Below are 72,089 nucleotides of genomic sequence, written 5' to 3' on the forward strand. Positions count from 1 at the left end.
GAGAAAATTTTAAGGGCAGCCAGGGATAAAAGAAAAGTCACCTACAAAGGAAAATCAATAAGTTCAGACTACTCAGCAGAAACCACGCAGGCAAAAAGGGAATGGGATGACATATATAGAGTGCTGAAGGAGAAAAACTGCCAGCCAAGGATCATATATCCAGCAAAACTCTCTCTCAAATATGAAGGTGAAATTAAAACATTTACAGATAAACACAAGCTTAGAGAATTTGCAAAAACCAAACCAAAGCTACAAGAATTACTAAAGGAAATTCTTTGGTCAGAAAATCAATACTATCAGATACCAACACAACACAAGCTCACAGAACAGATCAACCTGATATAAACTCTAATAGGATAATCACAAAAACAAAATACGATTAATTTTACAAAGAAAGAAAAATGCTCAAAACAGGGAATCATTGAATTCATTATGTAAAAGATTACGATATTCAAAAAACAGGGACGAAATACAGGAGGCACAGGTCTTCCATATAGAGAGGAAAACAAGACAATACAGGATGATACAAGTTAAGTTTTTACTTAGAAAAATATGGGTAAATATTAAGGTAACCACAAAGAGGTCTAACAATTCCATAACTCAAAATAAAAACCAAGATAAACATAATGACTCAGCAAAAATAAATTCAACCACTATGAAAATGAGGAATACACAATTTACAAAGAAAAACGTCTCAGCACAAAAAAGTAAGTGGGAAAACGAAATTGTCAACAATGCGCACAAAAAGGCACCAAAATGACAGCACTAAACTCATACTTATCTACAATTATGTTGAATGTAAATGGACTAAATGCACCAATAAAGACACAGAGAATCTCAGATTGGATTAAAAAAACACGATCAGTCTATATGCCGCCTACAAGAGACACACCTTAGAGACACAAACAAACTGAAACTCAAAGGATGGAAAAAAAATATATCGATCAAACAACAATCAAAAAAGAGCAGGAGTGGCAATATTAATTTCTGATAAAATAGACTTTAAACTTAAATCCACCACAAAGGATAAAGAAGGACACTACATAATGATTAAAGGGACAATTGACAAGGAAGATATAACCATATTAAATATTTACACACCCAAAAACAGGGCTGCAAGATACATAAAACAAACATTAACAGAATTGAAAAGTGAGATGGACACCTCCACAATTATAGTAGGAGACTTCATCAGACCACTTTTGGAGAAGTCTAGGACTTCCAGTAGGAAGCTCAATAGAGACACGGAAGATCTAATTGCTACAATCAACCAACTTGACCTCATAAACTTATACAGAACACTCCACCCAACAGCTGCAAAACATACTTTTTTTTCTAGTGCACATGGAACATTCTCTAGAATATATCACATATAAGGTCAGAAAACAAACCTTTCCAGAATCCAAAACAGAAATATTACAAAGCATCTTCTCAGACCATAAGGCCATACAAGTAGAAATCAATAACAGAAAAATCAGGAAAAAGAAATCAAATACTTAGAAATTGAACAATACTCTGCTCAGAAAAGACTGGATTACAGAAGACATTAAGAAGGGAATAAAGAAATTAATAGAATGCAACAAGAATGAAAACACTACCTATCAAAAGTTCTGAGACACGGCAAAACTATTGCTCTGAGTCCAATTTATATCGATAAATGCACACACGTAATGAAGAAAGAGCTAAAATCAGAGAACTATCCCTACATCTAGAACAAATAGAAAGCAAGCAACAAAAGAAAGCAAATAATAAAAATTAGAGCAGAATTAAATGATTTAAATAACAGAAAAACAATTGAAACAATTAACACAGCCAAATGCTGGTCCTTTGAAAAAATTAACAAAATTGATAAACCATTGGCCAGACTGACAAAAGAAATACAGGAAAGGAAACAAATAATCCAAATAAGAAATGAGATGGGCAATATCACAACAGACCTAACTGAAATTAAAAGAATCATATCAGATTACTATGAAAAGCTGTACTCTAACAAATTTGAAAACCTAGAAGAAATTGATGAATTCCTAGAAACACACTACCTACCTAAACTAACACAAGCAAAAGTAGAACAACTGAATAGACCCACATCAAAAAAAGAGATTGAAAAGGTAATCAAAAAACTGCCAACAAAAAAAAAGCCCTGGCCCAGATGGCTTCACTGCAGAGTTCTACCAAACTCTCAGAGAAGAGTTAACACCACTACTACTAAAGGTATTTCAAAGCATAGAAAAGGATGGAATACTACTTAATTCGTTCTATGAAGCCAGTATATCCCTGACACCAAAACCGGGTAAAGACACCACAAAAAAAGAAAATTACAGACCTATATCCCTCATGAACATAGATGCAAAAATCCTCAACAAAATTCTAGCCAACAGAATTCAGCAACATATCAAAAAAAATAATCCACCACGACCAAGTGGGATTTATACCAGGTATGCAAGGTTGAATCAATATTCGAAAAACCGTTAATGTAATGCAGCATATAAAGAAAACAAAAGACAAAAACCACATGATCTTATCAACTGATGCAGAAAAGTCATTTGACAAAGTTCAACAACCATTCATGATAAAAATTTTCATCAAAATGGGAATAGAAGGAAAATTCCTCAGCAAAATAAAGGGCATTTATACAGAGCCAACAGCCTATATCATCCTAAATGGAGAGAGCCTGAAAGCATTTCCCTTGAGAATGGGAACCAGACAAGGATGCCCTTTATCACCACTCTATTCAACTTTGTGCTGGAGATCCTAGCTGGAGCAATTAGGCTAGACAAAGAAATAAAGGCATCTGGATTGGCAAGGAAGAAGTAAAATTATCTCTATTTGCAGATGACATGATCTTATACACAGAAAACCCTAAGGAATCCTCCAGAAAACTACTGAAACTAATAGAAGAGTTTGGCAGAGTATCAGGTTATAAGATAAACATACAAAAATCACTTGGATCCCTCTATATCAACAAAAAGAACATCGAAGAAGAAATCACCAAATCAATACCATTCACAGTAGCCCCCGAGAAGATAAAATACCTAGGAACAAATCTTACCAAAGATGTAAAAGACCAATACAAAGAAAACTACAAAGGACTACTGCAAGAAACTAAAAAGGACCTACATAAGTGGAAAAACATACCTTGCTCATGGATAAGAAGACTTAACATAGTAAAAATGTCTGTTCTACCGAAAGCCATCTATATATACAATGCACTTCCGATCCAGATTCCAACGACATTTTTTAATGTGATAGAGAAACAAATCACCAACTTTATATGGAAGAGAATGAAGCCCCGGAGAAGTAAAGCATTACTGAAAAAGAAGAAGAAAGTGGGAGGCCTCACTCTACCTAACTTTAGAGCATATTATACAGCCACAGTAGTCAAAACAGCCTTGTACTAGTACAACAACAGGCACATAGACCATTGGAACAGAATAGAGAACCCAGATATAAACTCATCCACCTAAGAGCAGCTGATATTTGACAAAGGTCCAATGTCAGTTAATTGGGGAAAAGATAGTCTTTTTAACAAGTGGTGCTGGCATAACTGGATATCCATCTACAAAAAAATGAAACAGGACCCATACCTCACACCATGCACAAAAACTAACTCCAAGTGGATCAGAGACCTAAACATAAAGACTCAAACGATAAAGACCATGGAAGAAAAAATAGGGACAACCTTAGGAGCCCTAATACAAGGCATAAACAGAATACAAAACATTACCAAAAATGATGAAGAGAAACCAGATAACTGGGAGCTCCTAAAAATCAAACAGCTATGCTCATCTAAAGACTTCACCAAAAGAGTAAAAAGACCACCTACAGATTGGGAAAAAATTTTCAGCTATGACATCTCTGACCAGCATGTGATCTCTAAAATCTATATGATTCTGTTAAAACTCAACCACAAAAAGGTAAACAATCCAATTAAAAACTGGGCAAAGGATATGAACACACACTTCACTAAAGAAGATATTCAGGTGGGTAACAGATATATGAGGAAATGCTCTCAATCATTAGCCATTAGAGAAATGCAAATTAAAACTACAATGAGATTCCATCTCACTCCAACAAGGCTGGCATTAGTCCAAAAAATGCAAAATAATAAATGTTGGAGAGGCTTCAGGGACATTTGAACACTTAAACACTGCTGGTGGGAATGAATGGTACAACCACTTTGGAAATCGATCTGGTGTTTTCTTAAAAAGCTAGAAATAGAAATACCATATGACCCAGAAATCCCACTCCTTGGAATATATCCTAGAGAAATAAGAGCCTTTACATGAGCAGATATATGCACACCCATGTTTATTGCAGCACAGTTTACAACAGCAAAAAGCTGGAAGCAACCAAGATGTCCATCAACAGACGAATGGATAAATAAATTATGGTATATTCAAACAATGGACTACTACGCATCGATGAAGAACAATGATGAATCTGTGAAACATTTCATAACATGGAGGAACCTGGAAGGCATTATGCTGAGTGAAATTAGTCAGATGCAAAAGGACAAGTATAAAAAAAAAAATTGTATAAGGCCACTATTACAAGATCTTGAGAATTAGTTTAAACTGAGAAGAACGCATTTTTTTGTGTTTACGAGGGGGGGAGGGAGGGAGGGTGGAAGAGATTATGTACTGATTAGTTAGTAGATAAGAACTACTTTAGGTGAAGGAAAGACAACACGCAATACAGGGGAGGTCAGCTCAACTGGACTGGACCAAAAACAAAGGAATTTCCTGAATAAACTGAATGCTTCGAAGGTCAGTGGAGCAAGGGTGGGGATTTGGGGACTATGGCTTCAGCGGACATCTAAGTCAATTGGCAAAATAAATTCTATCAAGAAAACATTCTGCATCCCACTTTGAAGTGTTGCGTCTGGGGTCTTAAGCGCTAACAAGCGGCCATCTATGATGCATCAACTGGTCTCAACTCGCCTGGATCAAAGGAGAATGAAGAACACCAAGGTCACAAGGTAATTATGAGCCCAAGAGACAGAAAGGGCCAAATGAACTAGAGACTTACATCATCCTGAGATCAGAAGAACTAGATGGTGCCGGGCCACAACCAGTGACTGCCCTGACAGGGAGCACAACAGAGAACCCCTGAGGGAGCAGGAGAACAGTGGGGTGCAGACCCCAAATTCTCATAGAAACACCAGACTTAATGGTCTGTCTGAGACTAGAAGAACCCTGGCAGTCATGGTCCCCAAACCTTCTGTTGGTCCAGGACAGGAACCATTCCCGAAGCCAACTCATCAGACATGGATTGGACTGGACAATGTGTTGGAGAGAGATGTTAATGAGGAGTGAGCTACTTGGACCAGGTGGACACTTGAGCTTATGTTGGCATCTCCTGACTGGAGGGGAGAGGGGAGGGTAGAAGGGGTTAGAAACTGGCAAAACAGTCAGAAAAGGAGAGACTGGAAGGAGGGAGAGGGATGACTCATTGGGGGGAGAGTAAGTGGGAGTGTGTAGTAAGGTATATATAAGTTTATATGTGAGAGACTGAATTGATTTGTAAACTTTCACTTAAAGGACAATAAAAATTAAAAAAAAATTATATGGAGAGGGAAGAAGCCCCAGATTAATAAATCATTATTGAAGAAGAAGAAAGTAGGAGGACTCATACTACCTGAGCTCAGAACCTACTATACAGCTACAGTAGTCAAAACAGCCTGGTATGAGTACAATGATGAATACATTGGCCAATGGAACAGAATTGAGAACCTAAATGTAAACTCATCTGCCTATGGTCACCTGATCTTTGACAATGGTCCAAAATCCATCAAATGGGGAAAAGACAGCATTATTAACAAACGGTGCTGGCAAAACTGGATGTCCATCTGTAAAAAAAATGAAACAGGACCCATACCTCACACAGTACACAAAAACTAATTCAAAATGGATCAAAGACCTAAATATAAAGCCCAAAACAGTAAAGTTCATAGAAGAAAAAATAGGAAAAAGAGGCCCTAATACATGACATTAACAGGATACAAACCATAACCAACAACATACAAACTCCAGAAGATAAGCTAGATCACTGGAATCTTTTAAAAATTAAAAACTTACACTCATCAAAAGACTTCACCAAAAGAGTAAAAAGAGAACCTACAGACTTGGGAAAAAAACTTCTGACTATGACGAATCCTACAGTGGTCTAATCTCTAAAATCTACAAGAAAATGCAACAACTCTACAACAAGAACACAAATAATCCAATTAAAAAATGGACGAAGAAAATGAACAGACACTTCACCAAAGAAGACATTCAATAAGTCAACAGACACATCAGGAAATGTTCTTGATCACTAGCCATTAGAGAAATGCAAATCAAAATTACAATGAGATACCATCTCACCCCAGCATTACTGGCATGAATCAAAAACCAGGAAACACCAAATGTTGGAGAGGCTGTGGGGAGATTGGGACTCTTATGAACTGCTGGTGGGAATGCAAAATGGTACAATCATTTTGGAAAATGATATGGCACTTCCTTAGAAAGCTAGAAGTAGAAATGCTGTATGATCCAGCAATCCCACTCTGAGGAATATATCCTAGAAAAATAAGAGTAGTTACACAAATAGACATACGCACACCCGTGCTCATTGCAGCATTGTTCATAATGGCTAAAAGATAGAAACAACTTAGGCGCCCATCAACAGATAAATGGATAAACTATGATACATACACACAATGGACTACTAGACAATGATAAAAAAACACTGTTGAATCTGTGAAGCACCTCAAAACATGGATGAATCTGAAGGGCGTTATGCTTAGTGAAAGTACACAAAAAGAAACAATTTTTGATGGTTATGAGGGAGGGGAAGGCTGGGGATAGAAAAACCCTAGACAACGGATAAGTGGTAATGTTGGTGAAGGGTAAGGCAGTACACAATACTGGGAAAGTCAGCACAACTTGTACAAGGCAAGGCCATGGAAGTTCCATAAAAAAAAAAAAAAAAAACACATCTAAACTCCCTGAGGGACCAAATTACCAGGCTGAGAACTGTGGGAACCACGGTCTCAGGGAACATCTAGCTCCATTGGCTTAACATACTTTGTAAAGAAAATGTTCTACATTCTACTTTGGTGAGTAGCGGCTGCACTCTTAAAAACCTGTGAGCAGCCATCTAAGTTACTCTACCAGTCTCACTCCTTTGGGAGCAAGGAAGAATGAAGAAAACTAAACATACAAGTAAAAGATTAGTCCGAAGGACTAATCTACATCTACCACGGCCTCCACCAGTCTGAGTCCAGTACAGCTAGATAGTTGCTTGGGTATCACCACTGATTGCTCTGTCAGGGGCCACAATAAAATTTCCCAGACAGGCCTGTAGAAAAATGTAAAACTAAATTCTAATTCACAAATAGACCAGACTTACTGGCCTGACAGAGGCTGGAGAAACCCTGAGAGTATGGCCCCCGGACACCCTTTTATCTCAAGAATGAAATCACTCCTGAGGTTCACCGTTCAGCCAAAGATTAGACAGGCCCATAAAACAAAATAAGGCTAAAGGGGCACGCCAGCCCAGGGGCAAGGACTAGAAGGCAGGAGAGGACAGGAAAGCTGGTAAAAGGGAACCAAAGGTCAATAAGGGAGAGTGTTGACGTGTTGTGGGGTAGTTAACCAATTCATAAAAATTATGTATACTGTTTAATGAGAAACCAGTTTGTTCTACATCTAGAATACAGTAAATAAATAAATACACCGGGAAAGATTAGTCCAAAGAACTAATGGACCACAACTACCACAGCCTGCATCAGACTGAGTCCAGTACAACTAGATGGTGCCCGGCTACCGTTAACTGACTGCTCTGCCGGGGATCACAGTAGACTGTCCTAGACAGAACTGGAGAGAAAAGTAGAACAAAATTTTAACTCACAAAAAATGACCAGGCTCACTGACCTGACATAGGTTGGAGAAACCCTGAGACTATGGCCCCAAGACACCCTTATAGCTCAGTAATGAAGTAACCCTAAGGTTTACCCTTCAGACAAAGATTAGACAGGCCTATAAAACAAAATGAAACTAAAAGGGCACACTAGCCCAGGGGCAAGGGCTAGAAAGCAGAAGGGAAAGGAAAGCTGGTAACAGGGACCCAAGGTCAAGAAGGGAAGACTGTTGACTTGTGGTGGGATTGGTAACCAATGTCACAAAATGATATGTGTCCTAACTGTTTAATGAGAATCTAGTTTGTTCTGTAAGCCTTCAGCTAAAGTACAATAATAATGATAATAATAAAAAGAAAGTATAGGTGACTGCTGTTGGGTGGAGTGTTCTGTAGGCATCTGAGATCAATTTGGTTGATTGTGGCATTTAGATCTCCCGTGTCTTTATTGAGCTTCTTTCTAGATGTTCTGCCCTGTGTGCGTTGACGTCTCCTACTACTATTGTGGAGCTGTCTATGTCTCTTTTCATTGCTGTTGCAGTTTGTTTTATTTATTTTGGAGCCCTGTCGGTAGGTGCATAAATATTTTTTATGTTTATGTCCTCCTGATGTATTGACCCTTTAATCATTTTATAGTGTCTTTCCTTGTCCTTTGTGGTGGATTTTGCTTTAAAGCCTATTTTGTCTGAGATTAATATTGCCACTCCTGCTCTTTTTTGATTGTTGTTTTCTTGATATATATATTTTTTTAATCCTTTGAGTTTTAGTTTGTTAATGTCTTTTAGTTTAAGGCGTGTCTCTTGTAGGCAGCATATAAATGCATAACCCTTTTTTATCCATTCAGCCACTTTCTGTCTCTTTATTGGTGCATTTAGTGCTTTTACATTTAGTGTTAATTATTGATAGGTCTGAGTATTTTTTTTTTTAATGAGTTTAGTGCCATCATTTTGATGTATTTTTTTTTTTGAGTGTGTGTTGTTGACAGTTTCTTTGTTCTACTTAATTTTCTGTGGAGTTGTTTTTCTTTATGAATTGCCTTTTCATTTTTTTCATTGTTGTTGATTTTGTATTTGCTGATTCTTTATGTTTTTCTTCTTTTTTATTTTGATGTGTAGGATTGTTAGTTTCCTTTGTGGTTACCTTAATATTTTTTTTTTTACTTCTGTTTTTCTAAGTTTAAACCAATCTTTTATTTTGTGATATCACCTTAACTTCCTCTGCATATGAAAGTTCTATGACTACACTATTTAGTCTCTCTTTTTTGTTTTAACATTGTCATCTTTTACATATTGTCATCTCTGTTTCCCTATTTTCAGTATTTTGGCTTTGGCTTATTTTTGTGACTTCTCTATCCGAGTTGATATCTGATTGTTCTGTGTTCTTGTCTTGGGTTGTTATCTGATACTACTGACTCTCTAGCTGTAGGACTCCCTTTAGTATTTTTTGTAATTTTGATTTGGTTTTTACAAATTCCCTTAATTTCTGTTTCCTGGAAATACCCTAATTTCATCATCATATTTGAGAAACAGTTTTGTTCAATATGTGATTCTTGGCTGACAATTTTTTTTTCCCTTCAAGGCTTTATATGTGGCATCTCGTCACCCTGCCTGCATGGTTTTGGCTGAGTAATCAGAGCTTAGTCTTACCTACGCTCCTTTGTAGGTGACTGTTCATTTATCCCTCTTAAAATTCTCTCTTTATATTTGGTTTTGGCAAGTTTGAGTGTAATATGTCTTGGTAAATTTCTTTTCGTATCTACCCTGTGTGGTGTTAATGAGCTTCTTGGATAGATATCTTGTCATCTTTCATGATATCAGGGAACTTTTTCTGCCAAAATATCATCAACAATTCTCTCTGTATTTTCATTTATCCTCCCCTGTTCTGGTACCCCAGTCAATGGTAAATTATTCCTCTTGATATAGACCCACATGATTCTTAGGACTTCTTCATTTGTCTTTAAATTCTTTTATCCAATTTTCCTCAAATAAATTGGTGTCAAGTGCTTTTTCAGTCTTTTACTTCCATTGCCTCAATTCTTCTATAGCTTATTGAGTTGTCAAAATCTGAAAATTTTTGTTAATCTTTTGGATTTCTATTTGCTGTCTCTCTATTAATTCTTTCAACCTGTTAAATTTGTCATTTTGCTTTTGTATAATCTTCCTAAATTCCTCTATTGCTTTGTCTGTGTATTCCTTGGCTTGTTCTGTTTTGCCTGATCTCCTTCCTGAAGAAAAGCTCTGTATATTAATCTTTTGAATTCTAGCTCCTGTAATTCCAAGACCTTATCTTCCTCTGGAGGGTTTCCTGGTTCTTGTTTTGGTTGCTTGCTGAAGCCCTCATGGTCTGCCTCTTTATGTGATTTTATATTGACCTTTATCTCTGAGCCAACAGTAAGTTATTATATTTATTTTATGTTTGCTTACTGTGTCCTAGCTTCTTGTTTTGTTTTGATATGCCCAAATAGGCTGATCATGGGAGCTACTTTGATTATTGGTGTCTTCGAAGCTTTCACATCCTGTCACCAGGTGGTTAGAGCTGCTACTAGGTATGTGAGCCTAGGAGTCCACTTACTTTTCTTGTGTGGTTTCAGCTGAGGTGTCTATGTTGTTGGTCTCAGAGTGTGTGGTGCAGGCTCTCACCTACAGTCCTAGATGGGCAGGGCTACTTAGGGGTAATTGGAGCAGGCACAGGTATCTGGCTGCAGTAGAGTGTTATGTGCTGAGCAGGGTAGGGGGCTGATGACTGCCCCTGAGTGCCTGACTGCAAGTTTTGTCCCTTTTCCCTAGAATATGTAGGTGGGTGGGTTTTGCAGCCGAACTTTGGGCACTCAATCCTGTCGGCTGTAAGGACTAGGAAGCACCACTTTTTCTCAGACTCCTGTCATGGGTGGCTAGGTGGAGCCACCAGTCCTCGGACCAATGATGTGAATAGGTAAGAGCCCTGCTTATTGGGCATTATGGTGTGAGCCCTGCTTATTGGGCATTATGGTGTGAAGTGTCACAAATCTGCCACTTCCTCTTAGCTGTTGCAGTTGAAAATAGCCTTCAGGTATATACCCTGTTGTGCTAGGCTCATGAGGACATACACTGTTGAAATGGGCCCACACAGATCTAGGTAGAGGTGAAAGGCATTTGAAGACCGTGGACCCCTTATGCCTGTGCCTAGACAAAGAGACAGTGTCTGCCCTGAGGTCCCAGCTTAGGTGAGCTGGCAGATTATTTTTTCCTGTTTGTTATTTGTGTGTTTATTTGTTACCCCTCCAAAACTGGGAGACTGGCTTGGGCGCAACATGTTCCATTTCCAGCCTAGGGGACACACCAATTGCTGAAGCTGGACTGGGACCAGAGCTAAGCAGGGAGGGGGTGGGTGAAGGGGAGGGGGCACTTTTCAGAGGGGGAAGGTTTATTTTGATCCTGCGTAGTAGGTTAGATACTTGCACCTAACTTTCGCAGATACAGAGCCGCATCCCCCTGGCTCCAGAGGCTTGTGCAGACTTTCCACTGCTCAGTTTTTCCCGATGTGGAAAACACATCCCAAGAACTACTGCTTACCTCAGCCTGTATGCCAGTCAATCCAACCTGCAGGGTGCCAGCCAGGTCAGTTCTAGAAAATCTTCACTGCTTCAGGACTGTCTCTTCCTTCCCCTGTTGCTCAGTTCAACTTCTTTGTCTTTGACGATCAAGGCTCTTAGATTGTCACATATAATCAATTCACTTGTTTTTTTTTTTTTTTTTTGATCTTTGTTGTAAAAAGGAACAAAGGAAGCCTCTGACTATTCCACTATCTTGGCCCCATCTCCCTCTCTCTCTCTCTCTTTTTTTTTTTTTATTGTGCTTTAGGTGAAAGTTTACAGAGCAAATTTGTTTCTCATTAAACAATTGAAACACAAAATACTTTGTGATATTGGTTGCCAACTCTGCTATGTGTCAACACTCTCCCATCACCACCCCAGTTTCCCTGTTTCCATTCATCCAGTCTTCCTGTCCCTTCCTGCTTCCTCATCTTTGGTTTTGGGCTGATGTGCCCATTATTCTCATATACATGATTGAACTACAAAGCATGTTCCTCATGTGTGTTATTATTGATGCTTTAGACCTGTCTAATCTTTGGCTGAAAGGTAATCGCAGAAGTGACTTCAGTACTGAGTTAAAAGGGTGTGTGGGGCCCATACTCTTGGGGTTTTTCCAGTCTCTATCAGTCCAGCAAGCCTGATCTTTTGTGTGTGTATGAATTTGAGTTTTTTTTCTACATTTTTCTCCTGCTCTGTCCAGGACTCTCTATTTTGATTCCTGCCAGAGCAGTGGGTGATAGTAACCTAGAATCATCTAGTTATTCTGGGCTCAGTCTGTTGGAGGTTGTTTTATTTGTGGTCCATTACTCCTTGGGACTAATATTTCCCTTCTGTCTTTGGTTTTCTTCACTCTTCACTCTCCTTTGCTCTGTCTGGCATAGGACCAGTAGATGTATCTTAGATGGCCACTCACACGCTTGTAAGACCCCAGACTCTACTCACCACAGTCAAACGTAGAGAATTTTCTTTATAGACTGTGTTATGCCAATTGAGCTAGATATTCCCCAAGATTATAGTCCACTATAGATTATTTAGTCACTGAATTAACTGTTGTTAATATTTGAACACATCACTATTCTATAAAATTTTTAATTTAATTTTTTAAATGTCATGTCTGCTTTGCGCATCACTAAAAGCCATTGAACCTCTTTACAAGTTAGTGCTGTGCTATAATTCTGAAATACTTCTTATCCTCCAGTTGGGCTTATCAGTGACATGACTTTCAAAATTAACATGACGGTAAGCACTTAAATGAATTAATCTAGACACAAGCAGGATCTCTTTGTTGCCAATAATAGACATCACATTTCTGCTAAAATTTTGATTTTACTTTGTCCTCTGCTATCCTATGGGTAAAAATATTCTGTATCATGGATAAGACTCCACTAGTATAATCATCTATAGTCTGTCAAGACATCATATTAATTTTGGAATATGCTACTGGTATAGGTTAAAACAGAGTCTTATATCAGTTATGAAAAATTTTCTACTAATTTTCAAACTAGCAACATGAGATCAACTGTTTCTTTTTTGCTTTGACCTATGTAGTCTTGGTTTTGGTCCATATGGTTATTTTTGAACTTTTAAAACTATTCTAGCCTACAGGACAAGAGGAGATTTCAACATCATCAGTCATATTGAAGAATGATACAAACAAATAAACAAAATCTCTTTAGCAAAAACTCTTTGAAGAAAATCCTAGGTACTATCAGTTCCTAATAGTAAAGTATCAAAAAGCTTTGAGGTTCCTTTCATATTACAAAATTTCTTCCATTTAATGTTTGGTTCAACAAAGAAAGGGCTCAATTAGGGAAAGAAGAGGGGCAGTTTTAAACAAATCAACAACAGCAATGTGGAAAACACAATTTGAAACACAACAGCAAAAATAAACACAAATATTGGCAGCATCTGGAGGACCAGAACAGCACTCTGGCTAACAATTAGGATGAATGGCGATTTTTACTATTTACCAATTCCTGCATCTACCACTCTTCCCCACTCCACATATCATGATTCAAGTTCCTGAATTATCAGCTGCTCAACTTTTCCTTCAGCTCTTACTTCCTGAAGTTTACTGATGTTTCATCCACAACCCACATGAAATTGGTAGGTAAAAATATCATATCATTCTGAAAAAACATGGACTTCGCTAGCATTCTATTTTATATGAAATATTCCTAAGTTTAAACAATTTGCCTTTAAAAGACTTATTCCTGCCTCAGTCTCTGACTTTCTAATTTTCCTATTGTCATCAGGACAATGGGATAATCAGAATAATTCTATTTATGAACTAACTTGAAAAAATATACAAGAGTCACCTAAAGCATGCTAAGAACCCTGTTAATTTCCTTAGGAACTCCTGTTATCCTCCAAAATAAACATAAATATCGATTCCAGATTTTTTATCCCAGTCCTCCAAAAGAAAAGAAACAAACCGAAATGTTTAAAGAAGAAAAATCTTAAATCTATATGTGATGAGTAAGGTTAAATATCAACTTGGCTAGGCCATGATTCTCAGTTGTTTGGCAGATGTTATGTTATCATTCTCCATTTTGTGATCTGGTGTCAGCAGCCAATCAGTTCAAAGGCCAAAGAGTTGAAAGGTCAATCAGTTGAATGGCCAGTCAGTTGAAAGCCAACCAGTTGAAAGACAATCAATTTCCTTAGGAATGTGGCTTGCATCCAATATACATATGGATGTTCTGGCAAAACTTTCTCTGGATCCTGCAGAGATTGGGATTCTGCAGCTCCAGAAACCCTGTGACCTGCCTGACCTGCTGATTTTGGGTTCGTCAGCCCCTATAACCATGTGAATCAGGAGAAGCTTCCAGCCTGACAACCAACTCACAGACTTGGGACTTGCCAGCTTCCACAACTGCATTTCATGAAACAGAGGAGGATGGATCCGAATGACTTTATTCAGAAGATTGCCAACAACTCCTATGCATGCAAGCACTCTGGAGTCCAGTCTGTTTTAAAAATCTCCCAAACTCAAGAGCCTGAGCTTATGAATGCAGATTCTTTTCCACAAAGTCCTTCTCAGCAAAGCAACTTTGGCTCATTGTCCAACCCTCATGTGAAGGCATTCCACTTTCACTTCTTGAAAGTAATTGGAAAAGGTGGTTTTGGAAAGGTTTTTCTAGCAAGACACAAGGCAGAAGAAGCATTCTAGTCAGTCTACGTTCTACAAAAGAAAACATTCCTGAAAAAGGAAGAGGAGAAGCATACAATGTTAAAGAAGAATGTTCTACTGGAAAATGTGAAACATCATTTCTGGGTGGGCCTTCACTTCCCTTTCCAGGCTGCTGAAAAATTAAACTTTGTCCTAGACTACATTAACAGTGGAGAATGCTTTTCCACCTCCAGAGGGAGTCCTCGCTTGAATCATGGGCTCCTTTTTATGCCGACGAAACATCCAGAGCCTTGGGTTACCTGCACTCTCTGAATATCATTTACAGAGACTTAAAACCAGAGAATATTATACTAGATTCACAGGGACACATTGTCCTAACTTACTTTGGGCTCTGCAAGGAGAACGTTGAACACAACGGAACGATATCCACCTTCTGTGGCACACTTGAGTATTTGGCCCCAGAAGTGCTTAATAGAAGTCTTACAACAAAACCATAGACTGGTGGTACCTGGGGAGCCTTTTGTATAAATGCTATATGGCCTGCCTCCTTTTTTACAGCCAAAATATTGCTAACATGTACCACGACATTCTGAACAATCCCCTGCAGGCATCTCTTGGAGGGCATCCTGCAGAAGGACAGGACAAAGAGGCTAGTTGCCAAGGAGGACTTTATGAAGATTAAGAATCATGTCTTCTCCCTAACAAACTAGGATGATCTCATAACAAGGAGATTACTCTACCTTTAACCCAAATGTGAGTTGGCCCAATGATCTGCACCACTTCGATTCTGAATTTACAAAAGAGCCCATCCCCAACTCCATCGGCATTGTTTGTATATATGTAGATTTCTGTCTCTATCTCTGTATCTATTTAATATTTCTACTTTAGTTGGTGTGATGTAACTTTGTTAAAATTTGGTGTCTTTCTTTTGAGGTAGTTGCGAGTTCATTTTTTTCTCCCTTTGGAGATATCAACTACTCTGCGTAATCAAGTATATTGGAGAAAGACCAAAGCAATAAGTAATTCTTTTTTGGTCCCGATGAGTCTAAGGAAAGGCCCGGAATCACAGAAAGACTGTTGATTATTCTTATTCACTGCCTTCTCAGCAGAAAATGTCACTGGTCTAGATTTCTGCCTTAAGTCCTTAGAATAAAATAGCATTGGGAAATAGCAATCTAGCTCTTAATCAACCAGTTTAGGTATTTTAGAGGGAAAGTGCCTAGACGAATAAAGCTCAAGTATAGCTTGCCTGTCTGCATATGTGTTAATCAAACCCTTGCACGACTGATTTATTATACTCCTTTGATATTATATAGTGGTCTCAGTGACCACTGTTGCTGCAATGAAGAGGCAGGCAATGATTATCCTTTATTAAATCAGAGGAGAAGTAAAGGCCAAATTTATTTAAACAAGAAAGTTTTAATCCAATCTCTTTTCAGGCAACTGCCTCAAGTTACTCTTTGCTCTAATATCCTACCATCCCTACATAATGTTCAAGAATATCTTCAGTTTCCCAAAGGATTCTCTCAATCTGTCTTAATCTTTCTGTCTCTCTTTCAGCTAGTTGCTTATTAGAATCTGTTCCCTGTTAGTTTCTTTTGCTCAAATATTGATTTGGGGATAAGAAAATATGCTATCTACCTATATTGGTAGAAATTGCTTAATTTCTCAGATGCTTCCAAGATTCTCTCAAGGCAATGCTCTTCCACATCACAATAAGAATAAACTCAGTTTCATCTCATCAGCAATTTATTTTGATGGTATTTTGAGAGAGCCAGTATTCAACAATCTTGGAGGCCTTCTAAGACATAATTGAAACCTCTTCGCTGTCATGGTCCAAGATTCTCAACTCAAATACAGCGCACTCCTATCAGGCCCCTGATCCCCTCACCACAGCAGGCTGTGTCAGCCTGCATGCAATCTGTGCAGTCACAAAGCTCCTGTGCTTAAAAGGGCCCTGCTTTTGGTTTAAGGCTCTGCTACTATGAATTGGAATCGACTCGATGGCAGTGGGTCTGTTTATTTGTTGTTTTGCATTCCCATCTTAAAATTCTTAATGATATTTAAAAAAGGGACAGTGCATTTTCATTTTGCTCTGGACGGCAAACATTATGACTTCTTCTAAGGAATAACTATGATCAGGGGAAGATGGGTAAGCTTTGGCTTTTTTTTTTCTCTTTATTAAATTGACAATACCAAATTATGAGTATGTTTTGTCTATTAGAAATAAGAAATCCTTTTTAGGTATCTTTTGATTATCTGATCAGACTTGAAAACTTATATCTTTGGTAAAATTTACCTCATTGCTAACAGTTCTACTATTTGTCCTTGACATTTTTTGAAGTGCTTCTATATAAGAAGATTTCATAATGAAGAAGATGGGCATAGGTCTTAGAAAATCTATTTCTCATGTCAGCTACAGAAAGTGAGAATTTCAGAAGATTTCTTCTCAGACTCCCTTCTTTTGAACAAACTTGCCTGCTATCACTTATCAAAGCATTAGAACTTTGCTCATTCCTGCTTATTTTGCCCAAGAGTCTGGTTCTGGAAGATACCGTTTCTCCAAGCCCTCCCATCTGTCTCCTAACCCAAACCCAAACCAAACCCGTTGCCAGTGAGTCGATTCCAACTCATAGCAACCTTATAGAAGAGAGTAGAACTGTCCTATAGGGCTTCTGAGGAGTGGCTGGTGGATTTGAAACACTGACCTTTTGGTTAGCAGCCACACTCTTAACCACTACACCACCAGGGCTCCATCTGTGTCCTAGAATTGAAAATTATTCAGTTATTTAGTTGGAGATGCCAGATCTAATGGGCTGGTACACCAAGTCAAGAGGTGTATAAACAACATGTCCAACCAATTGCCTTGTCTCAGTCTAAACCTAAAGTGTACAACATCAGGCCAACTCTTGCTCCTTAAAAGAATTTACTGTACCATCCCAAAATTGTGTACTTATCTTTCAAAATGGCAATTTCACCAAGAGTAATTTATAATTACAATGGGAATTTGGGAAATTTTTTTTATGAATAAATTTGTTGGAAGAAGATTCCAAACATTCAATTGTCTGTCTTATTTGATTGACTATGAGGAGATTTCCAACGGAAATTCAAATTTTAAATTTAGTTTCTTAAGGAATTGTTTGACCATGATAAAACAAAAATGTGGAAAAAAATAAAACAAAGAAACATAAAACTCTCTGTTAACCCATTGCCAAGTCAATTCCTACTGGTAGTGACCCTATAGGACAGAGTAGAACTGCCCCATAGAGTTTCAAAGGAGCACCTGGTGGATTCGAACTGCTGGCCTTTTGGTTAGCAGCTATGGCACTTAACCACTACACCACCAGGCTTTCCAAGCTTTCTGTTAGGTCCCATCAGTTTACAACTCAAACCAAATGTCCTTTATCACACTTTTCCACTTTTACTATACCATCACTTTTTATTTCCCTATGTCCCCTTCTCTTATCTAACACTCTTTTCTCCTTTCCTACATAGGCAGAGTGGAGTCCCCGAGTGGTGAAGTTAGGACGGTTTGCTGCTTATCAAAACTTTGAAGATTTGAGTACGCATAGAGGCCTGGTGATCTACCTCCAAAAAAATAGCCTTTGAAAACCATACAGAGCACAGTTCTATTTCGACACACATGGAGTTGTCACCAGTTAGAATCTACTCAATGGCAACTTGTTACTGGTTACCTGCCTTGCCCCAATTGTGGAGAAGAATCTAAAATGAAACCAAAAAAAAAAAAACAAAAACCCATTGCCATTGAGTCAATTCTGATTCAAATTGATAATCACATTAGTGCAATATAATGGTCTCTATATAAGCCTGAATCACCCCTCCTTACCCCCCAAAAAATAACATAATGAGTTAATTCCTAAGATACTCTAAATTCTTTCAGATTTTAGTGAATAGCCTACCCCACAATTGTTATATTGTAAAGAATGGTGCTGGGTTTGTTGTAGCTGTAACTGAAATGTATTTTTTTGCAACAAAATATGTATTTTTGAAAAAATATAAGCCATAGAGTTATTTATGCTTCTTTCCGCATGTGTATTTATACCACAATGAACATTTTTTACTACTTTGTCCACTTTAACCCTATCATGGATGATACCTTTTTTTTGTGATGCCAAGTTTTTTCATTAATGGAATGAATGTTGAATCATTTTGTTGGTAGTTTTTTTTTTTTTTTTGAAAAAATAGGGTGCCAGTTGTAAGCAGGACATATCTGTCCCATGTTCCATGAAGCATACCACACACACAGGACATATCAGTCCCATGACCCAAGAAGTACATCACTGTTTTCACCCCCAAATAACTCATTTACTTGAATATTTCCAAATGCCAATCAATAAGCATACCTTCCAAATAGCACAAAGGAAATATTAAACATATTTGCAGGCCTTATCTCGCTGTACAGAAGCCAAAAGACAAAAAAGTTTCACTCAATCACTCCTCCATGAAGCATCACCTCATACGAATGCTTCTCATTACTCAAATGTGGCACAGAAAATAGGTCAGTAGAATTTAAAATATCTGAATCCAAAGGCAAAACACTTAATATTACAGTACCTCCCAGTGAGGCTCGCAGACTTATTATCTAAAAAAATAATAATAAAAATAATAATTAACTGAGTCTCAGACTAAATCACTTACAAAAACTATTAAAATTTTTTCTCCAAGAATATGCATTTTCAAAACCAACTAGAGATAACAAGTAAAGGAGAAACTTACACTGTTATCTGGAAGGTGGAGGGTTGAAATCCTGTCTCACATCTACCTTCAGTTCTAACTATGGTTCTTTTAGCTGCCCAATTCTAGATCACAACGTAGATTCATTTGGTACAGGATAGTTGGTACTGTAAGTTCGGTTCAAGCACATAGATTTAGAAGTGCTTCTTGAGTTTATAAATAGTTATGAGAATTTGGAGAAAGAACAAACAAAACCACATGTTCTGGGTGTGTGAGCATCAGAAGACACCTAAGTGATTCTTCCTCACCTGTTCCTTCTTATGCTGCTCCTCACATTGTTTCTTATTTGTTTAGCCTCCTCATATTAATTCTATATCTCAATGTGAATGACATTTTGAGAACATTTGATGGATTTCTTTACTGCAAATTCATCCTGATTATACCTGCACTTACGCTAGAATATAAACTCTGTCTGTTATTTGAACTTCATGTTGCACAATCACAGTAACAGGCACCTTGTTGCCATGATCTGCCTCAGATGTTGTAGAACCTACTGGCCTGACCCACCTCTATCCCAGAACTCTGCTATACAGTGCATAGTTGAGGTGAGTCAGTGAGCATGTATGAAATTGCATTCTATAATTTATCATAGATTAAATTCATTTGATTATTATATCTTTCAGCAGAAAAGTAAAAAACTGTTCAACCATTTCTATTCATTTTCAAAGAAATAAAGTGTACCCTACTTTAGAAAAGGTTGAACAATTGCTTACCTTTCTATTAATTCTAATATGGCTTAATTTTGGATTCCATAGTTTATCTAATAAAAAAAGAAGAATCAAAATATATAAATGAATAATCAGATCTTTAATATATCATCCCAGGATGAAAAAGAAATGATGAACCAAAATATAATTATCTCAGATGGTTCTTGGTGGCAGATCAGAGGACATCACCAATGTCAAGCCAACAAAATTCACAGGAGAGAATGAAGAAATGGGATAAACCCTTCATACTTTTAATATACAGTAAAATACTAATTCTGCACTAATTGAAATAAATTGACCAAATAGAGTGTTTAGTTCAGAAAATGTACAGTCAAGTCTCCTTGCAATATCACAAGTTAAACTTTAAACTAGATGACTACTTTTGTAAAAAAAAAATTGAGAAATCTACATTTGATAGTAATCATATAAAAGGTACAGCATGAAAGAGTCAGTGTCAGACACAAAGTATAATCATCCCAAACCTTATTGCAGGTACTATAACCAATGTAAGATTGCTGAAACCCGTGAAAGTGATATAGCTTTTGATGTCCAGATAAAACTGAGAAATTGAGCAGGACGATGAATTTAGAAAGCCTTTAAATTAATGTATTTAGAAGTCCAACTGAAAAAAAAAATAAGAAAAATACACATAAGCATACACATACGCACGTACATAATCTTTACAGAGACAAACACAAATATTCAGTAATAGAAATAATTAAACATACCATTGTGTTACAAATGGGTGAACAAAGGCCTGAGATTCTCCTTTAAATTTCTGTGCCCTCCTTTCCTTTCTTTGCACAATTGTCAAATCTGCCTGCGTAAAGGCCTCCTTAGCCTAATTCTGCTTTTCCCTCCATTTACCTTAAACAGACATTGTTGTGGTTGTTGAGTGGCATAGAGTTGATTTACACTTATGGCAACCCCATGTAACAGAGTAGAACTGCCCCATAGTGTTTTTGAATCTCTAAGGAAGCAGATCAACAGGACTTTCTACCAAGGAGCCACTAAGTGGGTTTGAAACACCAGCCTTTTAGTTGACAGCCAAGTGCTTAACTGTTATGCTACCAGGGCTCCTTTCTGACAAATCTGTTACACATCTAATTCTGCCTCACTGCCTGCATCCATAAGACCCAATTGACACAGGACCTCATAGTATTCCATGCACAGGCTTTGATTCAGACCGTGAACACTGATTACCATCTTTTCACTCAAATCACACCTACATAATTCTTCCTCACCATGATCATATATGAGTTATTTATACCATTTTATTTTTCTGGTTTAATTTGGCACTGCCTTTTGCTAGCCTCTCTATTATGGTGTAAACCTAAGAATGAAAGAAAATGAAAATTGTTTGTTAGATTGATATTATATAAAGTTAGAAAGAGGCCCACAGGATCACCCTTACTTCTGACGTTAATTGCAAGTTCGGGGAACCCCCAAACCATCTTGACTTCAGACATCAACTGCCAGTTTAAAGGCCCCTAAGATATTCCTCACTTGTGACACTAATTGCAAGTTCAGAGGTCCCCAAGACCACCCACAGGTACAATAACTCAATGGAAAAAGCCACAGAACTCACTGAAAGCAGAGGTAATCAGTTTATTACAGTGAAAGAATAATATTAAATCAGCCAAGGGAAGAGATGAATGGGGCAGGGTCTGAGAAAGTTCCACACATGGAGCTTTCAGTTGTCTTCTAGTAGGGTCATGGACAGAGTAAACCTTCCCTGCAATGATGTGTGACAATATGCACAGTGTATCACCAACCAGAGAAGCTCACCTGAGCCTTGGTGTCCACGTTTTTTACTGCAGCTCACTCGCATAGACATAGTTGCCCACCATCATGATTGAACTCAGTCTGGAGTCCCTTTGGAGTTCAAGAAGAAACTGTGTGACCCCTAAATCCCATTGTTAAACTCTCTGTTATGGTCCAATATCCACAGCTGAACACTCTTATCAAGTAGGATTTTTTAAGGGCTTGGAGATTACCTTCCTGGAGCCAAGGGCAAAGGCCACACCTCTCTTTGGACAAGGTTAAATTCCTTATGACACAATTGGGATATAAATTTGTTGAAGAAGTTAGAGACCAACACTTTTTTGAGTGACTAGTTCAGTTTTTTTTTTTTTTTTTAGTTCAGTATGTATAACTGCAAGAATGGTATAATTAATCTAAGCATTTAATTTTTATGAAAAATAAGTAAAACTTTAAGCACAGTTAGTGGTTGCAGGATTTAATGCAAATTTGAATACTTTTTTCCAGATTAATGTACACCTTGATGTCACAGTATTTGCACTGTCTTTTTTTTTTTCTCTGTCTTACTTGTATAAATCACCTGTATAAGCAACTTTTTTCTTGTACAGCAAATTGTATCACTATTGTGGAATTGCTCATACTTGAAAGTCAAATTATTTGACCTGTAGAGAATAACGGAAACCCTGGTGGTGTAGTGGTTAAGAGCTATGGCTGCTAAACAAGAGGTTGACAGTTCGAATCCACAAGGCGCTCCTTGGAAACTCTATGGGGTGGTTCTACTCTGTCCTATAGGGTCACTATGAGTCAGAATTGACTAGATGGCAGTGGGTTTGGTGGTGGGTAGAGAATAACAAGGTACTGTGAAATAAATTGGTGTAACATGTAGGCAAGTATTTCTTCTATCATTAGATTGTAATATAATACTAGGCTATCCACCATTTTTTTTTTTTTTATCCACCATGTTCCTGTTTTGGAGAACCAAGCAGATATGCAATTCTACATGAACTATAACCATACTGGAGGGAGAGAAAATCCACATGTAGGTTATTAATAAATATTTATATTTAAAAATAATTATTTATTTATGCGAAAAAAATACCAAATTATAATTTTATGTGTCTTTTAAACATATTTTCTTAGACTGCAACCAAAGGGTAGGAAAAACTACCTCCTTAAATTCAGAGACAGAAAAGATTTTTCTAGTTCCCTCAAATTTTCTGAGCAAGATATAAAAAAAAAAAAAAGATATACATTCACAAAATTCCTGTATTGTTTAAAATAATCATTATATGAAATAGAAAAAACAACTTTTCTTAAAAGTTTGATATTATGAATAGAAATATGAAACCCTGAAAAGACTTATAAAATATTTTCTCTGCATTACTTGAGTTCCATATTGTAAAAGTTGTACGGGTTATTAAAAGTTACCTCTGTTCTAATTGTACCATGTTGACATTTTTACTTTATTTCCCTGTGGCCTGTGGACCATATAACCTTCTGTTTGGTTTTATTAGTAATTTCAGGATTTTCATTTTATTGTTGATGATGACTCAACATCCCATGACTTACTTTACTCATTAAATAAATTAACTCTAAGCTTTATTTTTTAAACACAATTTTTATTTAGCAAAACTTTAACATATTTCCTGACCAAAGACAAATATCACATATCAGTTATTAGTAAATATTGAAATATGTATAATAAAATTAAAATTGTTTTACTTTAATTTTCTTCTAACTTAAATTTACAGTATCAATAAGATATCTGTGCTTGGTATAATAATAACAATCTTTTATATTTCTTCAACTATTCTTCAAACTTGTTCAATTCTATAGAAGCAACTCATTTGTACTCTATTCTGGTCCTCTGGGAAATCAGCAAAATGAATCAACCTCAAAGTAAAAATTCTTGAATTTTGCAATGGTGGATTTTAAGTGTGCACTAAGTATACTAACTCTGTGAAATCACTTCCCAATGATCTCCCTATGGCTCATTGGGCTTTAGCAACACTGATCTGCCGCCTTTTGCTCGAATACTCCAGGAATGCTCCCCTCTTTGGGATTTGTGTACTGGCTATAAGCCCTCTGCCTGAAATGCTCTCCTCAAGAATCTCCAAGCCAGCCTTCTTCATATCTTTCAAGATATTGATCAAATGTCACATTCTCAATGAGTCCTACTCTGACCCCATGTTTATAAATAGAACACCCACCCTCTTTAATTTCTATTCCCATTTCCTTAATCTGATTTATATTTCCAAAGCAGTTCTCACTTTTCCACATGAAATATATGTACTTAAAATAGCTTAACTCCATGGGGTAGGGATTGTTGTTTGTTTTGATCATTTGTATACCCAAAGTGCCTAGACAATGTTTGGCATAGTAGGCACTTAATAAACATTTCTTAAGTTAATGAATTTAGTATAGAAAACAATATGGTTGGTTCATATTTTCAATATGCATTACCTATTGTGTGCCAAGCACAATGTTATTTGTGCGGAATATAATCACGAACCAGACAGACATGGGGCCATCTCGAATAAATCACACTATATAGTAGAAGATGGATATTAAAAAAAAAACTGATAAATATAATTGTGGAGAGGCTTTGAAGGAAACATTTATGAACATTATGAATGCATGAAAGAGGGAATTTAACCTACTTTGAGGGAGGAGTGTGTAAAGGGAGAGGAAGGCATGCAAAGGAAGTGATGTCCAAACTAACTTAACTGGCATTAATCCTGATGATTTCCATATTTTATGGTAAATGACAAAGAGAAAAACCTGTGCTACATGAAATTTTCATCAATAGTAATGTGCTGAGGCAAAGCCAAGATGGCAGAATAATCAAACGTTTCCTGTGGTCTCTCTTACAACAAAGACCAAAGAAACAAGTGAATCGATTATATATGACAGTCTGGGAGCCGTGAACATCAAGGGCAAAGCTGAGGAGTCAGACTGAGTGGCAGGGTGAGGGAGAAGCAGTTCAGAAGCAGTGAGGAGTTGCCAGACTGACTCAGTGGGAACCAGTGCCCCACAGATGAGATCTGCTGGTGTGAGCATGGTGAGGCAAGCAGTAACATTTGGGATGCGTTTTCCACATCAGGAGAGACCGAGCGGTGGAAAGTCTACTCATGCCTCCAGAGCCAGCAAAATGCAGCACTCACTCAGCAAAAGATAATTACATGTGTCTAATCTACCATACAGATCAAAAAACACTCCTTTAGGAAAAAAAAACTACCATTTACCTGATCTCTCCCCACTCTACACAGGCTCCCAAGTGAGGCTCAGTGATAGCACTTTCACTGGGCTGGAAGTAGGACCTGTTGCACATTCTGAGCCATTCTCCCAGCCTTGGAGAAGGAACAAATTAACAAACAGGGGAAAAATAATCTGCCAGTTCCCTTAAGCCAGGAAGTCAGGGCAGAAACAACTCCTCTGCCTAGGCACAGGCATAAGTGGTCCATGGACTTTGAATGACATTCACTTCTGCATAGGCTTGTGTGGGCCCATTTCAACAACATAGGCCCTCATCAGCACAGTCCAGCAGGGTATATATTTGAAGTCTAACTTCAACAGTTTCAGCTATATGGTGGAGAGGTTGGTTCTTGACATTTAACACTGCTCTGCCTATTAAGCAGGGTCATTACCTACACACATCAGGGACCTGAGGACTGGTAGCTTCACCTACACCACGTACTCACTCTCGACTCACGTCCAAGTATAAGTGGTACCTCACAATCCTTACAGCCAACAGCACTGGCTGCCCATAGTCCAGCCACAAAACCCACCCACCTATGTGCTTTAGGGAACAGGGATATACTTTCCTCACAGACACTCAGGGGAGGTTGTCAGCCCCCTGCCTTGCTCAGCACATGGCCACTGCAGCCAGATACCTGTGCCTACACCAGCCACCCCTGAAAATCTAAGACTGTAGGTGAAAGCCTGCACCACACACTTGGTGGCTGACTACACGGACACCTGAATTGAATCCATACAAGAAAAGTAAACTGACTTCTGGGCTCATACACCTAGTAAAAGCTTTAACCGCAGGATGACAGGAAATTAGAGCTTCAAAGGCACTGATAATCAAACTAGCTCACTCGAGCAGCCTATTTGGGCAAATCAAAACAAAGCAAAACAAGAAGCTAGGACTCAGTAAGCAAACATAAAATAAATACAATAACTTGTTGACAGTTCAAAGACAACAGTCAATATCAAATCATATAGAGGCAGACCATGATGGCTTCAGCAAGCTCCCAAAACAAAGACTCGAGAAATCTTCCAGATGAAGAAAACTTCCTGGAATTATCAGAGGTAGAAGACAAATGATTAAGATGCAGAATTCTTCAAGAGATCAGGAAAGAGATCAGGGAAAACACAGAACAAGCCAAGGAACACACAAAGCATTAGAACTTAAGAAGAGTATAGAAGAGCATAATGACAAATTTAATAGGCTACAAGATTCCATAGAGAGACAGCAAACAGAAATCCAGAAGATTAAAAATAAAATTTCAGAATTAGACAATAGAAAGTCAGAGGAGCAGAATTAAGGCACCGAAAGTCAGAATTAGTGAGATTGAAGACAAAGCACTTGAAACCAACATATTTGGGGGGGAATCAGATAAAAGAATTTAAAAAATGAAGAAACCCTAATAATTATGTGGTACTCTAACAAGGGAAATAACCTACGAGTGATTGGAGTACAAGAATATGGGGCGGGGTGGGGGGAACAGAAGATATATATATATAATGCCCATAGAACCCCACACAAGGTAGATCCCAAAAGAAAGTCACCAAGACATATTATAATCAAACTTGCCAAAACCAAAGATAAAGAGAAAATTTTAAGAGCCACTAGGGATAAATGAAAAGTCACCTACAAAGGAGAGTCAATAAGACTAAACTCAGACTACTCAGCAGAAACCATACAGGCAAGAAGGCAATAAGAAGACATATATAAAGCCTTGAAGGCAAAAAAAATTGCCAGCATAGAATTATATATCCAGCAAAACTGTCCCTCAAATATGAAGACGAAATTAGGAAATTTCCAGATAAACAGAAGTTTAGGGAATTTGTAAAAGCCAAAACAAAATTACAAGAAATACTGAAAGGAGTCCCCTGGTTAGAAAATGAATCACATCAGATAAATTTCCAAGACTAGAACACAGGAGAGAGAAACTAGATATCAACTCAGATAGGGAAAACACAAAAATAAATCAAAGCTAAAATGCTTAAAACAGGGAAACAGAGACATCATTATGTAAAAAGATGACAACATTAAAACAAAAAAAAAAGGGACTAAAAAATGTAGCCTTAGATCTTTCATATGGAGAGGAAGTCAAGGTGATATAAAGAAATAAAAGATTGTTTTAAACTTAGAAAAACAGGGGGTAAATATTAAGGTAACCACAAAGGAAACTAACAAACCTATACATGAAAATACAAAACAAGAAAAGCATGAACCTCAGCAAATACAAAAGCAACAACAATGAAAAAATGGAAAAGAAAAATGACTCAGCTCAGAAAATTCAACAAAGAAACTGTCAACAACACAAACAAAAGACATCAAAATGACAGCACTAGACTCATACCTATCAATAATTACACAGAATGTAAATGGAGTAAATGCATCAATAAAGACACAGAGAGTGTCAAAATGGATTTAAAAAACATGATCCATCTATATGCTGCCTAAAAGAGACACACCTTAGACTTAAAGGCAAAAAAAAACTAAAAGTCAAAGGATGGAAAAAGTATATCAAGCAAATAACAATCAAAAAAGAGCAAGAGTAGCAATATTAATTTCTGACAAAATAGATTTTAAACATAAATCCACCATAAAGGGTAAGAAAACATACTAATATAATGATTAAAGGCTCAATATACCAGAAGGATATAACCATAATAAATATTTACACACCCAAGAACAGGGCTCCAAAATACATTAAAACAAACTCTAACAGCATTGAAAAGAGAGATATACAGCTCCACAATAATGTAGGAGACTTCAAACACCACATTTGGGGCAAGGCAGAACATCCAGAAAGAAGCTCAATAAAAGCACAAAAGATCTAAATGATACAATCAACCAACTAGACCTCATAGACATATACAGAACACTCCACCTGACAGCAGCCAAGTATACTTTCTTTTCAAAAGCACATGGAACATTTCCCAGAATAGACCATGTATTAGGCCGTGACGTAAGCCTTAACAGAATACAAAACATCAAAATATTAAAAAGCATCTTTTCTGGCCATAAAGCTATAAAAGGAGAAATCAACAACAGTAAAAGCAAGGGAAAAAATCAAACACATGGAAACTGAACAACACCTTGCTCAAAAGCTACTGGTTATGAAAGGAAGTAAGAAGGGAATAAATAAATTCATAGAACCAAATGAGAATGAAAACACTTCCTACCAGAACTTTTAGGACACAGCAAAAGCAGTGCTCAGAGGACAAATTATAGCAATAAAAGCACACATCCGAAAAGAGGAAATGGCCAAAATCAAAGAATTATACTTACAACTCGAACAAATAGAGAGCAGCAAACGAAGCCCTAGGGCACCAGAAAAAAACAGATAATAAAAACTAGAGCAAAATTAATGAAATAGAGAATAGAAAAACACTTAAAAGCATTAACAAGACCAAAAGCTGGTTCTTCAAAAAGACAAACAAAATCAATAAACCACTGACCAAACTGACAAAAGAGAAATAGGAGAGGAAGCAAATAACTGGAAGAAGAAAAGAGCTGGGTGATATCACAACAGACCCAACTGAAAAGAATCATAACAGAATACAATGAAAAATTGTACTCTAACAAACTTGAAAACCTAGAGGAATTGGACAAACTCCTAGAAATACATTACCTACCTAAACTAACACAAACAGAGGTGGAACAACTAAATAAACATACAACAAAAGAAGAGGTTGAAAAGGTAACTAAAAACCTCCCAAGAAAAAAAAGCCCTGGCCCTGAAGGCTTCACTGGAGAATTCTACCAAACTTTCAGAAAAGTATTAACACCACTACTACTAACGATATTTCAGAGCATAGAAAGGGATGGAATACTCCCAAACTCATTCTATGAAGCCGGCATAACACTGATACCAAAACCAGGTAAAGGCATCACAAAAAAAGAAAATTACAGACCAATATCCCTCATGAACTTAGAAGCAAAAATCCTCAACAAAATTCTAGCCAGAATTCAAAAACTTATTAAAAAAGTAATTCACCATGACCAAATGGGATTCATACCAGGTATGCAGTGATGGTTTAATATTAGAAAAACAATGTAATCCATCACATAAATAAAAGACAAGAACCACATGATCTTCTCAATTGATGCAGAAAGTCGTTTGAAAAAAGTTCAACACCAATTTGTGATAAAAACGGTCAGCGAAAAAGGAATAAAATGGAAATTCTTCAAAACAATAAAGGGCATTTACACAAAGCCCTTTGGAAGAAGTGTAACCAGAGTGCTCCTTAGAAGTAAGGATGGTGAGACTGCATCTTACATACTTTGGACATATTGTCAGGAGGGATCAGTCCCTGGAGAAGGACATCATGCTTGGCAAAAAACAGGTTCAGCGGAAAAACGGAAGACCCTCAATGAAGTGGATTGACCCAGTGGCTACAACAATGAGCTTAAGCATAACAACGTTTGTAAGGATGGTGCAGGACAAGGCAGTGTTTTATTCTGTTGTGCATAGGGTCACTATGAGTCAGAACCAACTCAAAGGCACCTAACAACAATAACGGCATACAAAACCAACAGCCAACATCATCCTAAATGTAAGGATTCTGAAAGAATTCCCCTTGAGAATGGGAGCCAGACAAGGATGAGCTTTATCACCACTCTTATTCAACATTGTGCTGGAGGTCCTAACCAGAGCAATTAGCCTAGAAAAATAAATAAAATGCATCCAAATTAGTAAGGAAGAAGTAAAATTATCTCTATCTACAGGTGATACGACAAGAAAAACTACTGGAACTAATAGAAGAATTCAGCCAAATATCAGGATAAAAGATAAACATACAAAATCCATTGAATTCCTCTTTACTGACAAAGAGAACTTTGAAGATGAAATCACCAATCAACACCATTTACTATAGCCCCTAAGAAGATAAAATACTTAGGAATAAATCTAACCAGAGACATTAAAGACCTATACAAAGAAAACTATAAGACACTACTTCAAGAAACAAAAAGAGACCTACATAAGTGGAAAAACATACCTTGCTCATGGATAGGAAAACTCAACATTGTGAAAATGTCTATTCTACACAAAGGAATGTACAGATATGATGCAATCCTGACCCAAATTCCAATGGCATTTTTAATGAGATGGAGAAACAAATCATTAACTTCATATAGAAAGGGAAGAGGCCCTTGATACCTGGATAAGTAAAGCATTACTGAAAAAGAAAAACAAAGTGGGAAGCCTCACTCTACCTGATTTCTGAAGCTATTATAATGCCACATTAGTCAAATCAGCCTACTACTGGTACAACAACAGATATACAGACCAATGAAACGGAATTGAGAATCCAGACTTAAATTCATCCACTTACGAGCAGCTGATACTTGGCAAGGCTGAAAGTCTGTTAATTGGTGAAAATACAGTCTCTTTGAAAATGGTGCTGGCATAACTGGATATCCATCTGCAAAAAAAAAAAATGAAACAAGACCCATACCTCACGCCATGTATAAAAAGTAACTCGAAATGGATCAAAGACCTAAATATAAAATCTAAAATGATAAAGATCATGGAAGAAAAAATAGGGACAATGCTAGGAGCCTTAATACATGGCATAAACAGTATATAAAACATTACTAACAATGCACAATCAACTGAAGAGAAACTAGATAACTGGGATCTTCTAAAAATCAAACAGTTATGCTCATCCAAATACTTCACCCAAAGAGGAAAAAGACAATCTACAGAATGAGAAAAAAAAAATTTGGCTACAACAAATCCAATCAGCTTCTAACCTCTAAAACCTGCAAGATACTGCAAAACCTCAACAACAAAAAGACAAATAACCCAATTAAAAAATGGGCAAAGATATGAACAGGCACTTCACCAAAGAAGACATTCAAGCAGCTAACAGATACATGAGGAAATGCTCAAGATCATTAGCCATTAGAGAAATGCAAATCAAAACTACAATGAGATACCATCTCACCCCAACAAGACTAACATTATTCCAAAAACACAAAATAATAAATGTTGGGAGGCTGTGGAGAGACTGGAACACTCATATACTGCTGGTCGGAATGTAAAATCTTATAACTACTTTGGAAATCTATTTGGCATTTCCTTGAAAAAGCTGGAACTACCAAAGGATCCAGTAATCCTACTACTTGGGATATATCCTAGAGAAATAAGAGACCCCACATGAATAGATACATGCACACCCAGTTCATTGCAGTACTGTTTACAATAGCAAAAAGATGGAAACAACCAATGGATGAATGGATAAAGTATGATATATTCACACAATGGAATACTAGGCAAAGTTAAAGAACAACTATGAATCCATGAAACATGTCATAACATGGATGAATCTGGAAGGCATGCTGAGTGGAATTAGTCAGTCACAAAAGGACAAATATTTTATGAGACCACTGTTATAAGAATTCAAGAAAAAGTTTAAATACGGAAGAAAACAGTCTTTGATGGTTACAAGGGTTGAGAGGGAAGGACAGAGAGGGGTATTCACTAACTAGATAGTAAAAAAAAAAAATTTTTTTTTTTTTAGTAGACAAGAATTATTTTAAGTGAAGGGAAGGACAACACACAACACAGGCCAAGTTAGCATAACTGGACTAATCTAAAAGCTAAGAAGTTTCCTGAATATAACCAAACACTTCGAGGGACAGAGTAGCATGGGCTGGGTTCTGTGGACCATGGTGTCAGGGGGCATGTAGATCAATTGGAATAACAAAGTGTATTAAGGAAATGTTCTCCATCCCACTGTGGTTGGTGGCATCTGGGGTCTTAAAAGCTTGCAAGCAGCCATCTAAGATGCATCAATTTGTTTCAACCCACCTGGAACAAAGGAGAATGAAGAACACCAAAGACACAGGGCAAATATGAGCCCAAGGGACAGAGAGGGCTACATAAGCCAGACACTCCATCAGCCTGAGGCTAGAAGAACTAGATAGTGCCCAGCTACCAGCAATGACTGCCCTGACAGGGAACACAACAGAGAATCCCCGATGGAGCAGGAGAAAAGTAGGATGCAGACCTTAAGTTCTAGTAAAAAGACTAGACTTAATGGTCTGACTAAGACTGGAGGGACCCCAAAGGACATGGCCCCAGACTTTCTGATAGCCCAGAACTAAAACCTTTCCCAAAGCCAACTCTTCAAAGATTAAACTGGACTATGAGGCATAAAATGATAGTGACAAGGAGTGTGCTTCTTAGCTCAGGGAGACACATGAGACAATGTAGCCGACTCCTGTTTGGAGGCAAGATGAGAATGCAGAAAAGGACAGAAGCTGGTTGAATAAACACAGGAAACATAGGGTGGAGAGGAGGTATGTGCTGTCACATTGTAAGGAAAGCAGCTAGGGTCACATAAAAATGTGTGTATAAGTTTTTGTGTGAGAAACTGACTTTAATTGTAAGCTTTCACTTTAAACACAATAAAAAAAGTGAAAAAAATCGTAATATGCTCAATGATGAGCAGCTCTTATAATATACTTCTAGTTTATCTCTTTACCAAGAATTTAGTCACAGGAGCCCACTGAGCTGAAAGCAAACTGGGCAGTTTCATAATTTTGTTGGGTGCATTCTGCATCCCAAATGAAACCAAATACCTTAAATAAAGTATCAAAAGTAACCACGAAATGTCTGAAGAGGAAGAGGGGGGATAGATTTGTTCTAAAATATGTCAAGATGTGTTTTGAAGCACTAGTGATTTAGGCAGTTTAGTATTTGAGAAAGAATAAGTAAATTGACAGTGGAAAGTTCAAGCTGCAGATTAAACTTATATTGGGATGGAATTTTGACAAAAGTAGTTAAAAGGAGATTTCATATGTAGAAAAAGTGGTTAACTGTATAAAAGAAGGAGTCCTGGTAGCGCAGTAGTTAAGTGCTCGGCTGCTAACCAAAAAGTTCAGCGGTTCAAATTCACCAGCTGCTCTTTGGAGACCCTATGGGGCAGTTTTACTCTGTCCTAAAGGGTTGCTATGGATCACTCAATCAAAATTCAACGAGTTTTGACTTAAATGATATTTTTTTCCCTGTCACCACACATATAATTCAATGCCAGTTAGATTAAAGTCTTATATCAAAACACAAAAAATAATTTTAAGCTCTTTGGTAGAAACATAGGGGAATATATTTAGATAGTGGGGTAGGCAAATATTTTTTTTTTAAATCAAGGCAAAAAACATAGCTTTTCAATAAAATTTTTACAAGTTTGATTACAGTAAATTTAAGGATTTTTATTCATAAAAGAATAATTTTAAGAAATTTAAATTTTAAGTTTTAAATTTGGAGGAGGTAATCATAATACACAACTGACAAAGAATTAATATTATGAAACACAAATAATATCTGTAAAACAGTAAAAACCCAAAGCCAAAACCACTACTGTCAAGTCAATTCTGATTCATAGCAACCCTACAGGACAGAATAGAGCTACCTCACAGGGTTTTCAAGGCTGTAATCTTTATGGGAACCAGACTGCCATATCTTTCTCTTATGGAGCAGCTGGTGGGTTTGAAATGCTGATCTTTTGGTTAGCAGATGAGTGATTAAGCTCTATGTCACCAGGGCGCCCTAGTAAAATAATAAGAACGAAATTAGTAAAAGAGAAAAGGGGCAAGAGATATGCTTTAGGCTGGTTTCTCTAGAGAAGCAAAACCAGTAAATTATATAAATATATTAAAAAAAAAATTTTATAGAGAGACTAATATCAAAGAAATGACTCACGCAGTCGTAGAGGCTGGAACGACCCATGTCCATGGATCACGATAGAGGCTTCTCCTGATTCAAGTAGCCAAAGGGCCTGACAAATCAAAGATCGACGAGTCAGAGAGCAAGGCTCTTGCTCAAAGGCTGCAAAGATCGAGGAATCCCAAGACTGGCAGGCAAGACTGCAGGTAAGCTGCTAGCTCAGGTCCCAAGAACAAGAGGGCAGATGAACAAGAGCTAGCTGCAGGATCCAGAGGGAACAAAAAGCCTTTGAGCCTTGATGCAGGCCACGCGCCCAAGGAAACTCTCTTTAAACTGAGTGACTACTCAGAGCAGATCTCATCATGGGGGTGATCACATATCAAATCTGAACATGGAAATGATAACAATTTTATATAACTGCCCAAACAGTGACAATCAGCCCAGCCAAGATGACACACAATCTTAACCACCAAAGATACAAACAGATACCTCATAAAAGAAGAAAATCACATGGTAAGTGAACTTATGAAGTAGTATTCTAGTTGGTTCATAATCAGGACCTGTAAATAATACAATAAGGTGCATTTTATATCCACCTGATGAATAGAAATTTTTAATGTTAGGCAACTAAAAAAAAAAAAAAGTGTTGGAGAAGATGTGGATCCACAGCCAGGGGTATAAATCAGTAAGGCCAGATTGATAAAAGTGTTTAGCATTACTTGTTAAAATTGAACATTTTAAAATGTACAGTAAAACTTGTGAAAGTCAGAACCCATGTAAGGTGGAAACCTGTCAGAAAAGGAAAACTCAAATATTTTCCACTGAAATGAGCTATAGAAGAGTGGTAAGACAGCTTACTTTGGACACATCATCAAAGGCAAAAATCTTGTGAGACCTGGAAAAACAAGGTAGTCCCATCAAGCTCTGTCTCTCACAAGTTTCACTGTACAATCCAAGAATTCCACATATATACCCCAAACAAATCATTGCACATGTACAATAGGAAACATATGTTTGTATCAGTATTGTATAAGGTTATTAAAACCTGAAAACAACACAAATGCTGATCAATGGGAAGGAGGATGAACAACCTGTGGCATATTTGCACAAAGTGGAATGTTATTACCAATCAAAATAATGATCTAGTGAGATGTGAAACAATATGACTAATTCTCAGCAATGTGATAATAAGTGAAACAAATATAAGTCCAAAATAGAGTATATAATATCACATAATTATAGAAAAAAAACTAGTACATAATGTTATAAATTATAATATATAATATTTTATCATAATATACTAATTACAATATTAAAAAATGATGATAGGAAAACATACTTTTTATGAATTGAAACAAAATTAAAATAAAGCAAGGGAATAATGACCATATGGTTTAGGAAAATAATTACAGCAGTCCCTTGATTCCACAGGTGATTGGTTCCAGGATTCCTTCGGATAACAAAATCAAAGGATGCTCAAATCCATAATGTCATATAGTGGGAATTATGCAGTATGCAGCTTTTCCAGACTGGTATGTTTCAATTAAAAATATGCATTTAGGGTTCCTCCATGTCTTTTTTGTAGCTTGATAGTTCATTTATTTCAATTGCTGAATAATAACCCATTATATATACCTACCACAGATTGTTTAGTAATTCAACTGTTGAGTGACATCTTGGTTGCTTCCAAGTTTCACCAAAAAAAAAAAAAAAAATTTTTTTTTTTTTTTTAAGTTTTACCAATTAAGAATAAAGCTACCCTAAACAAAGCTACTCTAAACATTATTGTGGAGTTCTTTTATTTTGACATGAGTTTTCAACTCATTTGGGTAAACACATAGGACCACAATTGCTGGATCATATGGTCTTTGTTTAGCTTTGTAAGAAATTTTCAGACTTTCTTCCAAAGTGGCTGTACCATTTTTCATTTCAACTGGCAGTGAATGAGGGTTTTTGTTGCTCCACATTCTTATCGGCATTTGGTGTTGTCAATGTTTTAGGTTTTAGTCATTCCAGTAGGCAGTAGTGGTATCAAGTCTATTAATTTATAATTCCCTAATGACATATGGCTTTGATCATCTTTTCATATGCTTACTTGACATCTGTATATCTTCTTTGGCGAAGTGTCTATTCTTATCTTTTTCCCACTTTGTAATTAGATTGTTTTTTGTTGGTTGGTTGGTTGGTTTGGTTTGGATATGTTCTTTTTTTGGTTTCTTGTAGTTGAGTTTTAATAGTTCTTTGTCTATCTTGGATACAAGTCCTTCATTGGATGTTGTTGTTGTTAGATGCTGTCGAGTCAGTTCCAACTCATAGCAACCTTATGCACAACAGAACGAAACACTGTCTGGTCCTGAGCCATCCTTACAATCGTTGTTATGCTTGAGCTCATTGTTGCAGCCACTGTGTCAATCCACTTCGTTGAGAGTCTTTTTCTTTTCTGCTGACCCTGTACTCTGCCAATCATGATGTCCTTCTCCAGAGACTGATCCCTCCTGACAACATGTCCAAAGTATGTAAGATGAAGTCTCGTCATCCTTGCCTCTAAGGAGTGTTCTGGTTGTACTTCTTCCAAGACAGATTCGTTCATTCTTCTGGCAGTCCATGGTATACTCAATATTCTTTGCCAACACCACATTTCAAAGGTGTCAATTCTTCTTCGGTCTTCCTGATTCATTGTTCAGCTTTCACATGCATATGACGCTATTGAAAATACCATGGCTTGGGTCAGGCACACCTTAGTTTTCAAAGTGACGTCTTTGCTCTTCAACACTTTAAAGGGGTCTTTTGCAGCAGATTTACCCAATGCAATGTGTCTTTTGATTTCTCGACTGCTGCTTCCATGGCTGTTGATTGTGGATCCAAGTAAAATGAAATCCTTGACAACTTCAATCTTTTCTCCATTTATCATGATGTTGCTCACTGGTCCAGTTTTGAGAATTTTTGTTTTCTTTATGTTGAGGTGCAATCCATACTGATCTTCATTAGTAAGTGCTCCAAGCCCTTCTCATTTTCAGCAAGCAAGGTTGTATGATCTGCATAATGTAGAAAATATTTGCAAGGAATACAATGTTAATGAGTCTTCCTCCAATCCTGATGTCCCATTCTTCTTCACATAGTCCAGCATATAGATTGAGTAGGTATGGTGAAAGAATACAACCCTATCGCACACCTCTCCTGACTTTAAAACAATCAGTATCCACTTGTTCTGTCTGAACAACTGCCTCTTGATCTATGTAAAGATTCCTCATGAGCACAATTAACTGTTCTGGAATTCCCATTCTTCACAATGTTATCCATAATTTGTTATGATCCACACAGTTGAATGCCTTTACATAGTCAATAAAACACAGGTAAACATCCTTCTGGTATTCTCTGCTTTTAGCCAGGATCCATCTGACATCAGCAATGATATCCCTGATTCCACATCCTCTTCTGAAACTGGCCTGAATTTCTGGCAGTTCCCTGTGGATATGCTGATGCAGCCATTTTTGAATGATCTTCAGCAAAATTTTGCTTGCATGTGATATTAATGATATTGTTCTATAATTTCCACTTTCGGTTGGATCACCTTTCCTGGGAATAGGCATAAATATGGATCTTTTCCAGTCAGTTGGCCAGGAAGCTGTCTTCCATATTTCTCGGCATAGACAAGTGAGCACCTCCAGTGGTGCATCATTTTGGGAAAATTGAAAACCAAGGGCCAAAAGAGCCATATATGAGAAACCCATTGTACTACACAGTATAATTCACTTAAGTAGAGATGAACATTTTGAGGGGTAGAATAGTGGTGTAATGGCACTTTATTTTCTCTGTCTTTAATATGAGATGACTTTGAACATAGCTATTTTAGGGCCTATGCCAATCTACGGATTGTGGATATAGGGTATGGGATCAGAAAACTGCTTGTTGCTAGATGATTTGATTCTAAGCTAGAGCCATGCATAAGAGGAGCTAAAGAATAGGCATCAAAGACATTTCCCAGGTTAAGTAGACAGAAGAAAGGAAATAAAGGGAGATAAAATTTAGAAAGCCTCAAAACGTTAATTCAGGCTAACAAGGCAGAATAGACAGGAGCACCACACAGTCCCACTATAGCAAAGATCCTAAAAGCTAAGTCAGATAGTTACAATCATCAATCCTGGAACCCTAAGCAGCAAATGAGGGAGTAAGAACTTAACCAAGCACCAAATGGAGTAGGAGTCTGACAGAGAACAGAGAACAAGGAGAGCTGCAGAGAATAGTTTCTCTGCCAGCTAGCATGGCACGGCCATTTGGACCCCTCAGTCATCAAGAGAAGTTGACAATGAGTACACAAAGGCAAATTCATGGAGCTCCAAGAGTGAGACAGAGCACCCGCTGAGTGACCGGTCCTACCCACCTGGAAAAGGTGATGAGAAGTATCATGCCCACAGATGAGCAAACAACAAAGAACGTGCAGCCATCCTGCCCAGACGTAACCAAATAAGACTAAAAAGCAGGATAAAACAAACAAATCTGCAATCGATACATGAAGAAAATAATTCCTAATTGTTCTGAAGACAGGAGATGATATCAAAACACATCTAAAAAAAAAAATAGGAAAACATCCAAAATAAGAGACCAGAAGACCTTCCAGTAAAAGAAGAGGTACTGGAACTATCAGATAGGGAATTCAAAACTCTAACATTCAGGGCTCTTAAAGAGATAAAGGAAAACACAGACAAAACTAATGTAAAAATAGACAAAATCAAGGAAAATACAGGTAAAATCATGGAAAAGACAGACAAAACAATGAAAGAATTCAGGAAAATAACAGTAATAAAATGTCAAAATAGATGAAAAGCTAGAAATCATACAAAAACAGCAATTAGAAATCCAAAAGATAAACAATAAAATTTCAGAAATGGACAGTGCTGTAGAAGGTGTTAGGAATGAACTTGAAACAATGGAAGAGAGGATCAGCAAAATTGAAGACAAATCCTTGCACACCAATTTGTTTGAGGGAAAAATCAGAGAAAAGAATGAAAACACTGAAAACATAGTAGGATATAATCAAAAGCAAAAATTTGCATGTGATTGGAGTTCCACAACAGGGGGAGTAAATGGAAAACACAGAGAGGATCTTACTGACAGAGAACTTCCCTAATATCATGAGTGATGAAAAGCTGACCGTCCAAGAAGCTCAGCAAAACACTGTAGGATAAACTCCAAAAGAAAAACAGCCAGACGTATCATAATTACACTCACTAATACCAAAGACAGAGAAAGAATCCTGAGAGCAGCTGGAGAAAAATGAAAAGTCATATATACATGAGAAACAATAAGACTAAGATCTGATTATTCAGCAGAAACCATGCAGGAAAGAAGGCGATGGGATGACATACATACAAACTTGAAAGAAAAAAGTTGCCAACCAAGAATAACATACCCTGCAAAAATCTTGCCCAAATATGGTAGTGGAATGAGTACATTTTCAGATAAAGAGAAATTAAAAGAATATGTAGAAACCAAGAACTTACAGGAATTATTAAGGGGAGTTCTTCAGTTACAGAACAAATAATGTCAGGCAACAACCTGAATCTAGAACTCAAGATTATAACAGCCAGATACCAACATAGGCAATGAGATTTCAAGGAAAAAGAAAACTAAAAAATTTACAACAGGAACCAGACAGTCAATCTGTAAATAACAACAATGTCAGAACAATAAAAGAAGGAATAAATAGTGTAGGTATAGAACTTTCAAATGGAGAGGAAGTAAAGGCAAGATCAACCAATAAGAGATGGGTTCAAAGTTAGGAAGATAAGAGTAAATTTCAAGGTAAACATGAAGAAAGTTAACAAACATATTCATCAAAATAAAGAAGGAAAACATAAAGTCTCAATAAAAACAAAATCTACAGGGAGGCGGGCCAAGACGGCGGACTAGGTGGACGCTACCGTGGATCCCTCTTGCAACAAAGACTCGGAAAAACAAGGGAATTGATCACATACATAACAATCTACGAACTCTGAACAACAAGCACAGACTTAGAGATGGAAAATGAACAAATACGGGCAGACAGCGACCGTTTTCAGAACTAGGAGCCAGCTTACCAGGCAGGTGACCTTCGGAGCCCGATCTGGGGCAGAGCCCAGGGGGGCAGACGGCACAGAAGCGGGGCCCAGCCCTTCCCCCACGAACCCATCCCGGGAGGAAGTCTAGCTGGTTGGTGCGGGCGGCGTAGCGGCGCAGCCGGAGGAAGAAGCACCCGGGAGGCAGTGACTGATCTGGGAGAGGGGAGAACAGCATCCCAGCTGGGAAGCCGTCCCGCTGGGAGTTTGGCGGGAACCGGGAGGGGTGCGAGCGGGGTGGGTCAGCTATATTTCCCGAAAGCGACACCGGGGCAGGGCCCACACGTTCATGCGGAGGGACGCGCACCCAGTCCGAGCGTGTGGCGTGGCGCACCAGAAGGAGGAGTCCCCGGGAGGAAGTGACTGGTCTCAGAGCAGGAAAAGCAGCCTCCCACCCGGGGTGCCATCCCGCTGGGATTTGGGCACACGCACGGGCGGGGTGTGAGCGCGGGGTCCAATTTTATTACCCTGAATTGACCCAGGGGGTGGGCCCACCTGGTCATGCGGGTGACGCCCACCCAGTTCACACGAGAGGTGTGGCGCACCAGAAGGAGAACTCCCCAGGAGGAAGTGACTGGTTTCGGAGCGCGGAAAGCAGCGTCCCAGCCGGGGTGCCGCCCCACTGGGATTTGGGCGTGCCCGCGAGTGGGGCGTGACCGTGGGGTCCACTTATATTCGCCTGAATAGACCCTGGGGGCAGGCCCACCTGTTCGTGCAGGAAACGCCCACCCAGTTCGCGCCAGCAGTGCCGCGCACTGGAGGGAGAAGTCCCTGGGAGGAAGTGACTGGTCTCGGAGCAGGGAAAGCAGCGTCCCAGCAGGGGACCGTCCCACCCAGATTTTGGTGGACGGTGGCGGAGCGTGAACGCAGTGTTCAACTCTATAGTCTGTGGTGCTACACTCCTAGCTCTCTGAACCCTCCCCCACCCTCCCCAGGCGGCTCCATTAACATCCGAATACCCGGAGCCAGAGGGAGAATTCAGATAGGGATCTGACTGCATTTTTTTTTAGCTGATTACCTGGAAAATCTAGTTTTCCAGTGATGGCTCGGAGACAGCAGTCCATATCAAACCACATAAAGAAGCAGACCATGACAGCTTCTCCAACCCCCCAAACAAAAGAATCAAAATCTTTCCCAAATGAAGATACAGTCCTGGAATTATCAGATACAGAATCTAAAAAACTAATTTACAGAATGCTTAAAGATATCACAAATGAAATTAGGATAAATGCAGAAAAAGCCAAGGAACACACTGATAAAACTGTTGAAGAACTCAAAAAGATTATTCAAGAACATAGTGGAAAAATTAATAAGTTGCAAGAATCCATAGAGAGACAACATGTAGAAATCCAAAAGATTAACAATAAAATTACAGAAATTGACAACACAATAGAAAGTCAGAGGAGCAGATTCGACCAATTAGAATGTAGACTGGGACTTCTGGAGGACCGGGGAAACAACACCAACATAGCTGAAAAAAAATCAGATAAAAGAATTAAAAAAAATGAAGAAACCCTAAGAATCATGTGGGACTCTATCAAGAAGGATAACTTGCGAATGATTGGAGTCCCAGAACAGGGAGGGGGGACAGAAAACACAGAGAAAATAGTTGAAGAACTCCTGACACAAAACTTCCCTGACATCATGAAAGACGAAAGGATATCTATCCAAGATGCTCATCGGACCCCATTTAAGATTGATCCAAAAAGAAAAACACCAAGACATATCATCATCAAACTTGCCAAAACCAAAGACAAACAGAAAATTTTAAAAGCAGCCAGGGAGAAAAGAAAGGTTTCCTTCAAGGGTGAATCAATAAGAATAAGCTCAGACTACTCAGCAGAAACCATGCAGGCAAGAAGGGAATGGGACGACATATACAGAGCACTGAAGGAGAAAAACTGCCAACCAAGGATCATATATCCAGCAAAACTCTCTCTGAAATATGAAGGAGAAATTAAGGTATTTACAGATAAACACAAGTTCAGAGAATTTGCAAAAACTAAACCAAGACTGCAAGAAATGCTAAAGGAGATTGTTTGGCCGGATGACCAATAATATCAGGTACCAGCACAATACAAGGTCACAAAACAGAACGTCCTGATATCAACGCAACTCAAATAGGGAAATCACAAAAACAAACAAATTAAGACTAATTCTAAAAAATAAATAAATAAACAAAATAATACACACTACAGGAAATCATGGAAATCAATAGATGAACGATCACAATAATCAAAAAGAGGGACTAAATATAGGAGGCATTGAACTGCCAGATGGAGAGTGATACAAGGCGATATAGAAGGACACAAGTTAGGTTTTTACTTAGAAAAACAGGGGTGAATAATAAGGTAACCACAAAAAGGAATATCAATTCCATAACTCAAGAAAAAAGCCAAGAAAAACGTAACGACTCAACAAACACAAACTTAAACATTATGAAAATGAGGATCTCACAAACTACTAAGAAAAACGTCTCAGCACAAAAAAGCATGTGGAAAAATGAGATGGCCAACAACACACATGAAAAGGCATCCAAATGACAGCACTAAAAACTTATTTATCTATAATTACGCTGAATGTAAATGGACTAAATGCACCAATAAAGAGACAGAGAGTCTCGGACTGGATAAAGAAACACGATCCATCTATATGCTGCCTATAAGAGACACACCTTAGACTTAGAGACACAAACAAACTAAAACTCAAAGGATGGAAAAAATATATCAAGCAAATAAAAAGCAAAAAAGAAGAGGAGTAGCAATATTAATTTCTGACAAAATAGACTTTAGACTTAAATCCACCACAAAGGATAAAGAAGGACACTATATAATGATAAAAGGGACAATTGATCAGGAAGACATAACCATGTTAAAAATTTACGCACCCAATGACAGGGCTGCAAGATACATAAATCAAATTTTAACAGAATTGAAAAGTGAGATAGACATCTCCACATTTATACTAGGAGACTTCAACACACCACTTTCGGAGAAGGACAGGACATCCAATAAGAAGCTCAATAGAGACACGGAAGACCTACTTACAACAATCAACCGACTTGCCTCATTGACTTATACAGAACTCTCCACCCAACTGCTGCAAAGTATACTTTTTTTTAGCGTACATGGAACATTCTCTAGAATAGACCACATATTAGGTCATAAAACAAATCTTTGCAGAGTCCAAAACATCGAAATATTACAAAGCATCTTCTCAGACCACAAGGAAATGAAACTAGAAATCAATAACAGAAAAACTAGGGAAAAGAAATCAAATACTTGGAAAATGAACAATACCCTCCTGAAAAAAGACTGGGTTATAGAAGACATCAAGGAGGGAATAAGGAAATTCATAGAATGCAATGAGAATGAAAATACTTCCTATCAAAACCTCTGGGACACAGCAAAAGCAGTGCTCAGAGGCCAATTTATATCGATAAATGCACACATACAAAAAGAGGAAAGAGCCAAAATCAGAGAACTGTCCCGACAACTTGAACAAATAGAAAGTGAGCAACAAAAGAACGCATCAGGCACCAGAAGAAAACAAATAATAAAAATTAGAGCTGAACTAAATGAATTAGACAACAGAAAAACAATTGAAAGAATTAACAAAGCCAAAAGCTGGTTCTTTGAAAAAATTAACAAAATTGATAAACCATTGGCTAGACTGACTAAAGAAAAACAGGAAAGGAAACAAATAACCCGAATAAGAAACGACAAGGACCACATCACAACAGAACCAAATGAAATTAAAAGAATCATTTCAGATTACTACGTAAAATTGTACTCTAACAAATTTGAAAACCTAGAAGAAATGGATAAATTCTTGGAACAATACTACCTACCTAAACTAACACATTCAGAAGTAGAACAACTAAATAGACCCATAACAAAAAAAGACATGGAAACGGTAATCAAAAAACTTCCAACAAAAAAAAGTCCTGGCCCAGACGGCTTCACTGCAGAGTTCTACCAAACCTTTAGAGAAGACTTAACACCATTACTATTGAAGGTATTTCAAAGCATAGAAAAAGTCGGAATACTACCCAACTCATTCTATGGAGCTACCATCTCCCTGATACCAAAATCAGGTAAAGACATTACAAAAAAAGAAAATTTTAGACCTATATCCCTCATGAACATAGATGCAAAAATCCCCAACAAAATTCTAGCCAATAGAATCCAACAACACATCAAAAAAATAATTCACCCTGATCAAGTGGGATTTATACCAGGTATGCAAGGCTGGTTTAATATCAGAAAAACCATTAATGTAATCCATCACATAAATAAAACAAAAGATAAAAACCACATGATCTTATCAATAGATGCAGAAAAGGCATTTGACAAAGTTCAACACCCATTTATGATAAAAACTCTTACCAAAATAGGAATTGAAGAAAATTCCTCAATATAATAAAGGGCATGTATTTTTTTTTTTTTTTTATGCAAAGCCAACAGCCAATATCACTCTAAATGGAGAGAACCTGAAAGCATTTCCCTTGAGAACGGGAACCAGACAAGGATGCCCTTTATCACCGCTCTTATTCAACATCGTACTTGAAGTCCTAGCCAGGGCAATTAGGCTAGACAAAGAAATAAAGGGTATCCAGATTGGTAAGGAGGAAGTAAAGCTATCACTATTTGCAGATGACATGATCGTATACATGGAAAACCCTAAGGAATCCTCCAGAAAACTACTGAAACTAATAGAAGAGTTTGGCAGAGTCTCAGGTTATAAAATAAACATACAAAAATCACTTGGATTCCTCTACATCCACAAAAAGAACACCGAAGAGGAAATAACCAAATCAATACCATTTACAGTAGCCCCCAAGAAGATAAAATACTTAGGAATAAATCTTACCAAGGATGTAAAAGACCTATACAAAGAAAACTATAAAACTCTGCTACAAGAAATTCAAGAGGACATACTTAAGTGGAAAAACATACCCTGCTCATGGATAGGAAGACTTATCATTGTAAAAATGTCTATTCTACCAAAAGCCATTTATACATATAACGCACTTCCAATCCACATACCAATGTCATATTTTAAGGGGATAGAGAAACAAATCACTAATTTCATATGGAAGGGAAAGAACCCCTGGATAAGCAAAACATTACTGAAAAAGAAGAAGAAAGTGGGAGGCCTCACCCTACCTGATTTCAGAACCTATTATATAGCTACAGTAGTCAAAACAGCCTGGTATTGGTACAACAACAGGCACATAGACCAATGGAACAGAATTGAGAACCCAGATATAAATCCATCCACGTATGAGCAGCTGATATTTGACAAAGGACCAGTGTCAGTCAATTGGGGAAATAATAGTCTTTTTAACAAATGGTGCTGGCATACCTGGATATTCATTTGCAAAAGAATGAAACAGGACCCACACCTCACACCATGCACAAAAACTAACTCCAAGTGGATCAAAGACCTAAACGTAAAGACTAAAACGATAAAGATCATGGAAGAAAAAATAGGATCAACCCTAGGAGCCCTAATACACGGCATAAACAGAATACAAAACATTACCAAAAATGATGAAGAGAAACCAGATAACTGGGAGCTCCTAAAAATCAAACACCTATGCTCATCTAAAGACTTCACCAAAAGAGTAAAAAGACCACCTACAAACTGGGAAAGAATATTCAGCTATGACATCTCCGACCAGTGCCTGATCTCTAAAATCTACATGATTCTGTCAAAACTCAACCACAAAAAGACAAACAACCCAATCAAGAAGTGGGCAAAGGAGATGAACACACATTTCACTAAAGAAGATGTTCAGGCAGCCAACAGATACATGAGAAAATGCTCTCGATCATTAGCCATTAGAGAAATGCAAAATAAAACTACGATGAGATTCCATCTCACACCAACTAGACTGGCATTAATCCAAAAAACACAAAATAATAAATGTTGGAGAGGCTGTGGAGAGATTGGAACTCTCATACACTGCTGGTGGGATTGTAAAATGGTACAACCACTTTGGAAATCCATCTGGCGTTATCTTAAACAGTTAGAAATAGAACTACCATACAACCCAGAAATCCCATTCCTCGGAATATACCCTAGAGATACAAGAGCCTTCACACAAACAGATATATGCACACCCATGTTTATTGCAGCTCTGATTACAATAGCAAAAAGTTGGAAGCAACCAAGATGTCCGTGAACGGATGAATGGGTAAATAAATTGTGGTATATTCACACAATGGAATGCTACGCATCGATAAAGAACAGTGACGAATCTCTGAAACATTTCATAACATGGAGGAATCTGGAAGGCATTATGCTGAGCGAAATGAGTCAGTTGCAAAAGGACAAATATTGTATAAGACCACTATTATAAGATCTTGAGAAACAGAGAAAACGGAGAAGAACACATACTTATGTGGTTACAAAGGGGGGAGGGAGGGAGGGAGGGGAGGGCTTTTTATTGATCAATCTGTAGATAAGAACTGCTTTGGGTGAAGGCAAAGACAACACTCAATACAAGGAAGGTCAGCCTAATTGGGCTGGATTAAAAGCAAAGAGGTTTCCGGGATAAAATGAAAGCTTCAAAGGTCAGCAGAGCAGGGGCTGGGGTCTGGGGAACTTGGTTTGAGGGGACTTCTAAGTCAATGGGCAAAATAATTCTATTATGAAAACACTTTGCATCCCACTTTGAATTGTGGCGCCTGGGGTCCTAAATGCCAACAAGCGGCCATCTAAGATACATCAATAGGTCTCAACCCACCTGGAGCAAAGGCAAAGGAAGAACACCAAGGTCACACAACAACTAAGAACCCAAGAGACAGAAAGGGCCACATGAACCAGAGACCTACATTATCCTGAGTCCAGAAGAACTAGTTGGAGCCCGGCCACAATCGATGTCTGCCCTGTTAGGGAGCACCACAGACAACTCCTGAGGGAGCAGGAGACCAATGGGATACAGACCCCAAATTCTCATGAAAAGACCATACCTAATGGTATGATTGCGACTAGAGGAATCCCAGAGACAATGCTCCCCAGAACTTCTGATGGCACAGGACAGGAACCATCCCCGAAGACAAATCATCAGGCATGAAAAGGACTGGTCAGCGGAGGGGGGGGGGGGAGAGAGATGCTGATGAAGAGTGAGCTAATTAAATCAGGTGGACACTGGAGAGTGTGTTGGCAACTCTCGACTGGAGGGGGGATGGGAAGATAGAGAGAGAGGGAAGATGGCAAAATTGGCACAAAATGAGAGACTGTAAGGGCTGACTCAATAGGGGGAGAGCAAGTGGGAGAAGGGAGTAAGATGTATGTAAACCTACATGTGACAGACTGATTGGAATGGTAAATGTTCACTTGAAGCTTAATAAAAATTAAAAAAAAAAATCTAGAAAAAGAAGAGGGAAAAAAATCCACAAACAAAAGGAATTCATCACAGGCGAGTAAGAGAAACAAAGAAAATGTCAGTACCACAAAAAAAAAAGAAGCACTACAAAATGACAGCAATAAACTCACACCTATCAATAATAACGCTGAATGTAAATGGCTTAAAGGCACCCTTAGAGAGACAGTGACAGAATGGATAAAAAAAACAGGATCCATCAATATGCTGTCTACAAGAGACACACCTAAGAAACAAAGGTATAAATATATGAAAAATCAAAGGATGGAAAAAATATATAAAGCAAACAACAACCATAAAAGGGCAGAAGTGGCAATACTAATCTCAGATATATTGGACTTTAAAATAAAATCTACCATGAAAGATAAAGAATTAATATTATATAATGATTATATAATTATTAAAAGTACAATTCACCAAGAAGACATAACCATAATAAACATCTAAAAAACCAATGACAGGGCTCCAAAATACATAAAACAAACTCTAACAGGACTGAAAAGAGAAACTGACAGTTTCACAATAATCACAGGAGACTTTAACACACCACCGTCAGTAAAGGACAGAACATCTAGAAAGAAACTTAACAAAGATACAAAATAATCAACCAATTTGACCTCAGAGACATGTACAGAACATTTCATACAGCAGCAGCAAAGAGCACATTCTTTTCCAGCACACATGGAACTTTTTCCAGAATAGACCACATCTTAGGCCACAAAGCAAGCTCAACAAAATCCGAAACATTGAGATAATACAAAGGATCTTCACTGACCACAACAACATAAAAGTAGAAATTAATACCAGGAAAAGCAAGGAAAAGAATCAAGTACATTGAAACTGAATAACACCCTGCTTAAGAACCACTGGGTAAGGGAAGAAATCAAAACTGGAATAAAAAAAAAAAAAATCTAGAATGAAGCTAAAATGAAAACACATCATACCAAAACTTTGGGACACAGCAAAGGCAGTGCTCAGAAGTCAATTTATAGCTACAGATGCACATCAAAAAACGAAGAAAGACAAAATCAAAACATTTTCTACACAGCTCAAATGAACAGAAAGAGAACAAAAGAAGCCCACAACAGCCAGAAGAAAAGAAGTAATAAAGATCAGAGAAGAAATAAACAAAATAAAGGATAGAAAAATAGTAGAAACAATCAACAAAACCATAAGCTGGTTCTTTGAAAGGATCAACAAAATCGAAAAAACGTTGGCAAAACTGACAAAAGACAAACGAGAGAAGACATAAATGACTCATTTAAGAAATTATATTGGGGGCATCACAACAGACCCAACTGAAATAAAAAAAAGGATCATAACAAAGTACTTTGAAAAACTATACTCCAACAAATTTGAAAACCTAGAGGAAACAGACAAATTTCTAGAAACACACTACCTGCCCAAACTAACACAAACTGAAGTTGAAAATCTGAACAAGCCTATTACAAGAGAAAAGATTGAAAAGGTAATAATAATAATAATAAACTCCCAACAAAGAAAAGCACTGGTCCAGATGACTTCAGTGGACAATTCTACCAAACATTCAGAGAACAGTTCACACCAGTACTACTACAACTATTTCAGAACCCAGAAAAAGAAGGGATACTGCCAAAATCATTTTATGAAGCCAGCATAACCCTGATACCAAAACCAGGCAAAGACACTACAAAAAAAGAAAATGATAAACCAATATCTCTTGTGAATATAGATCAAAAATCCTCAACAAAATTCTAGCCAAAAGAATTCACCATCATATGTAAAAAAAAAAAACTACTACACCACTACCAGATCGGATTCATACCAGGTATGCATAAAAAAAAAAAAAAAATTTATGCAAGGATGGCTCAACATCAAAAAATAAATCAACAAAATCCACCATAAATAAAATAAAAGAATCACATGATCATCCATCTCAATGGTCACAGAAAAGGCATTCTACAAAATCCAACACATATTCCTGATTAAAAAAAAAAAAGCTCCTAATAAAATAGGTACAGAAGGGAGATTCCTCAACATAATATACGGCATCTACACAAAACCAACAGCCAACATCGTTCTTAATGGAGAGAGGCTGAAAACATTCCCCTTGAGAACAGAAACAAGACAAGGATGCCCTTTATCACCACTCCTATTTAACCAAACAACTACGCCACCAGAGTTTCCCAGAAATCCTAGCTAGAGCAAAAAGGCAAGTCAGTAAGAAGTAAAACTGTCCCTATGCCTTTGCTGTGTCCCAAAGTTTTGGTATGATGTGTTTTCATTTTAGTTTCATTCTAGATTTTTTTTTTTTAATTCCAGTTTTGATTTCTTCTCTTACCCAGTGGTTCTTAAGCAGGGTGTTATATATAGAAAACTCAATAGACTCCATGAGAAAATTACTGGAACTGACAGAAAGTTTCAGCGGAGTAGCACAATACAAGATTAACATACAAAAATCAGTTGTATTCCTATACACTAATAAAGAGGACTGTGAAAAGGACATCAGGAAAACAATACCATTTAAAATAGAATAAAATACCTAAGAAATAAAATACTTAGAATAAATCTAAACAGGGAGGTAAAAGACCTGTACAAAGAACTACAAACACTACTGCAAGAAACTAAGAGACACCAACATAAATGGAAAAGCATAAAATGCTCATGGGTAGATAGATTCAACATTGTGAGTATGTCAATTCCACCCAAAGCAATCTACAAATACAGTGCAATCATGATCCAAATACCAACAGCATTCTTTAAAGAAATGGAAAAAGTAATCATTAGGTTTATATGGAAAGAGAAGGGCCTCAGATGAGTAAAGCACTATTGAAGAAGAATGAAGTACAAGAACTTAAACCACATCACCTAAGAACCTACTGTATAGGTACATTAGTCGAAACAGCTTGGTACTGGTACAATGATATACACATTGACCAATGGAGCAGAATTAAGAACCAATGAGGCCAAAAGTCCATCAAATGGGGAAAAGATAGGCTTTTTAATAAATAGTGCTGGTGAAACTGCATGTTCATTTGCAAAAAAAAAAAAAAAGAAACAAGACTCATACCTCACACTATACACAAAAACTAATTTAAAATGCGTCAAAGACCTAAACATAAAACCAAAAACCATGAAGATCACAGAAGAAAAAATGGGGTCAATGCTAGAGGCCCTAATACATGGCATAAATGGGATCCAAACCATAACTAACAGTACACAAACACCAGAAAATAAGCTAGATAACTGGTATCTTCTAAAAATTAAACACTTATGCTCATGAAAAAGTTCACTAAAACAGTAAAAAGAGAACCTACAGACTGGGAAAAAACAATCTGAGCTATAACAAATCTGACAAAGGTCTAATATCTAAAATCTACAGGAAAACCTAATACCTTTACAACAAAAAGACAAATAATCCAATTAAAAAACGGGCAAAGGTAAAGAACAGACACTTCACCAAAGAAGACATTCAAGTGGCTAACGGATGCATGAGGAAATGCTCTCAGTTACTAGCCATTAACCAAAAAACCAAACCCAGTCCCGTTGAGTTGATTCCGACTCATAGCGACCCTATAGAACAGAGTAGAACTGCCCCATAGAGTTTCCAAGGAGTGCCTGGCAGATTCAAACTGCTGTCCTTTGGTTAGCAGTCATAGCGCTTAACCACTACGCCACCAGGGTTTCCCTACTAGCCATTAGGGAAATGCAAATTGAAACCACAATGAGAGATGATCTCACCTCAACATTACTGGCATGAATCAAAAAAACAGAAAATAGCATATGTTGGAAAGGCTATGGGAGGATTGGAACTCTTATGCACTGATGACAGGAATGCAAAATATTACAGCCATATCTGAAAATGATATGACCTTTCCTTAAAAAGGGAGAAATAGATACACCATATGATCCAGCAATCCCACTTCTAGAGGAATAACAGCCATTACAGGAATAGACATATGCACGTCCACGTTCGTTGCAGCATTATCCACAATAGCAAAAAGATGGAAACAACCTAAATGCCCATCAGTAGAAGAATGGATAAACAAACTTTGGTATGTACACACAATGGAATGCTACACAACAATAAAGAACAGTGATGAATCTACGAAACATCTCACAATATGGATAAATCTCATTATGCTGAGTGAAATAAGTCAATCACAAAAGGACAAATACTGTATGATACCAGTATTACAAAAACTTATGAAAAGGTTTACACACAGAAAGAGACAATCATTGATGATTATGAGGAAGGGGAGGGGTAGGGAGGGAAAAACACTAAGTAGACAATAGATAAGTGGTAACTGTGGTGACAGGTAAGACACTACAGTATTGGGGAGGTCTGCACAACTTGACCAAGGCAAGATCATGGAAGCTTCATATAGATACATCCAAGCTCCCTGAGGGACCGCATTCCTGGCCTGAGTGGTGGGGACCATTGTATTGGGGACATCTAGCTCAATTGGTATAACATAGTTCATAAAGAAAGTGTTCTACATCCCACTTTGGTGAGTAGCATCTGGAGTCTTACAACTTGTGAGCAGCCATCTAAGATATTCCACTCCTCTTACCACATCTGGAGCAAAGGAGAATAAAGAAAACTAAAGACACAAGGGAAAGATTAGTCCAAAGGACTAATGGGCCACAAGTTCTACAGCCTCTACCAGACTAAGTCCAGCACAACTAGATGGTGCCTGGCTACCACAACCAACTGCTCTGACAGGGAGCACGTTACAGGGTCCTGGACATAGCTGGAGAAAAATGTAGAACAAAATTCTAACTCACAAACAAACAAACAAACAAAAACCTGACTTACTGGTCTGACAGAAACTGGAAAAACCCTGAGAGTATGGCCCCGAACTCCCTTGTAACTCAGTACTGAAGTTAGACCTGAGGTTTACCCTTCAGCCAAAGATTAGACAGGACCATTAAAAAAAAAAAAAGATTAAATGGGCACAACAGCCCAGGGAAAAGGATGAGAAGGCAGGAGAGGACAGGAAAGCTGGTAACAGGGAGAGTGTTAAATGTCAAGGGGATGGTAACCAATGTCACAAAACAACATGTGTATTGTTTACTGAGAAACTAATTTGGTCTGTAAACTCTCGTCTAAAACACAATTTTTTTTTAAGTCAGTTCATGTATTTAAAATATATAACTAAGTTATTTTCATGAATAAAAGCAGAAATCAGTAAATTGTGGCTTTCAGACTGGCTGCCTGTTTTTTACAGACAAAGTCATATTGGAACACAGCCATACTTACTCTCTTAATTCCTTCCTATAGCTGCTTTTCTGCTACAAAGAAAATCAACTAGGTGCGATAGACACGATAAGACCTGCAAACTTTATTTACTACCTGGCCTTTACGGTATAAGTTTGCCTATCTATAACTAAGAGCATCTTGTTGTTGTTGATGATAGGTGCTGTCTAGTCAGTTCTGACAGTGACACTCTGTACAATGGAACAAAACACTGCTGGGTCCTGCGCTGTTCTCAGGATTTTTGCTATGCTTGATCCCATTGTTGCGGCCACGGCATCAACCCATCTCATTGAAGGTCTTCCTAATTTTCGCTGACCCTTTACTGAGCATGATGTCCTTCTCCAGGGACTGATTTCTCCTGATAACGTGTCCAAAATATGTGAAACGTAGTCTTGCCATCCTCGATTCTAAGAACACATTTGTTCTTTTGGCAGTCCATGGTATATTCAATATTTTTCTCAAACACCATAATTCAAAGGCATTCATTGTCCAGTTTTTGCATGCATATGAGGTGATTGAAAACATAATGGCTTGTGTCAGGTACACCTTAGTCTTAAAAGTGACATCTTTGCTTTTTAACATTCTAAAAAGGTCTTTTGCAGCAGATTAAAAAAATTGGCCTGGTACAATTCATCATCTGATTTCTTCACTGCTGCTTCCACAGGAGTTGATTGTGAATCCAAGTAAAATGAAATCCTTGACAACTTCAATCTTTTCTCTGTTTATCATGTTGTTGCTTATTGGTCCAATTGTGAGGAGTTTTGTTTTCTTTATGTTGAGGTGTAATCCATACAGAAGAGTGTGGTCTTTGATCTTCATCAGTCAGTGCTTCAAGTCCTCTTCACTTTCATCAAGGAAGGTTGTGTCACCGGCATAATGCAGATTGTTAATGAGTCTTCCACTGATCCTGATGCCCTGTTTTTCTTCATGTAGTCCAGCTTCTCAGATTATTTGCTCAGTTAACAAAGTATGGAGAAAGAATACAATCCTGATGCACACATTTCCTGACCTTAAACCGTACAGTATGCCCTCCCTCTGTTCCAAAGACTGCCTCTTGATCTATGAACAGCATCTTAGTGCATGTAAAATTTAATTGTGTGCTCTGAAACATATAATTTAACTGATAGCTTTTTGGTGATGTTAAATCATATGTGATAATACATTCCAAGCACTTAGTAGAGTTCATGGCACATTGCAAGCAATCAAAGCTGCTATTGTTAGTGTTATATTATTGTCATTAGCATTATTAATAAGCTGATTATTGGAATACTTGGAGATTATCCATTTGAATATCAGACTGTATAAGCTATGTTAGATTTTTTTTCCTGGAATGCATGGTTTGTAACTGGATCAGCGGTAATAAGCATCTTCTTTGTGAAAAATATTTTAAAAGGACAATCATGATGATTGTTTCTAAAAAGACATTATTCCAAAGTATGAATTTAAATATATGTAACTCGTAGATTTATAAAATAGTTTCTAAAAGCTTAAATATTTCTAAAATATGACTGATAACAGACAGCAAAAGTAAAATATCTACTTCTGCGCTGAAGTACTTTTTAAAAATTCAATATTAGTTGCCACAGAAATTTTGTATTTCATTTTCTGTATGTATTTTCAGAAGTATTTGTAGGAGGTGGTGCCAGATGGCAGAATGGTCAGACACTTCTGGTGATCCCTTTTTCAACAAAGACCCCCCCCAAAAAGTAAGACTATTATATATATGACAAGCTAGGAGCCCTGAACATCAAAGGCAAAGTTAGGAATACAACTGAGCATCAGGGGGAGGGAGAGATGATTCAGAAGAGGCAAGGAGTTGCTGGACCTGACTCAGTGGGAATCCTCACCCCTCAGCCACATTCCTCTGGAGCAACCACAGCGGGGCTGGTGGTAGCATCTGGAACATGGTTTCCTCAGGGAGAGACAGCGAGCCACACAGTCTACTCACACCACCAGAGCCAGAGAAAAACAGCACTCTCGGAAAAAGCTAAGTGAGTACTTCTGTTTATTTTATCACACCCCCAGACCCCAAGCCAGCTTCAGCAGCTATCAATTTCCCTTGGTCTGAGAAAGGAATTGCTATGCACCCTGAGCCATTCTCCCAGCCTAGGAGAAGGAATAAATTAACAATTGGGGGAAAATATAATCTGCTAGCTCCACTAAGCTGAGGAGCTCAGGACAGAAACATCTCCTGTCCAGGCACAAACAGTCCACAGACTTTGGATACCTTACCCCCCGCATGGACCTGTGTGGGCCCATTTCGGGAGATTAGGCCCTTGTTGGCAGAATGCAACAGTGTATGTGATTCAGAACTGACTTCAACTATTTCAGCTGTGGGTGGAGATGTAGGTTTTTGATGTTAGACATCACTTCGCCTATTAAACAGGATCCTCACCTACCCAGATCAGGGGCCTAATGACTGGTGGCTTCACCCATGTCACCTAGCCACTGCCAACCAGGATCAAAGGATAAGTGGTGCCCCCCATCCTTACATCAAAAAGCATTGGATGCCCATGGTCCAGTTGCAGAACCCACACACCTGTGTGCTCTAGGGAACAGGGATGCACTTTCCTCACAGAAAATTGGGGAATGGTTGTTAGCTCTCTGCCTTATTCAGAACATGACCTCCTGCTCCAACCAGATGCCTGCACCTACACCAACTACTCCTGCCCCTCTAAGAATGTAGGACAGAACCTGTACCACACACTTGATGACCAAATAGCTAGACACCTGAGCTGAATCCATACAAGAAAAGTGAATGGACTTCTAGGCTCATATACCTGGTAAGAGCTCTAGCCACCTGGTGATGGGACATTAGAGCTTTGAAGGCAAAAAAAAATCATGCTAGCCCATTCAAGCAGTCTATTAGGGCATATCAAAACAAAACAAAGCAAGAAGATAGGACACAGTAAGCAAACATAAAAAAAATTAATATAATAACTTAAACATGGCTTGCAGACAACAGTCAATATCAAAGCATATTAAAAAGCACACCATGATCACTGCAGCAAGCTCTCAAAGAATCAAGGAATATTCCTGATGAAGATGTATTCCTGGGATTACCAGAGGTAAAATACAAATATATATATATATATATATATATATATATATATATATAGAACCCTTCAAGAGATCAGGAAGAAGATCAGGCAAAACAAAGAACAAGCCAAGGAACACACAGATAAAACAGTCAAAAAAATTAAAAAGGTTCTTCAAGAACATAATAAAAAATTTAATAGGCTGCAAGAATCCATAGAGAGACAGCAGTCAGAAATTCAGATCAACAATAAAATTGTAGAATTAGACATCTCAATAGAAAGTCAGAGGAGCACAATTGAGCAAGTAGAAGGCAGAATTAGTGAGATTGAAGATAAAACACTTGGCACCAATAAATTCAAAGAAAAATCAGATAAAATAATTTAAAAAAAAGAAACCTTAAGAATCATGTGGGACTCTATCAAAAGAAATAACCTATGAATGACTGGTGTACCAGAACAGGAAGGGATAACAGAAAATACAGAGAGGATTGTTGAAGATTTGTTGGCAGAAAACTTCCCTGATATGGTAAAAGATATCTATCCAAGATGCTTATCGAATCCTACATAAGGTAGATCTTAAAAGAGAGTTACATGACATGTTACAATCAAACTTGCCAAAATCAAAGATATAGAGAGAATTTTAAGAGCAGCTAGGGAAAAATGAAGAGTTACCTACAAAGGACAGCCAATAAGAATAAGCTCGGACTATTCGGGAGAAACCGCACAGGCAAGAAGACAATGGGATGACTTATTGAAGCACTGAAAGGAAAAAATTGTAAGCCAAGAATCCTATATCAGGTAAAACTGTCTCTCAACTATGAAGGCAAAATTAGGACTTTTCTGGATAAACTGAAGTTTAGGGATTTGTAAAATCTGAACCAAAACCACAAGAAATACTACAGGGAGTTTTCTTGTTGGAAAATCAATATCAGATAACAACCCAAGACTAGAACCCAAAAAAGAGCAACATGATATCAACCCAGATAGGGAAATCACAAAAATAAATCTAGATTTAAAAAAATGCACAGAACAGATAAACAGTGATATCATTATGTAAAAGATGACAACCTTAAAACAATAAAGAAGGGCTTAAAAATGTAGTCATAGATCTTTCATATGTAGAGGAAAAGAGGAAGTCCTGGCAATATAAAGAAATAAAAGTAAGGTTTTAAATTTAAAAAAAGGGTAAATATTAAGGTAATCACAAAGGAGACTAACAATCCTACACATCAAAATAAAATACAAGAAAAACATAAAGACTCAGCAAAAGCGAAATCAACAAAAATGAATAAGAGGAAAAGAAAATATATAAAGATAAAGTACTCAGCACAAAAAATTAAGTGAAAAAAGAAACTGCCAACAACACACAAAAAAAGACTTTGAAATCACAGCACTAAACTCATACCTGTACATAATTACACTGAATGTAAATGGAATTGTTACTAGAGAATGGCCTCAGTTCTTGTCTTCGGTGTAGGAAAGAATTCAAACACTGAGACAAATAGTGCCAAGTGAGCAGAGGTTTATTAGCAGGCAGAGGGTTAGTAGTAAAAGTACACTTGACTAGGAAGCATCAAGAGGGTTACTGAGATATAGAGAGAATCTGAGAGCCCCAGTAGTCTTTTTCTTAGAGTTTTATACTCCTTTTTCTCTTGATCTGTCTCTGTTAACATTTAAAAGCCAAGACAAGACCTCCATGTGAAGACTATTTCCTTGGCTTAAGGTTTAATTAACAAGTTAGAGATCTTATCAAGTTAGGGACTTTATCAAGTTAAGGGCTTTATCAAATCAAAGACCCCTGTAAAGATCATTTCCTTGGCTTAAAGTTTAACTATGTAGGGACCATCTTATTGAGCAATGTCATCACCCCCTGCCTCTTTCTCTTCTCCAGTGCAAGCTCTCCCCCTCTCCCTTACAGAATAAATGCATCAATGAGGAGATGGAGAGTGGCAGAATGGATTAAAGAACATGACCCATCAATATGGTGCCTACAAGAGACATATCCTAAACTTAAAGACACAAACTAAAACTCAAAGGATGGGGAAAAAAACACATCAAACAAACAATCAAAAAAAAAGTAGGAGTCGTAATGTTAATTTCCGACAAAATAGTCTTTAAAGTTAAATCCACCACAAAGGATAAGGAAGGACACTACAGAATGATTAAAGCAACAATATACAAGGTCGATATAACCATATTAAATATTTACGCACCCAATGACAGAGCTTCAAGATACAAAAATCAAACTCTAACAGCATTGAAAAGTGAGATAGCCAGCTCCAAAATTATAGTAGGAGACTTCAACACACCACTTTCAGTAAAAGACAGAACATCCAGAAAGAAGCTCAATAAAGGCACGGAAGATCTAAATGCCACAATCCACCAAATTTATCCCATAGACATATACAGAACACTCCACCCAACAGCAGCCAAGTATACTTTCTTTTCCAATGCACATGGAACATTCTCTAGAATAGACCACATATTAGGTCATAAAGCAAGCCTTAACAGAATCCAAAACATCAAAATATTACAAAGCATCTTTTCTGACCATAAAGATAGAAAAATAGAAATCAATTAACAGAAAAAACAGGGAAAAGAAATCAAACACTTAGAAACTGAACACTACCGTATTCAAAAAAGAGTGGGTTACGGAAGAAATTAAGGATGGAATAAAGAAATTCATAGAATCCAATGAGAATGAAAATGCTTACTCTCAGAATCTTTGGGACACAGCTAAAGCAGTGCTTAGAGGTCAATTTATAGTAATAAATGCACATACATACTAAAAGAAGGGCCAAAATCAAAGAATTGTCCCTACAACTAGAATAAATAGAAACAGAGCAACAAAAGAAACCCTCAAGCACCAGAAGAACGCAAATAATAAAAATTACAGCAGAATTCAATGAAATAATTTTTTTTTTTTTTTTTAGAGAACAGAAAAACAATAGAAAGAGTTAACAAGACCAGAAGCTTGTTCTCTGAAAAAATTATTAAAAAATTGATTACCTATTCTCCAAACTGACAGAAGAAAAACAGGAGAGGAAGCAAATAACCTGAGTAAGAAATGAGATGGTGTTATCACAACAGACTCAACTGAAATTAAGAGAAACATATCAGATTATGAAAAATTGTACTCTAACAAATTTGAAAACCTAGAAGAAATGGACAAATTTCTAGAAACACTCCACCTATGTAAACTAACACAAAACGGAACAACTAAATAAACTCATAACAAAAGAAGAGATTGAAAAGGTAATTAAAAAACTTCCTCCCTAAAAAAAGTTCTGGCCCTGAGGGTTTTACTTGGAGGGCTCTACCAAATTCTCAGAGAAGAGTTAACACCACTACTACTAAAGGTATTTCAGAGCATAGAAAAGGATAGAATACTCCCATACTCATTCTCTGAAGCTAGCATATCCCCGATACCAAAACCAGGGAAAGACACCACAAAAAGAGAAAATTACAGACCAAATCCCTCATGAAATGAGACGCAAAAATCCTCAACAAAATTCTAGTCAACAGAACTCAACAACTTATCAAAAAAATAATTCACCAGGACCAGGTGGGATTTATACCAGGTATGCAGGGATGGTTCAACATTAGAAAAACAATCAATGTAATTCATCATATAAATAAAACAAAAGACAAGAACCACATGATCTTATCAATTGATGCAGAAAAGACATTTGACAAAGTCCAACACCCATTCATGATAAAAATTCTCAGAAAAATATGAGTAGGAGGAAAATTCCTCAACATAATAAAGGGCATTTATATAAAGCCAACAGCCAACATCATCCTAAATGGGAAGAGTCTGAAAGCATTCCCCTTGAGAACTGGAACCAGACAAGGATGCTCTTTATCACCACTCTTATTCAACACTGTGCTGGAGGTACTAAGCAGAGCAATTAGGCTAGATAAAGAAATAAAAGGCATCTAGATTGGTAAGGAAGAAGTAAAAGTATGTCTATTTGCATATGACATAAGGTTATACATAGAAAAACCTAAAGAACCCTCAAGAAAACTACTGAAAGTAATAGAGGAGTTCAGCAGAGTACTAAGATACAAGATAAACATACAAAAATCAGTTGGATTCCCCTACACCAACAAAGAGAGTGTCGAAGAGGAAATCACCAAATCAATACCATTTATAGTAGCCTCAGAAAAGATAAAATATTTAGGAATAAATCTAACCAGATATGTAAAAGTCCTGTACAGAGAAAACTACAAGACACTACTGCAAGAAACCAAAAGAGACCTACATACATGGCAAAACATACCTTGCTGATGGATAGGAAGACTCAACATTGTAAAAATATCTACTCTACAGAAAACGATCTATAGATACAATGAAATTCTGATCTAAATTCCAACATTTTTTTATGAGATGGAGAAACAAATCGCCAACTCCATATGGAAGAGAAAGAGACCCTGGATAAAAAAAAAAAAAAGCAGTACAGAAAAAGTGGGAGACCTCACACTGCCTGATTTTAGAACATATTATACGGCCACTGTAGTCAAAACAGCCTGGTACTGGTACAGCAACAGACACATAGACCAATGGAACAGAATTGAGAATCCAGAGATAAATCCATCCACATATGAAAAAAAAAAAAAAAAGCAGCTGCTAATTGACAAAGACCCAAACTCAGTTAATTGGGAAAAGACAGTCTCTTTAACAAATGATGCTGGCATACTGGATATGTATCCGCAAAAAAATGAAACAAAACCCATACCTCATATCATGCACAAAAACTAACTCAAGATGGATCAAGGACGTAAATATAAAATCTAAAACAATAAAGATTATGGAAGAAAAAAAGGGATGCTAGGAGCCCTAATACATGGCATAAACAGTAAACAAAACATTACTAACAATGTACAAACACCATAAGATAAACTAGATAACCGGGAGCTCCTAAAAATCAAACACCTATGTTCATCCAAAGGGTTCACCAAAAGACTAAAAAGATTACCTACAGGCTGGGAAAAAATTTTTAGCTATGACATTTCTGTTCCGTGTCTAATCTCTAAAATTTACATGATACTGCAAAAACTCAACAACAAAAAGACAAATAACCTAATTAAAAAGTGGGCAAAGGATAAGAACTGGCACTTCACTGAAGAAGACATTCAAGCAGCTAACAGATACATGAGGAAATGCTCACCATCATTAGCCATTTCCAAAAAACCAAACCCAGTGCCGTCAAGTCGATTCTGACTCGTAGCGACCCTATAGGACTGAGTGGAACTGCCCCATAGAGTGTCCAAGGATAGCCTGGCGGATTCGAACTGCCCACCTTTGATTAGCAGCTGTAGCACTTAACCACTACGCCACCAGTGTTTCCTCATTAGCCATTAGAGAAATGTAAATCAAAACTATAATGAAATACCATCGCATTCCAACAAGTGTCATTAATCCCAAAAACACAAAATAAGAAATGTTGGAGAGGTTGTGGAGGGACAGGAACACTTATACACGCTGATGGGAATATAAAATGGTACAGCCACTTTAGAAATCAATTTGGCTTTTCCTTAGAAAGCTAAAAATAGAACTACTATATGGTCCAACAATCCCACTCCTTGGAATATATCCTGCAGAAATAAGAAGCCTTTACATGAACCGATATATGCACACCTATGTTCATTGCAGCACTGTTTACAATAGCTAAAAGATGGACACAATCAAGGTACCCATCACAGGATGAATGGATAAACTATGGTATATTCACACATTGGAATACTATGCATAGATCAAGAACGATCATGAATCCGTGAAACATTTCATAACATGGAGGAATCTGGAAGACTTTATGCTGAGTGACATTAGTCAGTTGCAAAGGGACAAATATTGTATGAGACCACTATTACAAGAACTCAAGAAATAGTTTAAACACAAAAGAAAATATCCTTTGATGGTTACAAGGATGGGGAAGGATGGAGGCAGAGGTGTATTTACCAATTACATAGTAGAGAAGAACTATTTTAGGTGAAGGGAAGGACAGCATGCAATACAGGAGGGGTCAGCACAAATGGACTAAACCTAAAGCTAAGTAGTTTCCTGAATAAATGGAAAGCTTTAAAGCCCAGCATAGCAGGGGTGGGGGTCTGGGGACCATGGTTTCAGGGGACATCTAGGCCAATTGGGATAATAAAATCTGTTAAGAAAATACTCTGCACCCCATTTTGGTGAGTGGCATCTGGGGTCTTAAACACTAGCAACTGGCCATCTAAGATGCATCAGTTGTTCTTAAGCCACCTGGAGCAAAGGAGAACTAAGGACACCAAAGACACAAGGTATTTATGAGCCCAAGAGAGAGAAAGGGCAGCAAAAATCAGAGTCTGCATCAGCCAAAGGACCAGAATTACTAAATGGTAATTACTGAATGGAGCACAACGGAGAATCCCTGAGGGAGCAAGAGAGCAGTGGGAAGGAAACCTCAAATTCTTGTAAAAAGACCAAACCTAATGGTCTGACTGAGACTGGAGGGACCCTGGAGGTCATGGTCCCCAGGCTTATGTCGGCCCAAGACTGGAACCATGTCCAAAGCCAACTCTTCAGAGAAGGATTGGACTGGACTATGGGGATAGAAAACGATACTGGTGAGAAGTAAGCTTCTTGGCTGAAGTGGACACATGAGACTTTGTGGGCAGCTACTGTCCAGGGGGTAGATGAGAAGGCAGAGGGGGACAGAAGCCAGCTGAATGGACATGGGAAATACAGGATGGAGAGAAAGAGTGTGCTGTCTCATAGTGGGGAGAGCAACTAGGAGTACATAGCAAGTAGTATACAATTTTTTTTTGTATGAGAGACTGACCTGATTTATGAGCTTTTACTTAAAGCACAATTAAAATTTAAAAAAAAAAAAAGATATGTTTGTATATTTTGACAAACATTTGCTTCTATTTTGTTTGGTAGAACTTTGAGATGTAATTAGGAATTATGTGGGGACCATAACCAATTTCAAAGTTTCATAAATTGGTGAGAATATTTTTTCCATGATTTTCTGCTCTGCCATATTCGTACTCTCATTTTAGCAACAAAACTAATAATTTTATATTAAGTTGCATGTTTAAACAGAGTGCATTTTCTCATGCACAGTTATATACTTCATCTGCAACAAAATGAACTTTCAAACTTCATTTTGATTCCATATATTTTATGAAATCATCAAACCATTATTGGAATTCACACAATTGATTTTTCTATTTGAAGCAACTGATGACAGAGATAAAACTGAATCACTCTCAAAAGTTCTAATATCTGCAGTGCATTAATAGCTGTCACTGTATCTTTAGTTAATGGTCACCTATAAAAAAATTTTTTTTTTTTTATCTCTTAATGTCTATTTCTCTTATGACAGTAAGTATAAATAAGTATGTCCTGAGAATCTGTGGCCAGTCTACAGCTATTTGTCCTATTTGGCATTGGTGTTTCATTTGCTTGTTTCAATAAGGAAGGGGATTCATTTCCTTCCAAAAACAATTGTAGCTTATACAGTTCTACATAATTTTCAATATTTAATGAAAATTATGTAGAACTGTATAAGCTACAATTGTTTTTGGAAGGCACTCTTGTGAAGAGGAGTGAAATGATAGTATGGACAGAATCACCTTAAGGATTTTAAGGACTATGCTGATATAACTCAGTTTAGTAAGAAAGAGAAGCAGCTTCGGGATAGTTATATTCCTCTGACCACAAGAATATGGAAGGCAAGAAATATTTTTATGTAAATTAAGTAAAGGGAATATGTGAATAAAGGCAACAAGTAGTCTAGCTAGTTCTACCTTAAGGAAAGGTCTCATGAGAATTGGACATGGAAGTATAAATACATAATGATCATAGGAGATCACTGGAGCTGTAAACAAAAAAATACAATTCAATTAAGAGTATGCATGCACGGAAAATTCTTAGGTATTTTTGATTTGATGAAAGTGATTATAGTACGTGTCTACATCTACTTTACGTCATCTAGTATACCTAGTAGCCACTGGGAGAAATAACTGGTGGAAAGGGGAGTTTTGTTTTGCTTTGTTTTTCATGGTAACTGGTCTTTGAGAATTACTTGTATTTTGGAAATAATTACAGCCTGTTTTTTGTTTGTTTGTTTCATCATCTTGGCTTACTGTTTCTCTGACAGTCTTTTTGATTTTCAAAGTAAAGTTTTTTAAATGCATAAAACATAAGATTAAAGAAACCATATATGGCTTTTTCAAGTATTTTTCTACCTTTGTGTGAATATCTATGCATATATTTGCAGTGTAATGTGTACATTGTTTTATAGCCTTATTTCTATATTTAAAATATTTGTGAACTTTTTGGGTCTTTAAATGCATTTGGTAAAAACAATTCTTAATGTTTTAAGCTTCCCACAAGACTGATGTATCATCAATAATTCAGCAAATACCTTATTGTTGAACATTAATGTTATTTTCAACTTGTGCTTTTAGAACTAAGCTTGTACTAAATATACAAAGTTATATTCTACCGTTTAAATCTTTAACCTGTGAATATTTCGTAGAAAAATAATTGGTCACTCAGGAATGGAAATAGATTTTTTTTTGAAAAAATTACCAAACATACCTATGTATTTTCCATAATTCTATGAACCTCCCATTTTTTCTGCACACAGAACAATATGAGACATTTCTTTTTTCTTTCTTCATAATAAGATAAATAAATCTAGACACAGTTTACATCGTTCAAAACATTAACTCAAAATGGATTATAAATGTGAATGTAAAACACAAAACTATACAACATTTAGAAGATAACATAGGAGAAAATCTAGGTGACTTTTGGGTTTGGCAATGAGTTTTTAAATACAATGTCAAAGTTATGATCCAGAAAAAAGTTAATAAATTGGATTTCAATAACATTAAAAATATCTGCTCTGCAAGACACTGCCAAGAAAATTAAAGCATAGACTTAGAGAAAATATTTGAAAAACTCTCAGTATGTCCAATAAAGGGCATACATTGAGGATATACAAAGAATTCTTAAAACTCAACAATATAAAATAAGCAAACAGCACAGTATAGAAAGGGGCAAAATATCTGAACAGGTATTACATCAAAGAAGATATATAGATGGCAAATAAGCATGTGAAAAGATGATCAACACCATACGTCATGAAAAAAAAAAAAAGACACCAAACCAGTTGTCATTGAGTTGATTCATGGTGACCTGAGGTATATCAGAATAGACCTGTACTCCACAGGGTTTTCAACGGCTAATTTTTCAGAAGTAGAATGCCAGGACTTTCTTCCAATGTACCTATCTCTGGGTAGACACCAACAATCAAGCTTTCAGGTAACAGCCAAGTGGGCTAACTTTTGTAGAATCCAGGGACAAACTGAGATTCCACTACATACCTATTTAAATGGCTAAAATGTAAAATACTGATACCATGAAATGCTGGCAAGGATGTGGAATAACAGAAACTCTCATTCTTATATGGTGGGAAGGCAAAATGGTACAGGTACAGACCCTTTGGAAGAGAGTCTGGAAGTTTCTTACCATGCCGAACTTAGGTTTAACATATAATCCAGAAATTGCACCTCTAGTTTTTACTTTTTTTACCCAGCCAAGTTTAAAACTTATGTTCACTCAAACGTTTGCACATAAATATTTATATCGGTTTTATTCATAATTACCAAAACTTGAAACCAACCAACATATCCATTAATAGCTCAAATGAATGAATAAACAAATGGTGGTACATACATAAAACGTGATATTACTCAGCAATAAAAAGAAATGAGCTGTCAGGCTACAAAAAGACATTGAGGAAACTTGAATGCATATTAGTAAGTGAAAGAAACAAGACTTAAAAAAGTTGTATAATATATGATTCCAACTACATGACATTCTCGAAAATTATGACTATAGAGATAGTGAAAAGATTGGTGGTTGCCAGGGGTGAGAGGAAAGTGGGGGAGGGGTGAATAGGTGCAGCTCAGGACATTTTGGGGGCAGTGAAAATATTTTGTATGATACTGTAATGGCAAAAACATGAAATTATGCATTTGTCAAAATCCATAGGACTGTATAACACAAAGAGTGACCCCTAATGCAAACTATGGACTTTAGTTAATAATCATACCAATATAGGTCCACAAATTTTAACAAATATACCACAGGAATGCAATATGTTAATCATACATGAAAGAGTGTACAAAGGATATATGAGCATTCCCTGTACTTTCTGCAAAGTTTTTCTATAAACATAAAACTGCTATAAAAAATAAAGTATTTAAAAATTGCAAAAAAGTAAAGCACAAATGAAATGAAAACACATACTATTTTGCATTTTCAAATAACGAAAATAGTCATTGGAATAGAGTAAGAGAATACCGCATAGTTTAAAATCTGGAAAGATGTGCATCAGGGTTGTACCTTTCACCATACTTATTCAATTTGTATGCTGAGCAAAATAATCCGAGAAGCTAGACTATATGAATGAGAATGAGATGTCAGGATTGGAAGGAAGACGCGTTATCAGCCTGCAATACGCAGATAACACAACCTTGCTTGCTCTTACTGATGAAGATCAGAGACTACAACCTTCAGTATGAATTACATCTCAACACAAAGAAAACAAAAATCCTTACAACTGGACCAGATAAGCACCACCATGATAAGCAGAGGAAAGACTGAAGTTGTCAAGAATTTCATTTTCTTTTAATCCACAATCAACACCCGTGGAAGCAGCAGTCAAGAAATCAAACACCTTATTCCATTGGGAAAATCTACTGCAAAAACCCAAAACCTACTGCCGTCGAATCAACTCATTAAATGTTAAAAAACAAAGATTTCAGTTTGAGGACTAAGGGTCACCTGACCCAAGCCACTGTATTTTCAATTGCCTCATTGTCGTTGTTAAGAGCCGTTTAGTCGGTTCCGACTGATAGCGACCCCTATGCACATCAGAACAAAACACTGCCTGGTCCTGCGCCATCCTCACAATCGTTGTTATGCTTGAGCTCATTGTTGCAGCCACTGTGTCAATCCACCTCGTTGAGGGTCTTCTTCTTTTCTGCTGACCCTGTACTCTGCCAAGCATGATGTCCTTCTCCAGGGACTGATCCCTCCTGATAACATGTCCAAAGTATGTAAGACGCAGTCTCACCATCCTTGCCTCTAAGGAGCATTCTGGCCGCACTTCTTCCAAGACAGATTTGTTCGTTCTTTTGGGAGTCCACGGTATATTCAATATTCTTTGCCAACACCACAATTCAAAGGCGTCAACTTTCTTCGGTTTTCCTTATTCATTGTTCAGCTTTCACATGCATCTGATGTGATTGAAAATACCATGGCTTGGGTCAGGCACACCTCAGTCTTCAGGGTGACATCTTTGCTCTTCAACACTTTAAAGAGGTCCTTTGCAGCAGATTTGCCCAATGCAACGTGTCTTTTGATTTCTTGACTGCTGCTTCCATGGCTGTTGATTGTGGATCCAAGTAAAATGAAATCCTTGATAACTTCAATCTTTTCTCTGTTTATCATGATGTTGCTCATTGGTCCAGTTGTGAGGATTTTTGTTTTCTTTACGTTGAGGCATAATCCATACTGAAGGCTGTGGTCTTTGATTTTCATTAGTAAATGCTTCAAGTCCTTTTCACTTTCAGCAAGCAAGGTTGTGTCATCTGCATAATACAGGTTGTTAATGAGTCTTCCTCCAATCCTGATGCCCCGTTCTTCATATAGTCCTGCTTCTCAGATTATTTGTTCAGCATACAGATTAAATAGGTATGGTGAAAGAGTGCAACCCTGATGCACACCTTTCCTGAATTTAAACAAATCAGTATCCCCTTGTTCTGTCCAAACAACTGCCTCTTGATCTATGTAAAGGTTCCTCATGAGCACAATTAAGTGTTCTGGAATTCCCATTCTTTGCAGTGTTATCCATAATTTGTTATGATCCACACAGTCGAATGCCTTTGCATCATCAATAAACACAGGTAAACATCCTTCTGGTATTCTCTGCTTTCAACCAGGATTCAGCTGACATCAGCAATGATATCCCTGGTTCCACGTCCTCTTCTGAAACCAGCCTGAATTTCTGGCAGTTCCCTGTCGACATACTGCTGCAGCCATCTTTGGATGATCTTCAGCAAAATTTTGCTTGCATGTGACTCGACGGGTTCTGGGTGATATTAATGATATTGTTCTATAATTTCCACATTCCATCGAATCACCGTTCTTGGGAATAGGCATAAATATGGATCTCTTCCAGTCAGTTGGCAAGGAAGCTGTCTTCCATATTTCTTGGTATAGATGAGTGAGCACCTCCAGCACTGCATCTGTTTGTTGAAATATCTCAATAGATATTCCAACAATTCCTGGAGCCTTGTTTTTCGCCAGTGCCTTCAGAGCAGCTTGGACTTCTTCCTTCAGTACCTTTGGTTCCTGATCATATGCCACCTCTTGAAATGGTTGAATATGGACTAATTGTTTTTGGTATAATGAATCTGTGTATTCCTTCCATCTTCTTTTGATGCTTCCTGCGTCGTTTAATATTTTACCCATGGAATCCTTCAGAATTGCAACTTGAGACTTGAATTTTTTCTTCAGTTCTTTCAGCTTGAGAAACCCCAAGTGTGTTCTTCCCTTTTGGTTTTCCATTCCCAGCTCTTTGCACATGTCATTACAATACTTTGTCTTCTTGAGAGGCCCTTTGAAATCTTCTGTTCAGTTCTTTTACTTCATCAATTCTTTTGCTTTAGCTGCTCGACGCTAAAGTGCAAGTTTCAGAGTCTCCTCTTACAGCCATCTTGGTCTTTTCTTTCCTCCCTGTCTTTTCATTGACCTCTTGCTTTCTTCATGGATGATGTCCTTGATGTCATTCCACAACTCATCTGGTCTTTGGTCACTAGTGTTCAATGTGTCAAATCTATTCTTCAGATGGTCTCTAAATTCAGGTAGGATATACTCAAGGTCATATTTTGGCTCTCGTGGACTTGCTCTGATTTTCTTCAGTTTCAGCTTGAAGTTGTATATGAGCAATTGATGGTCTGTTCCACAGTCGGCCTCTGGCCTTGTTCTGACTGATAATATTGAGCTTTTCCATTGTCTCTTTCTGCAGAAGTAGTCAGTTTGATTTCTGTGTGTTCCATCTGGCGAGGTCCATGTGTATAGTCTCTGTTTATGTTGGTAAAAGAAGATATTTGCAATGAAGAAGTCATTGGTCTTGCAAAATTCTATCATTTGATCTCTGGCAATTGTTTCTATCACCAAGGCCATATTTTCCAACTACCGATCCTCCTTCTTTGTTTCCAACTTTCGCATTCCAATTGCCAGTAATTATCAATGCATCTTGATTGCAGGTTTGATCAATTTCAGACTGTAGCAGATGATAAAAATCTTCTCTTTCTTCATCTTTGGCCCTAGTGGTCGATGCGTAAATTTGAATAATAGTCCTATTAACTGGTCTTCCTTGTAGGCTTATGGATATTATCCTATCACTGACAGCATTGTACTTCAGGATAGATATGAAACGTTCTTTTTGACCGTGAATGCAACACTATTCCTCTTCGAGTTGTTATTCCCGGCATAGTAGACTATATGATTGTCCAATTCAAAATGGCTAATACAAGTCCATTTCAGCTCACTAATGCTTAGGATATCGACGTTTATGCGTTCCATTCCATTTTTGATGATTTCCAATTTTCCTAGATTCATACTTTGTACATTCCAGGTTCTGATTATTAATGGATGTTTGCAGCTGTTTCTTCTCATTTTGAGTGATGCCACATCAGCAAATGAAGGTCCCAAAAGCTTTACTCCATCCACATCATTAAGGTCGACTCTACTTTGAGAAGGCAGCTCTTCCCCAGTCATCTTTTGAGTGCCTTCCAACCTGGGGGGCTCATCTTCCAGCACTATATCAATGTTCCACTGCTATTCATAAGGTTTTCACTGGCTAATGCTTTTCAGAAGTAGGCTGCCGGGTCCTTCTTCCTAGTCTGTCTTAGTCTGGAAGCTCAGCTGAAACCTGTCCTCCATGGGTGACCCTGCTGATATCTGAATACCGGTGGCATAGCTTCCAGCATCACAGCAACACACAAGCCCCCACAGTACGACAACCTGACAGACACGTGCCTCATACGGCTGCAAAAACTGGATGATGAATAAAGACCAAAGAATTAACGTCTTTGAATTATGCTGTTGATGAAGAATATCGAATATACCATGGACTGCCAGAAGAATGAACAAATTTGTCTTGGAAGGAGTACACCTAGAATGTTCCTTAGAAGTGAGGGTGGTGAGACTTCATCTCACCTACTTTGGACATGTTATCAGGAGGGACCAGTCCCTGGAGTATATCATGCTTTGTAAAGTAAAGCGTCAGTGAAAAAGAGAAAGGACCTTGATGAGATGAATTCACACATTAACTGCAACAACGGGCCCAAAAACATAGTAATGACTGTGACAATGGCACAGAATAGGGCAATGTTTTGTTCCGTTGTATGTAAGGTTGTTAGATGTAGAAATCAGCTCGATGGCACCTAACAACAACAAATATTACTGTTATCTTCATGCTTTAGTAACGTAAGATATATTGTGGATATTGTTGTTGTTGTTGTTAGCTGTCTTTGAGTTAGCCTCTTACCTTAGGGGTACCACATGTTGTGATCCACAGGGATTTTATTGGCTGTTTCCAGACCATATTACCCCAAGTTGTGATTCATAGGATTTTCATTGGCTAATTCCAAACCAAAAACTGAACCCGTTTCATTCGAGTTGATTCCAACTCATAGTAACCTATTGAACAGAGTTAAAAAAAAAAGCCTGTTTCCATAGAGTTTCCCTGGAGCACCTGGTGGATTTGAACTGCCAAACTTTTGGTTAGCAGCCATACCACTTAACCACTATGCCACCAGAATTTCCATCAGACAGAGTACAAGTGTCCAATAGGATTTCCAATGCTGTAAATCTTCACAGACACTTACTGCCACATCTTTCTCCTGCAAAGAGGCTAGCAGGTTGGAACTGCCTACCTTTCGGTTAGCAGCTGAGTGTTTTAACAACTGCATAACATTGGCTGATTACTTCTATGGAACTAATAGGGCTACCTCTTCCGGAAAGATATGTACTCAATCTCAATTTTTGATGTCTCTTCATGTCTGGCAACCTAAATTAGTCTTTAACTAATAAATAGTGTGAACCATCATTCTAATTCCATAATTAGTTCAGAAGTTATTACTTTTTGGTTTTGTAGATTTCTGTTGTAAATTTAGTGTTTAAGTGCTAAAAAGAAGCAAATTATATCTAAGGTTTCACATAGCTGTTTATTTTTATTATTTGAATATCATATATTTTCTCCCCATGTGTCTATCAGTTTGTCATATTGTGGTAGCTTGTATGTTGCTCTGATGCTGGAAACTATGCCACCAGTATTTCAAAGCAGGGTCACCCATGGTGGACACATTTTAGCTGAGCCTCCAAACTAATACTCACTAGGAATAAGGATTTGGCTGCCTGCTTCTGAATAAGATTAGCCAGTGAAAACCTTATGAATAGCAGCAGAACATTGTATGATATAGTGCCAGAAGATGATCCCCTCAGGTTGGAAGGCACTCAAAATACGACTGCGGAACAGCTGCCTCCTCAAAGTAGAGTCAACTTTAAGGACATGGATGGAGTCAAGCTTTCTGGACTTTCATTTGCTCATGTAGCATGACTCATAATGAGAAGAAACAGGTGAAAATACCCATTAATAATTGAAATGTGGAGTGTATGAAGTATGAATGTAGGAAAATTGGAAGTCGTCAAAAATGAAATGGAACACATAAAGATCTATATCCTAGGTATTAGTGAGCTGAAATGGGCTGGTACTGGTCATATTAAATAGGGCAATCATATGGTCTGCTATGCTGGGATGACAAACTGAAGAGGAATAGTGTTGCATTCATGATCAAAAAGAACATTTATAGATCTATCCTGAAGTACAACACTATCAGTGATATAATAATATCCATATACCTACAAGGAAAACCAGTTAATTTTTTACCAGTTACTGCAGTCTCTAAATGATCAAACATGCAATCAAGATGCATTGATAACTAGTGGAGATTGGAATGTGAATGTTGGAAACAAATAAGAAAGATCAGCAGTTGGAAAATATGGCCTTAGTGATAGAAATGATGCTGGAGATCTCAAGATAGAATTGCAAGTATGTTTTTTCAACAACATAAACATTGACTATACACATGGACTTCACCAGATGAAATACGCAGGGATCAAACTCACCACATCTGTGGAGAGAAACAATAGAAAATCTCAATATCCTCAGTCAGAACAAGGCCAAGGGCCAACTGTGGAACAGATCATCAGTTGCTTATATGCAGGTTGAAGTTGAAGCTGAAGAAAATTAGAACAAGTCTACTAAAGCCGAAGTATGACCTTGAGTATATTCCACCTGAATTTAGAGACCATCTCAAGAACGGAAAGGACAGGATAAGAATTACATCAGACTTCTTCTCTAAAAATATTTTAGCGAGCAATGAATGGAGTGAAATATTCAAAATGTCAAAAGAAAAAACCCCACCAACCTAGAATTTTGTGCCTAGAAGAATTA

General features: G+C 37.5%; 1 pseudogene; it reads left to right on the forward strand.

Annotated features, from left to right (window-relative positions):
• The first annotated feature begins 14,237 nt into the window (after positions 1–14,237).
• LOC100672353 (serine/threonine-protein kinase Sgk1-like) lies at positions 14,238–40,489 on the forward strand (annotated as a pseudogene).
• Positions 40,490–72,089: the final 31,600 nt, after the last annotated feature.

This window comes from Loxodonta africana, chromosome 23, assembly GCF_030014295.1.
Source record: "Loxodonta africana isolate mLoxAfr1 chromosome 23, mLoxAfr1.hap2, whole genome shotgun sequence".
In the NCBI taxonomy this organism is placed as follows: Eukaryota; Metazoa; Chordata; class Mammalia; order Proboscidea; family Elephantidae; genus Loxodonta; species Loxodonta africana.